Genomic DNA, 72,089 nt, shown 5'->3' on the forward strand with positions numbered 1-72,089 from the left:
TCACTTCACTTGGTCGTTGACTCGTGATGAAGGCTTTACTAGTAAGGAGCAAACGATACGTTGAACAAACGTATTAGGATAAGACAAGACTACTGCTGTATCTCAATGCTCTATTTGGGGCCAAACGGGCCCTACTTCACCGCACGTTGTATCGTAGGTGAGGCTTCACTTGGGTAACTCGAACTACTTCTGTATTCACCTGCGCCATATTTATATGTACGGTGAATAATCTAGTGCCAACCTTATTTCTGTCTCGTATTCCTGGGCAAAGCCGGGCATGTTGAGACAAGCCTTGACGGTGGCTTTGAACTCGGCATTGGGGGTATGGTCGCTGGCGCCTAGGGGATGCTGTCCAATAGGAGAACGAAATATTATGGTCTGTACTAGGTTAAAGGGATATTCCGTGTATATGTACAAGGAATACACAAGGGATATCAGACGATATACAAATCCTATGCAATATATATCAAGTAATAAATATATATATTCGGTTTAATCTGACCCTTTGTAACACGCCTCACAGCGAAAACACACCAGTCGCACATGCAAACTGTGCACACCGAGTCCAACTTCAGAGTGGGCGAAAGTGCACGGAGAAAGGCACATTTACATTGGAACAGCTGCAGGGTCATTACAATTTTACAGTTTTCTTTAGTTTTCTTGTTCGCCCAATAATGTTAACCGAATGAAACCAATGGAAAGAAACACACCAACAAACACACCAACATTCTCCCCCGCCGGACTCGACTAGGGTAAATCTGCAGTGCCGCAGCCCCATACATTGCCGGACTCACCGGCACAGCTGATCAAAAAAATAAAAATAAACATACTTTTCCTATAGAAAGTTATTCTATTTAATAATAATAATTATCATAAATTATTATAAATATTTTTTTTTCTGTTGTACCGAACTTGTACCGAACCGTGACCCCAATACAGAGGTACGTACTGAACCGTGGCTTCGGTGTACCGTTACACCCCTACTCAACACAGATCTATAATGACATGATAATATTTCCTACGACACCTTATAGAACGGGGATCAAAGGAAAATATCAAAGAATCAGTTTCTGGCGCTCAACCGTTGGTGAGATAACCCGACTATACTCGGGTATGGCGCTGAATGAGTTAAAGCAACTCAAATATTATGTTCAGTTACTGTGACTGTGAGTTAACGTTTTCAGTTTTAAATCCATGGGAACAAGTTACCAGAACTCAAAGAAATTGAGGCAATCAATTGCCAATTATTTGCTTACGTTTTTATTTTCAGTTACTATGGCTTACAGTTCTTAGTAAAGGAAACTCAAATGTTAAGTTACTGTGAATTAAGGTTCAGTTTTCAATCCATGGGAATAAGTTAACAGAAAAATAAGTACACAACCACATTATTTCAATTTAATAAAACTATGTATTTGTTTCTGTTAAATTGACTTGGTAATACTAAAATTTTGAGTAAAATCTTTTTGTTGCCCTCTCCCTTTTAACACATCCTGCGCCAAAAACTTCGTACAACATGTTTCAAGGTCATGCTAATTCTGCCATTCCACGGCGTACAACGTTATTGAGATCATATTTAATTTTGTCGCCATGTTATTCATAATTCCCTCACGGAGCCTGGTCTGATGCAGTGGGAGCCTGCACAACTCTGCAACGCTTCAATACTGCCGCCTGGTGGATGATCGGCAAGTTACAACCGGAAATGGATCTCTGGAGATCTCGGTGCACCGGGGAAATGCGTCCGGCACTCACATATTGTTGCGGGACTCTAGACACACAGGGCCTCGTGGGAAGGGGGGCCTCGCATCTAGTTTTGCTTATGCTTATATATTTCACATTAGACACGTTTGTAGAATGTGTCTGACTTGTTCCTGCCTCTGCGGCTCTGCAGACTGCAGTGTTCCGGTTTCTGCGGCTCTGCTGCTCTACAGATTTTAGTATAGTGTTTCCGGGCTCTTCCCGGACCCACGAGGTACAGGATCTATTCAGCGCTATTCAGAGGAGCGAGTGGATGTCTTTTCAAAAGCAGCATGGAGCAGAAGAAATTACACCGTGTGCCACAAGCTTGTTATCAATACCAAGTATGATGATTATGCCAACTTTGCCAAGACGAAGAGGATGTTCGGCAGATGGACTGAAGATGAAAGTTGTTGCATGTAAGAAGAACCTTCAGTCAGGCTATAGCTATGTCGGCTAGTACTAGTAGCAATTTTCTAAAGGCAGGGACGCGTAACTAGCGTTAGCTAATGCTAGCAGTCTCTCTCTCTCTCTCTCTCTCTCTCTCTGCTCTGGTGGAGGGTCAGGGGCATTGCCGGGTCTGTGCAGCGATAACACTGTATATTGACTGTAGAACGGGAGCTCTCTCTCGCTCTCTCTCTTGCTATATGTTGACTGTATCATGCCCAGCCTCGGGCAGCGCTATTATTTAAGAATATGTTGACTGTATGAGGGAAAAAAAAAATATATATATATATATATATATATATATATATATATATATATATATTTTTTTTTTTTTTTTTTTTTTTGCCTTTTAGGGGGGGGGGGGGGGGCTCGCGTTTAAATCTTGCACAGGGCCTCGCATTTCTCCCAGGCGGCCCTGATCGCTGCCATAACTCAATAATCGATATGATTTGGGCGTTTATTATTATTATACAAACCGGAAATGGATCGAGTAGATCCACGTCAAATAAGTGGGATCTTTTTCCTCCAGTCTCATCGGTGAACAGTAAGAGGACGCTGACGTCATTTTCAGCGTGAGTGTTTATTATTATTAATGCAAACTGCTCTGATCAATATATCACCCATACTACATAAAGCATTTACTGACGATCACATAATTATAAACGACCCCCCCCCCCGTTCATCCGCGCATGATCAGTCATAACATTTAGGATCATGTACAGTTGAAGTTTTTAATATAGCGTACATCGGCAAAAAACGGCAGTTGATAATCTATATATGCGTTTATGCCTATAACTTATGTTCTAGGAATTACTGCAGAAAACGATAATAACATTTATATTCTAGACGGTATTTTCATATGAATCTATGAATGAAAAAGTATAACGTTCCTACATCCTGATCGATAGATAATCGATGTTGAATGGGCCATAGTAATGTCAATTTAGCAATACAATTTAAAAAGTTATAGCCCTGCAAAGAAGGTGAACATCTCCATAGGCTTAGAGTGGTGGCAGAGAGTGGTATGAGACGGGCAAACTCCGTGGCAGTTAATGTGTTAACACATGGCAATGTTTTTTTATTTATTTTTTTATCTCTTTCTCCGATTTTTCTCTGTTTTTCTCCTTGTCCCAATTTAGTCGTTATGCCAATTCCCCCCCCCCCCCCCCCCCCCCACCTGGTTGTTGTGCGCATGTTCTCCTACTGGTCGGTAGAAGGGAACCCTGAAGTATCCGCACGCTTCCTCCGACACGTGCGGCGACAGCCAGTGGCTCTCTTCTCACCTGGCAGCGAGGGCTCTCATTGGTGAAGTGTAACGCGTGGGAGGTCACGCTGCCTTCCTCAAGTCCTGCCTCCGCTGAGCAAGCGCCCAGACCGGACCTGTCCACAACGCGTTTCCCACCCACGGCTTCCCTCCCCCTAACCCAGCCAAACGAGTTAGTATAGCCAAGCCAAGGCAATGCTGACTCCAGGAGTCGAGACCGCAGCCTCTTGCATTGGTGACGAGCGCAATCTCCGCTACGCCACCTGACCGCCCCTCACATGGCAATGTTAAAATGAAATAGAAAAATAAAGAATACAACATAATATAACATTTAAAATAAAATAAATTAAAAATATTTTTTTAAATGTACATACAATGTAGAGCTGCAACAATTAGTTGATCCCATTTAATTCCACTGGTCACAATAGTGATCGTAATAATGTTACTGAATGATGTATCAATGTATTTCCAGCAAATATTGAAATAATAAAGGGTCTCAATTACATATGTGCAGTGTCACATGACCAGAGCTGTTTACATCCTGGCTGTACAAGGAGAAGAGGATGGCTGCATCAAAGCTCCCACATAAACAGTTAGGAAAATATGTTAATTAGCTTTTTTTGGGAGCTGATCGAGTTGGATGGAACAACTGCTGATGACATCACAAAGGCTTTAATGGAGTGTCTTGGAAGACATTTTAATGACTTTTTAGGTCAGTGTTTAGTTTCTTTTGCATGTGATGGGGCTTCTGTAATGCTAGGGAAGAGAACAGGCGTTGCTACCCAGTTGTGGAGTAAATTCCCATACCTGTTTGTGTGGCACTGCTCGAATCATCGACTGGAGCTGGCAGTTGGGGATGTGGTCAAGGAGGTCTCAGGGCTCAATCATTTTCAAATATTTTTTTTATGAACTCTACTCATTCTTTCATGCCTCCCCCAAAAATCAGAGGCAGTTAGCGCAGTGTGCACGAGAAGTCGGACAGTGTCTCCTGGTGATCGGGTGTGTTTTGTCCATCCACTGGGTAGCTTCAAGTGAAAGGAGCGTCGGAGCAGTCTGGGGAAACTACAGAGTGCTTCATGATCACTTTTCAAATGCTGCAAACGACACGAGCAGGGATTCCAGAGACAGAGCAAAGTACAAGGGCCTTGATGATGTGCTGACATCTACACCATTTGTCAGTAATCTGGGACTGATGTATGATGCGCTCACAGAGCTCAGCGACCTCTCTCGGCAACTCCACAAAAGAGAGATGACACTGCCTGAAGCAGATAGGCTGCTAACTCGAGAAATACGAGTTTTTGAATCCATGGTCTCCATGCCTGGCCCACATATGACTACAGTTCATAGAGCTCTAGCTGAGAAATCTTTCAAGGATGTTGCCCTGCGTGAGAATGGCAGGCTTGTACAGATTCATGCAGGTCAGTTTTTCCGCAGTATGGTAGAGAATATGAGACACAATGACTTCCACAACCTCCTCTCATGTCAGCACAAGAGAACGTTCATTACATTACTCCTGTACCTGCCATACAGTCCTGCTCGCAATTTGGGGTTGATACAATTTCTCACTTGGACCAAATCAAGGGGTCCCTGGACATGAAAAATCAGAGGTGATGGTCTGCCAAATAAAAAATGGCTGCCTTCGACTCTTGAGGTGAATAGGCCAAAAAAATTCAATAATAGATATCACTATGAAACTTCCCCAGTTTATTATCCACATAACAACAAAAGAAGTATTGGACGTTTTCTGAAATGTTATGTTTAAACATGCAAATGAGGCATTACCTTATAATACATGTGCTAATTTGCATATACTAACTTTTTTGTTTCTGAGAGTAAATACACATTTTTGCATGATTCTGGGATGGGAAATCCATTTCTGATGTTGTTATGACCATTCTGGCTGGTTGTGATGTTGATAATCATTTTGCTATACCAAAGACATAGGCCACAATGTACCCTTTTATATGAAAAACAGGTGTAATTAAGTCTAATGGAATTCATGTGTGATACGAATTTGACCTTAACACATTGGGTTGCCAACAACGAGATTTTTGGCCGCCATGCGTTGTGTGCCAATAACGAGAAATCTCGTTATTTAATCGTTATTTCTTTTATTAGCGATATCCATAAATGTTTCATCCATCCAGCCTCACGTTATCATTGGGAATGGCTCTGAGCTCGAAAAGGGCAAATACCGCCCCTATCGTCTCCCGGATGGTATTGCACCCATTGGAATGGAGTCGATGGGAATGCATGAGAGAAAAAAAAATCCGGAGGTACCAAAGGGCTTGGAACGGGGCTGGGGTTAGGACATGGGCTGGGGTTAGGACTGAGGCCGGGACGGCAAAGCCGAGCCATTGACCGCGGAGCCGGATGCGACGAGTAGAGCCGGGGCTGGTGGAGCTGATCGTAGAGGCGGGCCTTGTGGGGCCGATCGTAGAGGCGGGGCTGGTGGAGCCGATCGTAGAGGCGGGGCTTGTGGGGCCGATCGTAGAGGCGGGGCTGGTGGAGCCGATCGTAGAGGCGGGGCTTGTGGGGCCGGGGCTGGTGGAGCCGATCGTAGAGCCTGGGGCGTGAGCTGACTTGAACACGGATAGTCTATCTTTCCATGGCAGAATGTAGTGCAGTAAACTCTTGTAGCATGGCAGCCACAGCGTCGGGTGTCACACCTGTCTTTACATCTGCATTTTGTGAGAAGACTCGGTGAGAGGGGCTTCATACATTTTGATGGCAGGAGTGTGCCGAAGTTCTCCTCCCATCCATGCTCCAGATGCTCTTCTTTTCTCCCACGTTCTTTGGCTGTTGTCAGCAGTTTGCAGGCCCTGTGCACAAGAAGGGCGCCTCATTTGATATGGCCTCTGACAACACTTGTAGGGGGGAGAGCGTCAATCCCAGCACGGGCACTGGTGTACATCTCTCCCCTGAGGTCATCAAATGTTTCAGCAGCCGTACTTGACCTGGCCCCTGCCCAGACGTGTACTAAGTACTTCTCTGCAAGTTCTGTGTCCTGCTCTGACAAGGTGTCCGCCTCCCCAAAGTGGGTCAGATACTGCAATGGGTCAGAAACCAACGCTGTATGTTTGGTCTCCACCTTGCTCATGCAGTCATCTCCAGCAGTGAGTATGTGTGCCTTGATCACCGTCTTGGCCAGTGGCGCGCCTAGTTTGGAAACGGCTTGATGGAGTGGGAGCATCCGACGTTTCTCACCAGTGCCATACTGCTGCCAGATTTCCTCCATTCCCAGTGTTTGGAAGTATGGAGTGTAATGTAGCAGCAATGCAAAGGTGACAACCACTCTCCTGATGAATTTGTGTGTGTACACTTAAATATAATCCTATGTAACCTTTCAAGGTCACAACCAGCCAGAATGGTCATAAGAATATCAGAAATTGATTTCTCATCCAAGAATCATGCAAAATGGAGGTATTACATGTGTATTTACTCTCGGAAACAAAAAAGTTAGTATATGCAAATTAGCGCATGTTTTATGAGGTAATGCCTACTTTGCATGTATAAATATAACATTTCAGAAAACGTCCAATAAATTTTTTATTTGTTGTTATGCAAGTAATAAACTGGGGAAGTTTGGCCTACCGTAAATCCTCTAATAGTGGAGGGTACTCGAATAAAGGACAGGCCTCTTATATAAGCCGGGGGTTTGATACATGGAGACAAATACAGTACAGGCCGGCTTCCAATACAAGGTAGCAAAAAAGGTTTTATTTTATTTTTCGTGACGTGATATAGAATGAGATAAACTCTTGCCAATGCTAATTAAGTGCTGCCTCCCGCTACACTGACTACATTAACGTTTCCCTCTTGTTGGCGTTAGCTTTAGCGTTAGCTAACGTTGTCATATCTAGATCTGTGGTGTCGGCTGGATGACGTTGGCTTTGTTTTGCAAACGTTAACGTTCACCATCTATATGGCGTTGGCAGGCGGGGCTGGCGTTGTCCAGTTGGCATTACAGATCATGATGGCTATGATAGCGTTAGCTAAAGCTACTGCATGTTATCATCAACTCGATTTGACTGAGGTAGTCGAGAATGTACCACACGCTAAATCGTCCCCGGACCCCGCAACCTATAGACAGTTCCAACTTCAGTGTGTGAATTACGTTAATCCACCACAGTTTAACCCTGACAAAGCAAATTATGTGATCTGTATGTTTGTCTAAATAAAATCAATCAATCAATCACAATTACAATTGGCCAGTTTATGAAATTAAGGCCTGCCTCTTATATAAGCCTCTCTCTAATAAAGGCCTGGTGCTTTTTGCAGCTGAGGTAAATACAAGACCCATCCTATATTTGAGGATTTACGGTATTCACCTAGAGCAGTGGTCACCAACCTTTTTAAGCCCAAGATCACCTTTTTTTTTTTTTTGGTGAAGCGTTGAGAAAAAGACAGCCAAGATTGTACTTTAAACTAAATGACTTTTATTTGCCTGTATTCTAATTACATGCAATCCTTTTGTCCAACATTAAAACGTCAAAGTAGAACTATTATGTACTTTCTCAGTCAGTGCTAAGTGCAGTCATCTTATGCAGCATCACTTTTCACATCAAAACAAAAGTAGAACTGTAATGTGGACTTTCTCATATTATTAACATTGACAAACATATTTACAATTAGCATTTTATAAAGTAGAACTGTAATGTGTACTTTCTCAGTCAGTGCTAAGTGCAGCATCACTTTTCACATCAAAACAAAAGTAGAACTGTAATGTCTACTTTCTCAGTCAGTGCTAAGTGCAGCATCACTTTTCACATCAAAACAAAAGTAGAACTGTAATGTGTACTTTCTCAGTCAGTGCTAAGTGCAGTCAGTGCTAAGTGCAGCATCATTTTCACATCAAAACAAAAGTAGAACTGTATGTGTACTTTCTCAGTCAGTGCTAAGTGCAGCATCACTTTTCACATCAAAACAAAAGTAGAACTGTAATGTGGACTCTCAGTGTAAGATTAAAAAAAAAATAAAAAAAAATCATGGAAAGATCTACAGGGACAGTCTCAAAGATCGACCAGTCGATCAAGATCGACGGGTTGGTGACCACTGACCTAGAGAGTCGAAGGCAGACATTTTTTATTTGGCGACTGCGGCCATTTCGCCCACTGTGGCGGACCATCACCTCCGTGATTTTGCATGTCCAGGGACCCCTTGACTTAGTCCAAGTGAGAAATTGTGTCAACCCCAAATTGCGAGCAGGACTTTATGACAGCTACCGGATTACATGGGAGTCCCAGGACAATCAGCTAATACATGATAAAAGTTCTCCATCCTGGTAGTTGGCCTGAAGAGGAGTTAGACTGTGACATAGGGGTGGGAATCACCAGTTTCATCACGATATGATATTGATTCTTTGGACAACGATACGATATTTGCCGATATTACAAAGTCTGCTACGATACGATTAGATTCAGGTGCCTGTGATCGATATGAGACGATATTATATGCCCATTTACCACAATCAGTAACATTTAGATCAACTCAAAAAAGGCAACGGAAATATCACTTGACATTTTTATTTTTGAGCTCTTCCAGACATTTAAATGAAAAACAATCTATTGTTTTTAATACAAATAGACCTCCTGTTCACTGTAAAGTAGGGGTGTAAAGGTACACGTATCCGTACCGAACCGAACAAGTTTCAGTGTGTACCGTACCGAACGACTGTGTAGTGCAGGGGTTCCCAAACTTTTCAGGCCAGGGCCCAGAAAAAAAGGCATCAGAGAGCCGCGGCCCAATGCACATCGTCGGGCCTTTTTTTTTTTTTTTTTTGCCAGGCGACCGATTTAAGCCAAATATCACTTCAATCCTATTAAGTTAGTTCAAGTTAGTTATTCATTTATATGTGCTATTTATGAGAGGGCTAACTTGTTGCAAAATAATAATGATAATAATAATAGCCTCATTAAAATACTATTGTTGCTTCGGTTGTTTTCAGCGTTTTATGTGCATAATCTGTTATTTAGTTTGAAATGTTCGTTGAAATAAGTAGATTTTTCGTTTTTGTTTATTTATTAAGTTAATATAAAACCATATAGTCACATTTTAAAATACAATAGAATAGAATTTTAGAATACAACTAGAAACACTGTCCTGGCCTGCTTCTAAGTTCAGTGGCCTGACAAAAAATAATAATAAAAAAAATAATAAATAATTTTTTTTTTTTTTTTAAATCATCTCGCGGCCCACCCGTGGCTGCTCGCGGCCCACCTTTGGGTCGCGACCCCGACTTTGGGAACCACTGGTGTAGTGTACCGAATGAATACAACGGTATGTTAACCCCTAACGACCGCCCACCGGGGGCTGTTTTTTTTCACAATCGAATATAATTATTATTATTTTATAAAAAAAAATTACAAGTCGATTATTCATTTCAATATAGAATATTCGTTGACAGCCCTACAAGTACAATTAGTTACTGCACACTACATCACCCCTGAGTGGAACATGGAAAGCCAAACTTTCCCCCACTGTACCAAAAACCGTACCGAACCTTGACTTCAAAACCGAGGTACGTACCGTACCGTGGTTTTTGTGTACCGTCACACCCCTACTGTAAAGTGCCACGTTTTGATATATTGAGCTTTAAACGCAAGTAATTTTTTTTGGAACTCACAACACACAACCTAAAACCCCTTCCTCTCCAAAACCGTTCCTGCAATTGTTTTATGTTGCATGATGATCATGAATACATTTAATATGTATTGTATTTTTTATGTTTAAATTAGTGCTGTCAGGCGATTAAAATTTTTAATCTAATTAATTACAGGTTTTGTAATTAATTAATCTAATTAATCGCATTTTAATCGCATATTTATATTTCATATTCATATAAATATTTAAAATTCAAGGACATTACATTATTGTGGCAGGTGACTGATCAATTAAATACACCAAGAAGAATGCTTTAGAAATCAATTTTATTAAATAAATAAAATAAATAAAATGAAAACATACCTCTCAATAAGGTAACATTTGTTGCTGATACAGCTAACAGTTTACACTAAGCTACAGTATCCTCAAATCAGGGTCTACTGCAGGGTCTACTGCAGGATCTAGTGCAGGGTCTACTACAGGGTCTACTGTATGCATGACATCTATTCCTCAGCTTGTTTACATTGTCTGAGTGTAAGGCTGCCCTCTTCTTTTGGACTATGTGACCTGCAAGTGAAGAATGCTTTAGAAATCAATTCTATTAAATTGAATAAATAAATAAATAAAATGAATGAAAACATACCTCTCAATAAGGTAACATTTGTTGCCGATACAGCCAATAACAGTTTACACTAAGCTACAGTATCCTCAAAAATCAGGGTCTAGTGCAGGGTTTACTACAGGGTCTACTGTATGCATGACATCTATTCCTTGAGCCAATTGCTAAGACAAACAAGCTTCAGCTTGTTTACATTGTCTGTGTGTAAGGCTGCCCTCTTCTTTTGGACTATGTGACCTGCAAGTGAAGAATGCTTTAGAAATCAATTTTATTAAATTGAATAAAATAAAATGAATGAAAACATACCTCTCAATAAGGTAACATTTGTTGCTGATACAGCCAATAACAGTTTACACTAAGCTACAGTATCCTCAAAAATCAAAACAGCCCACAGCAAGCTAGTGTCTGGGGGCATGACTACAGGGTCTAGTACAGTGTCTACTACAGTGTCTGGGGGCATGACTACAGGGTCTAGTACAGTGTCTACTACAGTGTCTGGGGGCATGACTACTTTTTTCATGGAATAATCAAAGTATACAAAGCATAATCCGTGCCTGGGAAGGCGGGCTGTCGTCGGCAGAATAATCCGGTATACAGGTCCACTCGCTCGTCGGCTCTGGGGCTCCTCGGGTGCAGCTTCACGTGGGGTCAACCACCCTGGATAAGCAGCCAGTTCTCTGCCCGAAACGATGGGGTACTGACTACGGTAGTATTCTCACCGCACGAAGCACTATATATTAACAGACTATTATTAGCTTAATAGACTACGTCCAACTCGACGATATAGTGCCAAATATGACTATTCAAATATTAATATACTGACTACAGGGTCTAGTACAGTGTCTACTACAGTGTCTGGGGGCATGACTACAGGGTCTACTACAGTGTCTGGGGGCATGACTACAGGGTCTAGTACAGTGTCTGGGGGCATGACTACAGGGTCTAGTACAGTGTCTGGGGGCATGACTACAGGGTCTAGGGGCATGACTACAGGGTCTAGTACAGTGTCTACTACAGTGTCTGGGGGCATGACTACAGGGTCTAGTACAGTGTCTACTACAGTGTCTGGGGGCATGACTACAGGGTCTAGTACAGTGTCTACTACAGTGTCTGGGGGCATGACTACAGGGTCTAGTACAGTGTCTACTACAGTGTCTGGGGGCATGACTACAGGGTCTAGTACAGTGTCTGGGGGCATGACTACAGGGTCTACTACAGTGTCTACTACAGTGTCTGGGGGCATGACTACAGGGTCTAGTACAGTGTCTGGGGGCATGACTACAGGGTCTAGTACAGTGTCTGGGGGCATGACTACAGGGTCTAGTACAGTGTCTGGGGGCATGACTACAGGGTCTAGTACAGTGTCTGGGGGCATGACTACAGGGTCTAGTACAGTGTCTGGGGGCATGACTACAGGGTCTAGTACAGTGTCTGGGGGCATGACTACAGGGTCTACTACAGTGTCTGGGGGCATGACTACAGTGTCTACTACAGTGTCTGGGGGCATGACTACAGTGTCTACTACAGTGTCTGGGGGCATGACTACAGTGTCTACTACAGTGTCTGGGGGCATGACTACAGGGTCTAGTACAGTGTCTGGGGGCATGGTCTACTACAGTGTCTGGGGGCATGACTACAGGGTCTGGGGGCATGACTACAGGGTCTAGTACAGTGTCTGGGGGCATGGTCTACTACAGTGTCTGGGGGCATGACTACAGGGTCTACTACAGTGTCTGGGGGCATGACTACAGGGTCTAGTACAGTGTCTGGGGGCATGGTCTACTACAGTGTCTGGGGGCATGACTACAGGGTCTGGGGGCATGACTACAGGGTCTAGTACAGTGTCTGGGGGCATGGTCTACTACAGTGTCTGGGGGCATGACTACAGGGTCTACTACAGTGTCTGGGGGCATGACTACAGGGTCTACTACAGTGTCTGGGGGCATGACTACAGGGTCTACTACAGTTTCTGGGGGCATGACTACAGGGTCTACTACAGGGTCTGGGGCATGACTGCAGGGTCTAGTGCAGGGTCTAGTGCAGGGTCTACTGTATGCATGACAAATCTATTCCTTGAGCCAATTGCTAAGACAAACAAGCTTGTTTACATTGTCTGAGAGTAAGGCTGCCCTCTTCTTTTGGACTATGTGACCTGCAAGTGAAAATAGCCTCTCACATGGCACAGAGGTAGCAGGAGTAGCCAGATATTTGCGAGCAAGAGGAGACAGCTGTCCATAGGCTTTTGCGTGAGCTGCCCACCACTCCAGTGGACAGTCATTCATTCCGATGCTGGGCTCAGCTTTGTAGAGGTCTAATTGTCCTGACAGTACCCTGACTTCATCTGAATCAGAGTCTGAAGACAGCAGGAGGAGGGTCCTCTTCGCTGGTGGCTCGTCCTCTGTGGCTTGTGGAGCAGCTTTGTCTGCTTCTGGTCCTGGCAGCATCTCTTTAAGCCAGGTCCACACCTAATAAGAGGGACAATTAATTAGTTGCATAGGACTTTTCATGACAGCCTAAGGACTTAACACTGGTCTTCTCATTCACACACACACCTCATCCCTCTCGTCCTTTGGTACGCTCTTCAAGTCCTTGAATCGCGGGTCGAGGGCTGTAGCCAGCTTCAGCCATCTGTTGTTGAGGGTCGCTTTGCGTGCGTCCAGGTCCTTCGTGAAGCTGGCCTTGAACTTTACCATGTAGCCCGGATCCTCCTCGTTGAGGTCCATGATGCGGTTTAGGTGGCAGAGTGCGGGGAGCACCACAGAGCATGAGACGTAGGTTTCCCCTCCAAGGAGCTCAGTCACATACCTGCAGTGAAACAAGAGAGCGAGAGAGAAAGAGGTGAAGGTGTGTGTATGAGAGGGAGATAGGTGTGTGTATGGGGGAGAGAGGGGGGGTGAGGTGTGTGTATGGGAGAGAGATAGGTGTGTGTATGGGGGAGAGAGGGGGGGGGGTGAGGTGTGTGTATGGGAGAGAGAGGGGTGAGGTGTGTGTATGGGGGAGAGAGGGGGGGGGTGAGGTGTGTGTATGGGAGAGAGATATGTGTGTGTATGGGGGAGAGAGGGGGGGGTGAGGTGTGTGTATGGGAGAGATAGGTGTGTGTATGGGGGAGAGAGGGGGGGGGTGAGGTGTGTGTATGGGAGAGAGATAGGTGTGTGTATGGGGGAGAGAGGGGGGGTGAGGTGTGTGTATGGGAGAGATAGGTGTGTGTATGGGGGAGAGAGGGGGGGGTGAGGTGTGTGTATGGGAGAGAGATAGGTGTGTGTATGGGGGAGATTGGGGGGTGAGGTGTGTGTATGGGAGAGAGAGAGTGGGGTGTGAGGTGTGTGTATGGGGGAGAGAGAGAGAGGAGGGGGGTGTATGGGGGGAGAGAGAGAGGGAGAGACACTTACCTGCAGGGCTCAAGTACAAGCTCCAGCTTCTTCAGTTTGTCACACTCTGTGGGGGTCAGCATGGACAGCTTGTGGTTCTGTTGGGCCAAAGTGGCAGTCACAGCCTCCTGGTTCCTCAGGTACCATGAGATCATGGCCAGTGTCGAATTCCACCTTCCAATTCAATAAAATAACTATTAGTCCCACTGGGGGTTGTTAATGCAGCATGATGCAATTGTACAGAATACAAAGAAATAAAAACACACACACACACTAAATTTACCCTAAGCATACAACAGGTAGTTAAACAGTCTCACCTTGTGGATACATCTTGTATCATGGGCTCTTTTGCTTGTCCGAGGGCAGTCTGCTGCTGCTGCAGTTCTTCTGTACTGGCAGGGCTGTGCTTGAAGTGGCCTACAATCTTGCGGCACTTTGCCAGGGTGGTGTCAAGGCTTCTGTCCTCAAGGGAGACTGTGATGGTTCTTTGCAGCACGTGTGCAGCACATGGCATGTGCTGGAACGGCATATAGCGCGCTGCTGCTATCATATTACGGGCGGAATCAGTCCCAATAGATGTGACTTTATCTTTTATATTCCACTCCTCTATTACGGTGTTGAACTGTTCAGCACACGCATCGGCGAAATGGCGGCCCACAGTTTTGGTCACCGTTAATGCAAATGATTGCAGTTTCCACTCAGTATCGATCAAGTGCACTGTGACACCCAAATAATTATGATTGCCCACCGACGTCCAGTGATCACCCGTTAGGGCCATTGGGCCAGCCCGTGCCAACACTTCTTCCCTCGCCTCCCTCTCTGTGTCATACATGTTGTGGATCCTTTTCATCACTGTAGCTCTCGAGGGTAGCTTGTAATTTGGGTCAGACGACGCTATTCGAAATGACTCCGCTAAACCCTTATCTTCCACTATAGCTATTGGCCTACAATATTTTGCTATCCACTTCGCGACGCTGTTGGTTAGTTTGTCTGTGGTGGATTTACTCAACCGTTTGCCTAACGGTAATTCTCCAAGAGTGGTTTGACGAAGCGTGCGAGTTGCTCTGGAGCTAACGTTAGCTACACTGGAGCTGCTCGAACAACTTGCCTGGACATGTTTAGCGTTCATGTGATACGTTAGACTAGAGCAGCTTCGGTGATACGCAAATTCTTTTTGACATAAGCTACATATTACAATGGTCTTGTTTACTGTCCCATCTATATTCTTTTTGAAATTGAACTTGCCGTTCATAGGTCCCAGGAGTATCGCCTCGGGTGATGCTGACATCTTGTTCCAGCTGAGCTAATTCCTTTGTGTGTTTGTTTTGTTTGATAGACAACGCATGTGTGAAGTGACGATCAAGTAGGCTACGGGTCATTCAATGGGCCAAGTTTAATACGCCCAACTCAAGCGTGGATTTCAAAATAAAAGCGCACCGATTTGCCACTTGTCTAAAGTAAATATAGGTCGGCTGTAATTAATTTTGCGTCAATTTTCATAACGCGATAATTTGCTGTGTAATTAATTAATCTAATTAACGCGATAAACTGACAGCCCTAGTTTAAATATCAACATTATCTGTCCATCCTCAGTACATTTACTATAAATATACTATACTTCATCTGGTCTTTCCAAACGCACACACACACACACACAGAGAAGAGAATGCCTGCCCTTCCCCCCCCCCCTTTCCCAGTCCCCACTTCTGTCTATGGCTCTGATCAGGGTTAGCTTGTTGTTAGCTTACGCTAACGTAACATTAATTTCTTTAACGCGACGTGGGCATAAAGGAATGGCGAGGATTGCAAAGCATGTTAGATGCATTTGACCCGTTGCGGAATAAAACAGTAGGGACTTGTTTTGGGTCGCAGAATAGGCACACTATCCTTGCTCTGTTGCAATATCCGCGTTTCAGACGCTACTGCGCGCTGTGCTGTTGAGCCGAGCGGATACGACTCTCCACAGGATTTTCAAAATAAGAGTATCGCAATATGAATCTATATTTTTTTTCGACCCCTCCCCACTGGCCAGCTTTCACACTACCAATCTTGTTTCGTTCCCGAGCACACTTGAAGGAGCAACACCCCGATGTTGGTAAAGCTGGCACTGCCACAGACGCGCTATAGCTGGCGCTTCAACCCTGCTGGTCTCTGACAAGAACAAGTTACAGGTTGAAAAAACCCTCAGCTCTGAACTAGGCAAAATCTGCACCTGGCTCACTGATAACAAACTATCATTACACCTGGGTAGGGCTGGGTGATATGGCCTAAAAATAAAATCTCCGTTTTATCCGCCAAGGAAATCATTCAGATAACCTGTTTTTATTTCACACACAAAAATTATCAAACCAAGATGAATTTCCCTATTAGGATTGAAGTGCAAACCTAACTTTCACCAATCTTCACTTTAAAAAATGATTTATATATATATATAAAAGGTTACTCTTGATCAAACAAAGATGTGGGATTAATAGTGCAATAACTTGCTTTTTCACCAAACTTCACTTAAAACAAATAAAAGGTGCCTCTTGATCATCAAACAAGAATTAATTTCCCTATTGGAATTAATAAAGTGCAAATCTAACTTTCACCAAACATCACTTTTTATATGTGACTTTAAAAAAATATCTTAATTTTATTTTGAAAATTGATTAAAAATGTTCAAAATCGTCCTAAATCATTAATTAAAATTAATCGAAGAAATCGATTAATCGCCCAGCCCTACACCTGGGTAAAACATTGTCCATTCTCTTCGGTTCAAATAAACTCAGCAAGACCGACGGCTTCTCAGTTACAGTGGGTGACATTGTTACAAGGAAAGATGAAATTACATACCTAGGTTCCATCCTAGAGGAAAATCTTTCCTGTGACAAAATGGCATCCAATGTAATAAAAAAAAGTCAACCAACAAACTAGATTCTTGTACCGGATCTCCTCTCTGGTAAACAGGAATACCCTGAAGACTCTGGCAGGAGGACTCATTCAAGGGTACTACGACTATGCTTGCACCTCCTCATGGTACCAAAGCACCTCAAAGGCGCTAAAAACAAAATTACAAACATCACAAAACAAACTGGTCAGACTACTGCTTGACCCTACTCCAAGAACCCACCTCACCCCTGCCCACTTTGACAACCTAGGATGGCTTAGAGTAGACAACAGAGTACAGCAACTTGCAATGGGCCTGGTCTACAAGATACATGACTAAGGTACCCATGTACATGTGCTGCCTCTTTGAACTGCTGCGGTCAGGCAAGCGATACCGGAGTCTCAAGGCGAGCACAGAAAGACTCAGAAGAAGCTTCTATCCCCAGGCCATCAGGCTGCTCAACGAACAATGAACACTACACAACAACCATCAAACGCACATAGCACACACATCCACACGCACACACTCACTTTAAACAAACACACTGTAGCACCCACTCCCCACACTTTATAGCACACACTCACTTTAAACAAACACACTGTAGCACCCACTCCCCACACTTTATATTTATTGATAAAGGATTGCACTACAACTCGTACACCTTACTGTAAATTGTACCTCATCCCATTTATGCTTTGCACTATATAGTATTGTATATTAGTACACTGCATAGTATTGTATATTATATGGTAACTCAGTTACGTCTATTCTGCATCGAACATTGTACATATGTCTATACTGAACACTGTGACCTCATTTTCTACTAATTTACATGCTATACTATGTTATTGATACATACTTATCTTGTCTAGCACAGTCTCTGGAGCGTAACAGTAAGAAGCATTTTGTATAAAAGTATTCTGTACTTCTGTATGACAACTATTAAAGAAACTTGAAAACTTGAAACTACATGTCAAAATACTTCCCAAAGGTCAGTGAATACCACAACCACCAGAGGGAGCTCCACAAATCATGTTAAACCCAGATTCGGCTCAAACAAGGGACTAAACACGTTTCGCAATTATCCCACATCAATGTGGAACGACATACCCACAGCTGTAAAGGAATGTGAATCACTACCCACTTTCAAAACCACTCTCAAAGAGCACCTACGGGAGACTGCAATTAGAAACTGGCCCCTGTAAATGTCCTAACCCAACCCCCTCCAATGTACAGTAAATGTCCTAACCCAATAATACACAAGACCCTCTTCTTGGGACCAAGTAAGGTTTCGTCGATAATCCAATGTACAGGTGGGAGGGGGGCGTTTGATGTCTGATGTTGATGTCCCAGTGCTATTTAACATGCTGTACCGAAAGCAATTACCACCAACCATCGTTGTGTGCCATTAAAGTATCTTGTATCAAAGACAGACTGATGAATGGCTGCTTCCTGCTAAAGAATCCTGTTTGGAGAAAGAACATCCTGACCGCATTTCAGAAAGGTTCTCTAAAACGTTGTATTGCAGTATGTCTGAAGAAAACACCTTTTGTTATCAAAGTTATATTCTACATGTTGTATTTCAAGTGGATATTATATTATATATATATATTCAGTCTAGGGCATTGTAAGTTATGACCACTTTCAGGGGCTGCTTATATTTAATAATACCAATTATTAATTAATTATAATACCAATTTGAAATAAAAACTGATCATATACATACTCTGTTGCAGAATTTAAAACCTTGATCTCCAACCATTGTCAATCAAGTTGTATGTATTTTAATTGATTTGTTATCCTTACTTTTGTCTCACCTTAATTGTTATGATTTTATATGCTGTGTGATTTTATGCCTTTTTATGCTTATTTCTTTATGTACACTCGACATGACTAAATGAGGGAAACCTCAGTTGCCATTCGAGTTTAAATAAAGATGAATGAATATGAAAATCTATAAAATAGCAACCTGACTGGCACCAGCATTCACCACATTTATAATTTTTTCCCACTCTTGAACATATACAATACATTTCGAGAGCTTCTGTTACCAAAGTTGTTCTTAAAACATTTAATTTCAAGTAAAAAATGTACAAATGCAACCAACAAAATTAAGAATTCCAATGTTATTTCCATTTCCTGAGAAAGTTTAACACATTGGGCGCCAAAAACGCTGTACAGCGCTATTGCCCGCCATGCGTTGAACGCCAACAACGCTGTACATCAATATAAAATGTTTTGCCATGGCATTCATAATTTATCCAGCCAGCCTCCGGTGCTGCAGCGGAGGCGAATGAGACTGCAACGCCTCAATACCGCCACCTGGTGGATGGTCGGGCGAGTTACACTCTCAAAACCGGATGTTGTGATTAGTGCGTAGAGGAAATTCCTCCGGCAGTAATAGCTTGCTACGGGACTACAGACAAACACTATAGTGCATAGTGGATCGCTGCCATAACGCAATAATCGATATGATTTCGGCGTTTATTGCGCCATACAAACCGGAAATGGATGTAGGAGATTGGCGTCAAATAATTGGGATCTTTCTCCTCCAGTCTCATCGGCGAACGGTAAGAGGACAGTAACGTTATTTTCAGCCCGATTGTTTATTCATTTCACTGCAAACCATCTGATCAACGTATCAAGCCATAGTAAATAAAGCCGTTACTGACGATCAAGGAATTATAAACGACCCCCCCCCCCTTTCCTTCATGCATGATGAAGCATAATGTATACCAATCATATACATTTGAATTTTTTAATATAGTATGTATGGGAAAGAAACGCCAATCGATAATCTATATATGCTTCAGGGCCTATAACTACTGTTTTTGGAATTACAGCAGAAAAGATTAAAAACATACCGGCACTTATATTCTCGACGTTAGTAACACAACAATGTATGAATGAAAAAATATAACTGTCCCACATCCTGAACAATAGATAATCGATGTTGAATGGGCCATAGTAATGTCAATATAGCAATACAATTTAAAAAGTTATAGCCCTGCAAAGAAGGTAAACATCTCCATAGGCTTACAGTGCTGGCAGAGAGTGGTATAAGATGGGCACAATGCCCTGTGCCCAATGTGTTAATCAATATGTAAACATGAAAAAATCTCTTTGTAATATATCCTTTTCAGTTTCCATTTTGAGGTGTCATAGCAGGGCAAACACAGTGGCTCTGTTCCATTTAGGTGTGCCAGTGAGCCAGCATGTACAATACAATACCTAAATGGAACTGACCCAATAATAATGAATCTCTGACTTTCAAACAGATCCATCCAACAGATCCAGCCAACCACAAAGATTTCTCAGACTGACAAAACATTCTAACAGCGCTTGCGATTACAGTTCAAGTTACAAGTTCATCTAATGCAGGTTTACACACCTGCTCTGTGGCCACCTTACTCACGCATGACTCCAAAGTCAGACTAAGCTAAATGCCCTTCGTCAGCCCAACCCATACTCCGGTACTGTATTCATGAGAGGACCTGTGGTCAGGATCCACCAGCTGCCTTTTGATATGCTTGTCCATACTGTCTTTGCTGTAATCCTGAGGGCGTGGGCTGCGAGGCGGGGCAGGAGACCTCCTTCAACCCCAGTCAGTGTTGAGTCTGAGTCTCCAGCCGCCCGGGGGAGGGGGCAGGAGGGAGGGGGGGAGGTCAGGGATGGAGAGGAGCTGCGGAGGGACGTCTCCTCTGGTCTGGTCCTCCTCGTCGTCCTCCTTCTCTTCTACAACTCTGTGCGGAGGAGATGAGGAGATGAGAAGAGAAGTCCACATTCAGAGGACAGAGTATTAAAAAGGATGCGATGATACAAGGTGCATTCCTATAGTACTATCCTAGAATAATTATAAAACACAAGCGTGGCAAAAAGGAAAATCACCCAAACACAACACTTCTTAGCTACACAATCTTGTTATAACTATCTTGTTTTTTCGTGCATAGATCACTAGATATATCAACCTATAATGCCAGTTTCAGCAGTTCGCCTTTCCTGGAAGACAGTGTGGCCAGCTGGACAATAGCCACCATGATAGGTTCGCCTGATTAATTTCATCATACAGACAGCTCGGATTCTGAAGAGGTACAGTGAATGCCTCCAAGAGGAGTTAACTATAGATAAAACAGTTTTTTGAGTGGCAATCTTTAATATGTAAAGACATTTAAGTGATTTGACTATCTGCCTTTTTACTCATAGATAGATGTTCCACTTCACTGAGCACGAGAAATGGGTTATATCACATTAATGTATGTCCAATGATCCAGAACTAATGGACCAACTCTATGCTCTTCAGTGAGAGTAATGCGTCAGCTCAGTGGTCTGATCTGATTAAAGTTTATTATTCAGAATCAGTATTGGTGCATCCCAGCTAACCACTGGCCATGACTCACAGGTGAAAATCTGAAATGCTGAAATCATAACTAACATTCAGAATTAATGGGGAATGTATTGTGTGTCTAGTTTTACGTTAAAAAAGGGTAAATAAAAAAACATTTGTTCAAAAGAATTAAAGGGGAACAACAGGCATTCTTTTGGAAATGTATATATGTACGGGGCACTACAACAAGCCTCATGCCTGCATATTCACAGAGAACATGCTTCAAAATCTTGTGGGGAGAGAGCGTCATCACCGGAATCTCACCAGGCAGCTCAACAAGGACATTTAACGGAGCACGGAATGAAAGCAAAACTAAAACTTAAAATACAAATTCAATAACATGCTGAGTTGCTGGAAGAGGAAAAGGTTAGGACAGGTATAACTTACATTCTGTGTTTGCCTGTAGCCATTGAGTTTGTGAGCTTACTCTCTGGAAATTGTGAATGGTGCAGTCAAAGGGCTGCGTGGTTCGAATATTCATAAGTCATGCTTACCAGTGTTGTGTAGGGTGGAGTGAGAGTGGCAATGGTGATATTGGTCGCAGTATTTTGTCATTTTGAGTCAGGAACTGCACATTGAGAGTAACTGCAAAATGTATCAAGCCGTAAAACAAGCCCCAACTTCCCTTTGGTGGAGGTTCACAAAATCAATGGCCACTGAAAATGAACAAACTCAGAAATGTAAGTTATACGTGCTCTAGGTTAGAAGCTTTTCATCTTCCAGAAAGTGGTGCTCTACCCATTATTGAATATGTATTCTAAGTTTTTATAATTTTGCACTCCATTAATTTCCTGGCTGAGCCGCCGGACGACATTACTTTGATCCAAACTCTTTGTTCAAGTTCAAGTTCAAGTTCTTTAATAGTTGTCATACAGAAGTACAGAATACTTTCATACAAAATGCTTCTTACTGTTACGCTCCAGAGACTGTGCTAGACAAGATAGTATCAAATAACATAATAACATAATATAGCATGAATTTAGAAGAAGAAAATGAGGTCACAGTGTTCGGTATAGACATATGTACAATGTTCTGAGTTACCATATAATATACAATACACAATACTATGCAGTGTACTAATGTACAGTACTATCTAGTGCAAAGCAGAAATGGGATGAGGTACAATTTTAGGTACAATTTACAGTAAGGTGTACGAGTTGTAGTGCAATCCTTCATCCATAAATATAAAGTGTGGGGAGTGGGTGCTACAGTGTGTTTGTTTAAAGTGGGTGTGTGCTATAAAGTGTGTGGAGTGGGTGCTACAGTGTGTTTGTTTAAAGTGAGTGTGTGCGTGTGGATGTGTGTGCTATGTGCGTTTGGTGGTTGTTGTTGTGTAGTGTTCATTCATTGTTCGTTTAGCAGCCTGATGGCCTGGGGATAGAAGCTACTTCTGAGTCTTTCTGTGCTCGCCTTGAGACTCCTGTATCGCTTGCCTGACCGCAGCAGTTCGAAGAGGCAGTTGTTCGGGTGACTGGAGTCTTTAATGATTCTCTTAGCCTTGCCCTTGCAACGCTTGTAGTAAATGTTCTGGAGGGTGGGGAGCCCCCCTCCAATTGTGCGTTCGGCTGAACGTGTCACTCTTTGTAGTCTGCTTTGGTCTTTTGCAGTGCTATTCCCAAACCAGGAGGTGATGTTGCCGGTCAAGATGCTCTCTATTGTACATGAGTAGAAGTTCTTAAGGATCTTCTGGCTGACTTGGAACTTCCTTAGGCGCCTGAGGAAGTAGAGGCGTTGTCGTGCCTTCTTCACCACACTGTTAATGTGTGTGGTCCATGTCAAGTCCTCGGATATGTAGGCTCCGAGGTACTTGAAGCTGTTGACTCTCTCAACCGGTGCCCCGTCGATGCTGAGGGGGCTGTAGTCCTTGACCCCCGACCTCCTGAAGTCCACAATCATCTCCTTTGTTTTGCTGACGTTCAGGGAGAGGCTGTTTTCCTGGCACCATCCCGCCAGGACCTTGACCTCTTCCAGGTAGGCCCTCTCGTCGTTGGCAGAGATCAGGCCCACCACCACTGTGTCGTCAGCAAATTTGACGATTGTATTGCTACTCCGCTGAGCCACACAGTCGTGTGTACAGGGAGTAGAGGAGGGGACTCAGAACACAGCCCTGGGGGGCCCCTATGTTGAGGGTGATGGATGAGGAGGTGCAGTTGCCTGCTCTCACCACCTGGGGTCTGCCAGTCAGGAAGTCCAAGACCCACTGGCAGAGGTCATAGCCCAAGCCCAGGTCCCTGAGCTTGGCTATGAGTATGGAGGGGACTATGGTATTGAATGCCGAGCTGTAGTCGATGAATAGCATTCTCACATAGTTCCCCTGCCTCTTGTCCAGGTGTGATGCTGCTGTGTGCAGCACATGGGATATGGCGTCCTCCGTGGACCTGTTGGGGCGGTATGCAAATTGCAGGGGGTCCATGTTGATGGGGAGGGAGGAGCAGATGTAGCCCTTTACTAGCTTCTCGAAGCACTTCATGGCTATGGAGGTGAGAGCTACAGGGCGGTAGTCGTTGAGGCAAGCAGGCTTGGATTTTTTGGGTACAGGGATAATAGTGGACTTCTTCAGGCAGGTGGGGATGACAGCCTGTTCTAAGGACAGGTTAAATATGTCAGTGAATACTGGGGCCAGTTGGTCGGCACAGACTTTTAGGACGCGGCCGGGGATGCCGTCTGGACCTGCTGCCTTCCTGATATTCACTTTTTTAAAGGTCCGCCTCACCTCATGCTCTGTTACCCTGAACACTGCGCCTCCATCAGCAGCCGACCCCCCCCCCCCCCCATTGCCGAGGCTTGTGAGCTGGTGTTGTTATTACCAGCATCAAACCTCGCATAGAAGGTATTGAGGTCATTTGCTAAGGAGATGTCACTGTTCAGTTTGAGGGAGGCGCCTTTGTAGTCTGTCATCGTTTTGAGCCCCTGCCACATAGCTCTAGAGTCAGCTTGTTCAAACTGGAGTTCAATTTTATCCCTGTAGCGTCGTTTGGCCTCTGACACAGTCCTCCTTACGTTGTATCGCGCCACCTTGTGGTCATTCATGTTGCCTGCCTCTAGGCCGTCGTTGTATGCTTTGGTGCGCTCTCTCAGAGCTTCACGGACGGATTTGTCTACCCAGGGTTTTTGATTTGGGTAAACTTTCATTTTGGTAGTGGGGATTGTTTCTTTCACCCTAGTACAAACATAGTCCAGTACTGTCTCCGTGTAGGCATTAATGTTATCTGTGTCGCGGAACACATTCCAGTCTGTGTTGTGAAACACTGACCGGATCGTATCCTCTGACGTCACATCCCATTTCTGCACCTCTCGCGAGACTACGGGAGTACTTTTAATTCTCTGTCTATACTTTGGTGAAAGAAAAATTGATGCGTGATCTGACTTACCGAAGCCACTATCAGAATGAGCCTTGTAGCCACCTTTAAATTGCGTGTAACAGTGATCTAGGATGTTACCGCCTCTGGTGTTGCAAGTCACATGCTGATAGAAGTCGGGCAATACCTTTCTCAGATTGGCGCTATTGAAATCTCCCAGTACTAAAATGGCGGCGTTAACGTTAGCCACTTGTATTCTATTTACCTCGTCGTGTAGTCTGGAGAGCGCAACCTTGTTGTTGCTGGCTTGCGGTGGAATATACACTCCGATCAGGACGATCGCCGTTAACTCCCTCGGGAGGAAGAAAGGACGACACTTGATGGTTATATATTCCAGTTCTGGGGAGCAGTGGTTGGATAATTCCTTCACGTTCGTTGGATCACTCCAATTTTTGTTAAACATGAAGGCAATACCTCCTCCACGTTGTTTACCGGACTCTGATGATGACCGATCCTTTCTATGGATAAAGAAGTGATCCGCTGGTTGAATCGCGTGATCTGGAACCTCCGGCGTCAGCCATGTTTCGGTGAAGCAAAGGACATTGCAGTCCCTAACGTCTCTTTGATATTGAATCCTTGCTCGGATGTCATCCAGTTTATTGTCTATTGATCTTTGAAGCACATTCTCGTGAACGTGTAAGCCTGAGTACAGCGTGGGCTTCTTTCTAACATGTTGTATTACTCCCTAAATAATAATAATAATACATCAGGGCCTGGTTTCATAATAACAGATCTGTCACTCTTGAGACTGCTTTTATGATGCATCATTACTTACAGCCAAGACAAAGTAATGTTTTACAAACCAGTATGTAACCGGAAAGTCCAGTAAGAGCTACTGGTAAGGAGCAGTGTAGACTGTATGTACTACCAATACCAGCCATGACTCTTACGCTGAAGGCGTAAAGAACAGCCGCACCCTCCACTGCAGGGGACAGATCTTAAAGAACAGCCTCCACTGCAGGGGACAGATCTTAATGAACAGCCTCCACTGCAGGGGACAGATCTTAAAGAACAGCCTCCACTGCAGGGGACAGATCTTAAAGTACAGCCTCCACTGCAGAGGACAGATCTTAATGAACAGTAACCTCCACTGCAGAGGACAGATCTTAATGAACAGTAACATCCACTGCAGAGGACAGATCTTAATGAACAGCCTCCACTGCAGGGGACAGATCTTAAAGAACAGCCTCCACTGCAGAGGACAGATCTTAATGAACAGTAACCTCCACTGCAGAGGACAGATCTTAATGAACAGTAACCTCCACTGCAGAGGACAGATCTTAAAGAACAGCCTCCACTGCAGAGGACAGATCTTAAAGAACAGCCTCCACTGCAGAGGACAGATCTTAATGAACAGCCTCCACTGCAGAGGACAGATCTTAAAGAACAGCCTCCACTGCAGAGGACAGATCTTAAAGAACAGCCTCCACTGCAGAGGACAGATCTTAATGAACAGCCTCCACTGCAGAGGACAGATCTTAAAGAACAGTAACCTCCACTGCAGAGGACAGATCTTAATGAACAGTACCCTCCACTGCAGAGGACAGATCTTAATGAACAGTAACCTCCACTGCAGAGGACAGATCTTAAAGAACAGTACCATCCACTGCAGAGGACAGATCTTAAAGAACAGCCTCCACTGCAGAGGACAGATCTTAAAGAACAGTACCCTCCACGGCAGAGGACAGATCTTAAAGAACAGTACCCTCCACTGCAGAGGACAGATCTTAAAGAACAGCCTTCACTGCAGAGGACAGATCTTAAAGAACAGCCTCCACTGCAGAGGACAGATCTTAATGAACAGTACCCTCCACTGCAGAGGACAGATCTTAAAGAACAGCCTCCACGGCAGAGGACAGATCTTAAAGAACAGCCTCCACTGCAGAGGACAGATCTTAATGAACAGCCTCCACTGCAGAGGACAGATCTTAAAGAACAGTACCCTCCACTGCAGAGGACAGATCTTAAAGAACAGCCTCCACTGCAGAGGACAGATCTTAAAGAACAGTACCCTCCACGGCAGAGGACAGATCTTAAAGAACAGCCTCCACTGCAGAGGACAGATCTTAAAGAACAGTACCCTCCACTGCAGAGGACAGATCTTAAAGAACAGCCTCCACTGCAGAGGACAGATCTTAAAGAACAGCCTTCACTGCAGAGGACATATCTTAAAGAACAGCCTCCACTGCAGAGGACAGATCTTAATGGACAGATCTTAATGAACAGCCTCCACTGCAGAGGACAGATCTTAAATAACAGTACCCTCCACTGCAGAGGACAGATCTTAAATAACAGTACCCTCCACTGCAGAGGACATATCTTAAAGAACAGCCTCCACTGCAGAGGACATATCTTAATGAACAGCCGTACCCTCCACTGCAGAGAACAGATCTCCTCTTCTCTCTCCTGCAGAGCCACTCCTCCACTCTGCACTCTGAGGAGCTCCTGCCAGGCTCATCTCCGCGCCGATTTTCATCTAAAAAGAAAAAGAAAAAAAGAAAATCAGCCATGGCTTTGAATACAGCTCCAATTAACATACTCACCTTGACAACTATGACTTGTGTCTGAAGATCCCTATCAGGTTTTCTTTTTCACACCATACATTGTGAATTAATCTCTTTCCCTGATTAACATGGAATGCAGCAGCACTAGTCTAGGAAAGTACAATATGCAGCACTGAGATATGGGGCACAAATTGACAATGAGATATACAGGATTACAGGCCCTCTTATATAGTTGCGTAATCGGTCTGTTTGGTTTTAGTTGGCAGAGACTGTTAGTTCATTAGTACATTTTTATGCTAAATGAAAAAATTATAAACACATCTCTAAACTGGTAAGCACTACATTTTAAACGATGAGCACATATCTGGTAAGCACTACATTTCGAATGATAAGCAAATCTCTGGTAAGTTAGATTTTAAATGATGAGCAAATCTCTGGTAAGCATTCGATTTTAAATGATAAGCACATCTCTGGTAAGTGTTAGAATAAAAATCCACATGCACAAACGGTGGATGAATAGAATGTGAATAAATGACTTCTTTGATATTTTACCCTGAACTTCTAAAACGTGAGTGTATGTGACAGTGGTGATACATAATGGTATCTTACACTGAACATCTGCTGTTGTGTTGATAACCTGGGCTGCAGTATGCGTTGTTGACGACATACCAATAAAGAACTGAGTCAAATATGCTACAATGCTCATTCCTGGACAGTGTTTCAATTGAAGCTCATTGGTTTACAAGCTGTGTTCTTGTCTGCAGTCAGTGCTTTTGAAATATAGGTGATTGTTGATGGGAGAATGACTGGAGCAAATAGAACAGGACAGAAATAAGTGGGGGGGGGGCAGTAGAACAGGAACCTCCATTATTATCAGTGGGTTGTTATATATCAAGTAATGAAATATCAAGTAATGAAATATCAAGTAATGAAATATCAAGTAAAGGGAAGTTGACTCTGTCAGATATGTTGACTGTCAGGGATGTGACTGTCTGTCAGGGAAGTTGACTGTCTGTCAGGGAAGTTGACTGTCAGAGAAGTTGACTGTCAGAGAAGTTGACTGTCAGGGATGTGACTGTCATGGATGTTGCACTTTACTGCTACATTTGCACTCTGGTTTGATGCCAAACTTCTTCCTTGTAGTGTACTTGTGCTGTATAATGACAATACATTTGAATCTAATCTAATGTGACAGTCTGTCAGGGATGTGAAATCTACTTTGTGTGCACTATGGAGTACATTTCAGTGAGTCTCAGTCAGTTTGTTCAGACAGGAGCTTGACCCCATTGACTTTGCTTTGGTTTGTGACTAACTAGCTGGAGCTAGCATGGGTAACAGCATGGATTGTGTTGAGAAAGGATCAGTCCAATCAACAACATCATTGGTAAGTAAGAAATAGGGCTAGGGGTCCAAAAAGAAGAACACAGGTTGTTCAGCCGCCTGTGTAACGTGGCAGACAGCACCACCGTCTGGTCGCTACTAGTATTACCTACCTTCCATCTGCCTCTTCAGACTCTCCATATCCTCCTCCGACATGTGGGAGAACCTGCAGCTGGGGCCAAAACCACAGTTTCCTGATAGGAACACACAAGAAAAATAATTTAGAGTAACTTCGAAATATACAGTAAACGTATATATTTTACATATATTTGACCATTTGTATACATTATGGATGACAGTATAGTAAAGATCCAAACCTTTGGATGGATCCATAACGGTATACCTTCATATTCGGTATACCTGCCAGCCATAACTAAATGTACAATATTCACTTTTTTGTGCAAGATATACACAATATACATTTGTCTATTGTCTGAATCAGGGGTCCCCAGACTGTGGCAACTGGAAAATCCACAACATATAGATACGCCTCTTAGGTCTTATATCAGCGTGTCAACACTTTGTAACAAGACATCTATTTCAAAATCACTCCTCAGATATAATTAAATGTCATCAAATAGACCAACCAGAACATCTGATCAAAAAGAAATATAAAAAAAAAATATATATTGAATTATTTCATTTGAATCAAATCTAATTCCCAAGATTGATGCTAGATTGGAACTTTGGACCCTATCCAACTTGCTCAAATGATCGGCTTATGCTTAACTCATTGGACGCCATCGCTTAAGTGCGCGAGAGGGCGCTAGAGCGCCACCGCTTTAATCAATGGGAGGACTGGGAGATTTGCGAGTGCTTAAAATATATCTTAAATTATGGCTATGGGTCTAATACACCCGTCGATTATCAGTGAGTTGCTTGCAGTCAACGTACAAAACGGATTGTTTTTTTCATCTGTACATTTCCGTTTTATACCGTTTCGAATATTGAGTATAGTTTGTGATTTCTAGTAATTCCAGAGAAAGACGCGATAATAGCCCTTTAGTGGAATACACAAAACACGTTGTAATCTTTCGGCTGATTATCGAATCTTCCTGAAATCAACGCTAGATCATCATTATTATCCTTCCTCGTGCATCCATGAAATGGCCCTCGTAGCGCGGCGCGGCGCGCCCCCCCCCCCCCCCCCCCCCACCTCCTGCACCCAACGGAAAACAGCCACGCATACACACACAGATACAGCGTTGATCGGGGTAGAAATACATATCAGATCAACGATCAAATTTATATAGTGTTCTTACCTTGTATCTGATGTAATGCAAAAGAAATAATCCAATTATCTGATCGCCATTTGAAGTACTGGGCGCGGAGGTCCGTGCCACGTAGAGCTGCCGCGATAACCGCATTACCGCGGTATCGCTGTTGCATCACGCCCACCGCAGAGTTGGGCTGAATACCGCATCACCGCTGATTTTTTTAATAATAATAAAGTAGCGCCCAGACGTTGGACTTGCGGCTCTGCAGATATACCCTACTCGGTTCCAAGCGACCCTATTGGGTAGAAGTGGTACCAGAAAAGTCATGTGAAACATTGCAGACCACTGATTGGTCAGAAGAGAGACGCGTCACACATTGCAGTCTCTGAACAAAAACAGAAAGCCGCCATCTTTACTGCCTCGCTAAGGATGTATTTCATTCAGGATTTGTTTGCGACAGCACCAAGTGTAATAAACAGAAAAGGATGGATTCACTGTGTATTCGGCCTCATTTATTGATGAAACAAAACCGACATCAACCCAATTTACCACAGAGCGGAAAGTTTAGTGTCACAACAAGATCGCTGATGTGTTAAGTTTGTTGTTATTAGCCTAATACTAACGTCAGCAGATATACACGAGAGGTAACGTTAAACCCGGGTTGCTTGGTAGAATAGACACAATGAGGTAACGTTAGCTTTAGCACAATAGACACGAGAGTCTGGTTAATGTTGTTATTGATTGATTGAAACTGTGTTAAACTCTGGCTTGCTGCAAGCCCTCGGACATGCCCACGGAGCTTTCAGTGTACACAAGCGGCCCCGCCTGCATCCCCACACGGAGACAAACAGAGTTTTTTTTTTTTGTGTGCGCACTGTGCGGTAATAACCGCGGCGGTAGGAAATATTTCGCAAATTTGTGCGGTAAGGAAAATATCAATACCGCGGCAGCTCTAGTGCCACGTTCAACAGCATTGCATATGAGGGGGGGGGGGGGGGGGGCAGCCTCGCAGATCTATCGTTGAAATCAGGTTACCTCGCCTGAGTATTTAAACCACGCCCGCACGGCTTGGATCGTCCCAGAAAATAAACGATACCATTCCCAGTAGAGTGTAATACCAGCCGGAAGGCGTAGGGGGCGGTATTTGCCCTTTTGCGAGCTCAGACCCATTCCCAACGATAACATCAAGCTGGATGGATGAAAATGAATGGATATCGCTAATAAAAGAAATAACGATTAAAACCCGACTATACTCGTGATTGGCGCTCAAGCGATGGCGAGTTAACCCGACTATCATCGTGACTGGCGCAGGCACGTTGGAACAGGGGGTGCGGAGGGAGCGGCAGCACCCCCTCTAGTGGCAGCTTCAGTTACTGCACAAAAGTAAAAACTGTATTTTTATATACTGTAACTCAGCGTTTCCGTTAGCCGGTAATTACCGGTATTTGACCGGCAAAATCTGTTGAAGTCCGACATATTTAATCTCTCCGGTCTTAATGTCCGGTGAAAATAATTCCCTGAGTCTAAGCACAATTTGATTATTTGAATTGTATTAAAATAGGCTAAAATTAAATAGCCTATGCGATGAACGAAACAATCATTACATTTGTTTCATTGTTGCTTCTAATAATGACAACGACGTTGTCAGCGAGAGCTTAGTGCTGGGTGTGCAAACTTTTGTGAAGCTGCAGAGCCGGAGCAGCAGCAGCACAATGCAGTACTCCAGCAGTACTCCAATTCAGCCATTTTCAATTCAATGTTGGGTGGGGGGCGCTGCTGTGCGGTCCCCAGAAAAGAGCCAATAACAGCTGAATCTGCTGCTCTGCATCGTCATACTCTCGCAAATAAGTCATTGGGAGGTGGAGAGAGAGTCGTCACGCAAACCCACGATAATGTTGCCGTCTCTCTCTGCCAAATTTCTCGGTTCTTCGCTTGATATAATTAATACAAATGTCCAATATAACGGAATTCGTTAGCTCATATAAATGTGATTAAAACAGACTGTTGTTTATTAATGTCGGGCGACTGCCGACAGACACCTATTTGATTTAATGTCGGCAGCAGCACGAGTCTCGGGACTTATTTTATTTGGAATATAATGACTTTATACGCAAAAGTAGCCTAGTTTTAAGTAAAAATATTATAAATCTACATGCCTTGATGATGTCATTCTTTTTTCTTTTTTTTTTATTATTGCAAAACAAAATTATTAAAAGTCAGTACTCGACACACAATGCAAAATGAAACTAACAATTAAGGTGGCTAAAATGACATGCAAGTACAGAAACAGAAAACAAACAAAAAAGTATATAATAATATTTTACCGTATAGTGTATATCCAACGAAATTACCAATTATACCAATGTCTTATACAGGATATACCCCTAATACCTATTATCTAAAACCCTACACACATATGCTCCAGCTCGAACCCCCCCCCTCCCGGACCCCTCCTTGGATAGTACCTCCATTATCCCTCACTCCTAACCAGACACTACCATTATAAGCTAGCTTTTATTCTCTCCACCACTTCTAACCACATTGACATTTTGGATTCGTTGAGACCCAGAATTCTTGCTGTAGATATTTCTTGATAAATCACATCAAGATATGTAAGAAACCAAACCTTCCGGCAAAATTTTTCCGGTTGAAACCAGCGTGATGCGATCAGTTTTTTAGCTACTGTGATACCCGATAAAACCAATCTCTTTAGCTGTGGATTTACTGCAAACTCAAAAACATCATTCAATAGTAATACAGAGGGGTGTACTGGTATATTCCAAGATACAAGTTTTGATAATTGATGGGTCACATCTTTCCAGAATGCCTTAACTGGTGGGCAGTCCCAATACATGTGCATAAATGTCCCTTCGTCTCCATTTGTACATTGGGAGCATTTTGAGTCTTGTTTAAGACCCATTCTGTTCAGTCTTATAGGAGTCAAGTATGTCCTGTGAATATAGTTAAGATTGATTTGTTGATGGTCCGGGTTCCTTGATGTAAGACGGACATTTGCCCATGCTCCTTGCCAATCAAAGTCACTTTCCAGGTCTGGTATATCCCTCCTCCAGACAGAGTCTAGTTGGAGGGTTTCATACGAGGACGTTAGTAATTGATAATAAAAACCTGATACAAAACCTCTCGATGTCTCTCTTTCATAGAAGAATTTGTGGTATCTGTGGTGTTCAACTGGTATGTCTAATGGAACACCGTGAGACTTCAAACATAGCCGTAACTGTATGTAAAAAAGCCATGTGGACTCGGTGAGATTCAACTTTGTGCATATTTCTCCATAACTACAAAAACCCTGGCTGTTAAAAACATCCTCTAATGAGTGTATGCCTTGCTCTTCCCATATAGGGAATCTTATAGGACGTTTTTCAATTAAGAGTGCATTGTTATTGAATAAGGGAGTGTGTCATTCTTTTGTTTTGTTGTCATTCTTTTGCCTATCAATTGTTTTTAAGCTCAATAAACTCTGACCGGAATTTCTCTCATTTGACCGGTAGATTGAAATCTACCGGACACTGAGGCCGGCAACAATTTCTTCTAACGGAAACCCTGCTGTAACTATAATATAAGTTATAAGTTTATCCTGCTCAAAGCACTTGACTTCACCATTACACTGACACACTTGTAAATACGTTTGATTGATTGATTGATTGAAAAGTTTAACAGATTGCAGAATGGGTACAGTACAGTACAGCTCAATACATACAATTGTTAAGGGGATGCAGACCAGAGAAAGACTTTCGTCTTGTTTACATCAGGGTCCCCCATTTTCAATTCATCATAACATATATGACACACACGACATACAGATAGACAGTACTGCTACATCTATACATTTATGACATACCAGATTTGCAAATACAGTACTGTTTGTGATACAAAAAGTGTCCAGAAAAAGTGTATATACATTTGACGTAGAAACTGTACATTGGGGGAGGTTGGGTAGGTGGGGGGGTGGACTGTACATTGGATGTGGGGGGGGGGGGGGGTTGAGTAGGGGGTGGGTGGGGGACACTGTACACTGTACATTGGAATACTGACAAAGCCATACTTGGTCATTTACTGTACAACTGGGTTAGGACATTTGTAGGGGCCAGTTTTGAATTGCAGTCTCCCGTAGGTGTTCTTTGAGAGTGTTTTTGAAAGTGGGTAGTGATTCACATTCCTTTACAGCTTTGGGTAAGGCGTTCCACATTGATGTGGCATAATTGCGAAACGTGTTTAGTCCCTTGTTTGAGCCGAATCTGGGTTTAACATGATTTGTGGAGCTCCCTCTGGTGTTGTGATCATGGTATTCACTGACCTTTGGGAAGTATTTTGACATGTACATGGGTACCTTGGTCGTGTAGTGTATCTTGTAGACCAGGCCCATTGCAAGTTGCTGTACTCTGTCGTCTACTCTAAGCCATCCTAGGTTGTCAAAGTGGGCAGGGGTGAGGTGGGTTCTATAGGAGTCAGGTCAAGCAGTAGTCTGTTTTGAGATGTTTGTAATTTGGTTTTTAGTGCCTTTGAGGTGCTTTGGTACCATGAGGTGCAAGCATAGTCGTAGTACCCTTGAATGAGTGCTCCTGCCAGAGTCTTCAGGGTATTCTTGTTTACCAGAGAGGAGATCCGGTACAAGAATCGAGTTTGTTGGTTGACTTTTTTTATTACATTGGATGCCATTTTGTCACAGGAAAGATTAGCCTCTAGGATGGAACAAAGGTAGGTAATTTCATCTTTCCTTGTGACAATATTGTCACCCACTGTAACTGAGAAGCGATCGGTCTTGCTGAGTTTGTTATTTGAACCAAAGAGAATGGACTCTGTTTTGCCCATGTGTAATGATAGTTTGTTATCGGCGAGCCATATGCAGATTTTGCCTAGTTCCAAGCTGAGGGTTTTTTCAACCTGTAACTTGTTCTTGTCAGAGACCAGCAGGGCTGAGTCGTCCGCAAACAGGAACAAGTTGCAGTCACAAGCTGACGACATGTTAATTCTTGTTAGATTGCCCGACTATTATTTTCCTCGCTGTGTGAAATACTACAGTTGCGTCTGAGGGGAGTGGCCACTGGCTGACAGTGCTCCCTGTCTCGGGTGTGGGAGAGGAGACGCACAGATGAGAGAGGAGATGAGAATGAATGAATGAAAACTTTATTTAACAGATTGCAGAATGGGTACAATACAGTATGGCTCAATACACACAATTAAGGGTATGCAGACCAGAGAAAGAAGTTTGTCTTGTTTACATCAGGGTCCCCCATTTTCAATTCATAGTGTTCATAGACGCACCAAAATCCATTGCGGGGTGAAAATTTGCCGCAAAACATTAATATCTTTGGAACAGTTTGTGTTCAATTGTATCTGAATCGGGAGATGATCTTCTCTCGTCACAATTGAAATTGTATTTCTCCGTCGAGCAAAAGCTGGCTGGCAGTCTCATTGAATAATATACGCACTCCGAAAGTCTATAAACGTGTGCATAACGGAGCAGAGGTCCCCAACCATCGGGTCGCAGACCGATGTAATATAAAACACTTAGCCGTGCATTGATAATACAATTGGTATCAGCTGTGTAACGTCTTAATTTTGGCGTGACAGAGTCGTTGTAGGAGATGCATTCAATCTAACATTGAAGCTAACCCATATATAGAAATTTGTCATACAGACTTGGAGATGGAGCCAAGTGAGGTATTCAGAAGTTCAAGTGAGGTTTGTTTGTTTTTATTTCTTCAGGCTTGAAAAGTCAAAATAAAACAATTATTATGTTCTTCTCGTTTGCCTCACGTCTCACGTCATTTTCAGTTAAAGGGTCATTAGAAATAACTTATTTCAAAGCCATTCTAAACAACAAAAGTTCCTCTCACGGCGTTCTGGGGAAGAAAATCTCAGAAAGGCCGCACCCCCTGCCGATTTAAAGTTCCAACGTGCCTGGACTGGCGTCCAATGAGTTACGGTCCCCTGAGCAGTGAGCACAGTCTGAACCTGGAAAGTCTGCCTTTTATTTTAGTCACGTGCATATTTGGGAAAACATGACTCTCTTTTGGATGTTTTCCAAGTATCCTAGCGCGCAGCTAATGCTGCTAATGCTACAATGTTGGGGCGCCGTTCCCCTTGTTCCCTGCCGAGGGCTGTCTTTACCGTCTTCCCTCCTCTTAACCATTCATGCTGATGGTCAATCGGTGTCTAATGTTGGGGGTTTAACGGGTGCTTGTTTACCATTTACGTGGGTGGATGGGCTGAGGCTCAGGGCAGGTGTGCTTTTTGTGAATCTATGAATTGAAAATGGGGGTCCCTGGTGTGGACAGGACTAACATTTTCTCTGGTCTGCATCCCCTTAACAATTGTGTGTATTGGGCTAGCCCATTCTGCAATATGTTAACAGTTTAATCACCGTTGACGCTGAAACACGTCTTTCCCCGCCATGCTTATTCTGCCGAAGACGCTGGACAGCGTCTTTGATATCAATATTTCAAAAATCTGTGATCGAAATCATATTTCTCCCCCGGAGACATGAGATGTACTGGTGAGCCCCTCTCAACTCTAACGGTTCAGGAGCGCCATCTGGTGGCCGACCGGCGGATCGCCCAGGGAAGAAACAGGAAGTGGAAGCTGGTGCTCATTTCAATTCGGTCCGATCACTCGCTAATAGTCCCAGGACTCGAGCTGATCACAACGGATAGTGATCCGTTACCAATAACTCGATAAACAACATGATTTGGACGTATATACTATTATACAACCTGGAAATGGATCGGATATTTCGACATCCCATAATAGAAAAAATTCTGTTCCACGCTCATCTCCCAACGGCGAGAGGAAGCTACGGTGAGTTTCAGCGTTATTTTCTAATGTCTTCGATACTAACTGCTATAATGATCATATCACCCACACTAGATGAATGATATAACGTTGCCCACGGAATTATAAACGACCCCCCCCCCCATCCGGTCATCATCAGATCATACGTAGTAACTTCTAGAAGTACGTCCATTTGACATTTTTTATCTCGCACAGATTCCTACCAAACTGTATTTGATCATCAATATAATGCATTTAGGGCTATAAATCAAGTTCTGGAGAAAGCTGCAGAAAACGATAAAAACACTTATACTTATACTTTAGACCGTATTTTAGTATGAATATGTGAATGAAAAAGTATAACGTTGCTACACCCTGAACAATAGATATAGGACATTGAATGGGCCATAGTAATGTCAATTTAGCAATAACATTTTAAAAGTTATAGCCCTGCAAAGAAGGGGAACTTCTCCATGTTAAATAGGGCTGGCGAGGGATGGTAAATTATGAATTTAACCCCGGCGATCAAAGTGTTAGAGTTTTCGTTCATTCATTCATTTATCCCTTCATGGGTGCACACCGCAGTGGAGGTTGTTGCATGCCTACTAGTGAGGCAGTGCTTCACTAGTAGTAGACTTTGGTCTGCAGCCACCACTGGTGTTCCGTGCTTAGTGAAGCAGGTGGCATCAGTCCTTTGCCCTGACATGGTGGAACGGTGTCCCGCCCGGCCGACGCCATGAGGCAAGTCGGCCCGGCAGGTGGGCTGATGAAGCCTATACCGCCGCGGTACAGAATTAGCAGCGACTGGCAACATTGCTCAATTTGCTGTTTTTCTGTAAAAAATGGTGTCAGTGGTGGGGCCTTAGGGCCAGCCGACGTCAAAAACATTGCGCAAGGTTTTGAGGTTATTCAGCTTTTTGACCTAGCCGCAAGCTATAACTGCAGGGAGGGCTAGGATGCTGTCAACGGTTGTTCACAGGCATTTTTGGTTGGAGCAATCTCCCCTTGAGGGGTCTCCTCCTCAGGGCTCCCCCCTCCGCGGGCGGACCTTGGTCTGTCCACGGAGGCGCGGACGGTATTTGACCTGGGCTCCACGCTGCCCCACGCCGCGTAGCCAGAGGTGAGAGCACGGCCAGCAGGCATGTTTCCCCCGCCTGAGATACCCTGGACACAAAGAAAACAGGTGATCACAAGGCCGACAGCCTCGGCGGCCCGAGGGATCGGCTACATTAGATGAGCACGCCCTAAAAAAACGCTGCCGTCTAGCTGTGTCTAGAACGCTCTCCGGTTACTCCCCCCCGCTACGCTACGGGACACAGGGCTCTGATTTGTTCCCTTTGGCTGCAGGCCGCGTGCTTCCAGTGAAGCACAAGCGGCCCCACGTTTCGCTTCTCATGGGGACAGGGGCTGACACCCAGTTGCTAGCTAGGCCTGGGACTGCCTGTGAGAATGCTGTGCTGTCAAGCGGCTCACACACCACACGTTCTGCGTCTGTGTTTGGTGAGCCTGGTGTTGTGTCTGTCGACGAAAAAGGTTGTCAGCGGGGGAACTCGAGGCCCAGGAGGTCGCAGCGTGAGTTCCCCCAGCCACGCCCTCGCCAGGCCGGGTATCACGTTAGTGGCTCCCCCAACCGGAAGACCGGCGGTGGTCAGTCAGGCACGCATGGTTTGGGTGGTAGTAATATCACTACAGGGCTACGGTGTGTAGGGACCCACCCTATCGGGCAGTGTGGGGACCACACGCCTTGCATGTCCAGCTGCAGAGCAGGCTATCCTCAGCAGTCCATGCCGGGAAGATGCTCAGCGGGGTCCCCCCCTTGGGTGCGATTGCCTCGTTGGTAGAGTCAGGGTGCGATATCCCGGCTCCACGAGACACCCTGCTCGCGCGGTTGGCAAGACCGGGGTTGACAACGCACAGCGGGAGGGACCGGGCCACCTGTCTACGATTCCTAGCGGACCAGCGGCAGTTGTCAGAGAAGATCGCCAGGTCTCATACCAGGCAGGTGGTGGAATTCCTCACCAGCCTGGGTTTTGCTGTAGACTGGAAGTAGAGTACTCCTCTTCCCAGTCAACGGGTGGAGTACTTGGGCTTATTTCTAAGCTCAAGGTCTATATGGGCATCCCTCTCAGAGCGGCGGCGAGTGAATGTTCTCGGCGCACTCGGGAGGTTCCGTCGGTATGATGACATCTGCTCACTCTGTGGTCCCTCTTGGCCTCCTCTTCATGAGGAGGATACAGAGGTGGTTTCTCCAGTATGGAAATGGACCCGTGAGAGACAAGTGGAAGCGGCTGAAGGTTCCCATGTCAGTACTGGGGGACCTCGTCCTCTGGGGAGGGCCTGGGGCCCTCACAAGCGGGGTCCCTGTGGGCAGCAGGCTGTCACACGTCACAGTCTTCACCGACGCCTCCCTCACGGGATGGGGGGGGGACGTGTCGGGCCAACGCAGTAGGGGGCAGCTGGCAAGACGATGCTGCCCGGTCTGCACTACATTCAATGTGTTGGCATTGAAGGCAGTCCTTCTGGTCCTCAAACGGCTCAGCCACCTTGTGGTGGGCAAGCATGTTTTGATCAGGACGGACAACACGACGTCAGCGTCGTATATTGACAGACAGGGAGGAGTGCGCTCCCCCAGTCTGCACCGGTCGAGCTCTGGCTATGGGTGTTTCTCCATCTGCGCAGCCTGAGGGCTCTCCACATCCCTGGCAGGGAGAATGTGGGTGCAGATGTGATGTCGCGGGCGGTCCTCACTCTGACAAGTGGGGACTACGTCCAGACATAGTCAGCCAGGTCTGGGACCGATTCCGTGGCCGCCCGGGATTCTGTACGCATTCCCCCCATACACCCGATCGGTCAGCTGTTGGGGGGGGGTACGCCAGGAGCGCGGGACTTTGATCCTGGTCGCGCCGGGCCGGGGCTCAGCTGTGTGGTTCCCGGCCCTGATTCAGCTCTTGGTGGCCCCGCTGTGGCCTGTTCCGTGGTTACCGCGGGCCCTCTCCTGCTTGGCGCTTGGCGTCTCAAGCCTGTGGAACGTTCTCTGTCTCCGAGTTGGGACCTCCAACTGGTCCTGGGCCCGTTTGAGCGTCTTGAGCAGGCGCCATTGGATCGGCTGTCCTTTAAGACCGCGTTCCTTTTGGCCATCACCTCCGCTAAGCACATGGGTGAGCTGGGTGCTCTCTCGGTGCGGCCTGAGTGCCTGTCTATTCGGCCGATAGCGGTGCGACTCTTGAGGCCTAATCCAGTCTTCGTGCCAAAGAATATCCGGAGCTCTTTTCGCTCCAGGGATATTGTGGTTCAGGCGTTTCATCCGACTCCTCACGCTAGTCAGTTGGAGGCGAGCCTTGACTTGTCGTGTCCTGTCCGTGCACTGGGGGTTTACCTCAGTCGGACACAGGATCTCAGGGCTTCCGATCAACTTGTTTGTTACGGTGGCCCTCGCGCGGGTAAGGCGCTGTCCAAGCAGCGCCTGTCACATTGGTTGTGCGAGGGCATTGCCCTTTGCTACACGTTGGCTGGACAGGTCCCCCCCCCCCCCCCCACCCGGGGGCGTCAGGGCAGGCCTCTGCTGCCCTGTTAGGGGGGGCCTCGGTGGAGGACATCTGTGCTGCGGCCTCCTGGTCCTCCCCGGGTCCTTTCGTTAAGTTTTACCTTGTGGACATGTCTGGGGGTTCAGTCTCCCAGGCGGTTCTGAGGTCTGGGACCTCTCCTGCGTCCCGCCATTGGTGGGCTAGCAGGGGTGTGTGGGTGTGGGCCGCGGGGTGCTGTGTCACACGTGGTCCCGCCTGTGCTGTGCGTTCAGGGGTGCCTGGTTCCCCCTTTTTCGCACTTTGGTGGAATTGACTGCCCCCCCCCCCCTTCGTTAGGATGGGCGGGTGGACGGGACTCCCCTCCTCCCTGGCTGGGGCTTACGGTAGGGCTGGGCGATATGGCCTAAATATGATATCACGATATTTTCTGACCTTTCGGCGATACATGATACGCATCACGATATTTTTCTTTTTTTCCCCAAACAATTCATTATGAGGCTTACCAAGACAGTATTTGAGTTTGCAAGCTAACATTAAAGACAAAATAAAATACCCATGCATTTTTATATTATATATTAGATTTAGATTATTGGATTATTAGATTATATATTGCATATATTTAGCAATGAGATATTATATGATTTAGATATGAAATATGATTAATTGAAAATGGGGGACCCTGATGTAAACAAGACGAAAGTCTTTCTCTGGTCTGCATCCTCCAGTCCACTGTTGTTGTATTGAGCTGTACTGTATTGTACCCATTCTGCAATCTATTAATAACGTTTTCATTCATTCAGACGGCAAACAATCATTTTGATTGACAGTCGAGTCTGCCAATTACGTCACACCGCTTGCACCCGCCCTGCTGTTCTTAGCACCAATCGGCAAGCGCGTATAAATTTTTTACTTCCGCTATATCCGCCATTGATTTTGACGAGAGCTCAATGACAACAACAACGGTAGCGGTAGCTCCCCGCGGCCGACGCTTTTAGCTCCGCAGGATGACTAAACGAGGCATAATGATTTTACTGCAACGAATGTTATAATAAAAGCCTTTCCATACATCTGTCTGATTGAAAACTTTATTAACAGACTGCAGAATGGGCACAACTGAGTCAGCACGGGCTGAGATATGAACAACTAATGCTTGCTATCTATCTAGGTCGACCTCGGACGTTGCTATGTAAATACACTGATGTTATTGAACGTGTAACTATATAACGTTAATGCCACAAAACGAATGCCTTTGTTATCATAAGTAGTAACTTTGATGCAGTAGTGTGTGTGTGGGGCGGAACTGTTCAAAAGTTTGAACGCGTGGACCAGATTGACGCGACACAATCCTCTTGGGCAAAACATCACGATATCCACGATACGTTTAAAAAGTGTATCGTTAATGAACTGTACCCGATATTTATATAATATCATCATATCGCCCAGCCCTAGCTTACGGGCCCTCAGGGGGTACACTTGTCGGGCCACACGTCCGCTCTGCCCCATATCTCATTGGCAGAGCGAGACGCGATAGCCAAGTATGATTTATAACGAAGGGTCATTTCATAACCTAGTTATATGAATACTGGCTGAGCGTCTCGCTCTTAGCACCCTGAGGTCCCTTGGATGGGTTTCCGCTTATGGAAATCGATCTGGGAAGGTGGATCGTGACCATTTCCGGCGTCATATAGGGGGACGCATGGGAGTGGCTTGGTCACGTGCAAGTGGGTGCATTCGTTTGTTTCGCGTGCACGCTAGGTACGTGGACATAAGAGGATATCTCATTGGCAGAGTGAGACGCTCAGCCAGTATTCATATAACTAGGTTATGAAATAACCTTTCGTTCTCAGCTGACCTATAGACAGTTTAAATCAGTTCTCTGCTGACCTATGGGAAGTTTAAATCAGTTCTCAGCTGACCTATAGACAGTTTAAATCAGTTCTCTGCTGGGCCCTCTGCTGACCTATAGACTGTTTAAATCAGTTCTCAGCTGACCTATGGGCAGTTGGCAGTTCAAAGCCATGATTCCAAGCCCCCTGTTTCAGTATGTAACTGTTTACCATTTTCTTATCAGTGTTTGCTGAACTTTTTTTTTTTTTTTTTTTATTTATTAATGGTAATTTTATTGTGCGTTTAATTTTATTTATTTATTAATTAATATTTATATATTTAATCATTTAAATTGTATTTTAATAATTTTATCATTTTTAGCATATTTTATTATGTTTTATCTTTTGTAATCTCTGCAACATTGTAAATGAGGGCCCATCAGGGAATGCAGAGCAGTGATGTTGTCCTACCTGTCTGGAGAAACTTCCTGCAGGGCATCTTGGCCTGCTCCTCACTCAGGATGGCAGCAGAGTCTGGAACAACAAACAACACTTACTCACTCACTCACTCAAGACACTCGCTGCTTCTGAATTCTCCATGGCACATACTAATTATATGCAATTTTCAGTATGTGATCCGTTAGTATGCAAATACTTTATGTGAAAGAGATTAGCATGGACATTGAACACTAAAAAGGAACCGTGTTTTAAGTATGGAGTAAATGGTTGCTACATGATTGTTTCCAATCCCACAATTCGATTTCCAGTTCAGCAAAACATTTTCCAAACAAACACACTAGCCAGTAGCCACTGAGGCATCGTTTGCGTGTTTTTTGTGTGCAAAACTGACAGTATATCCTCCTGACTGCACAACTAGCAAGTGAAAACAGCTGTGAGTGAACCATCTCCTTCTTCTCGTATTACGAACGTGCACTTCCACTTGGCTGTGCAGGTCCTCCATGTATGTTGTGTGTAGTATGTTGCATATGCTGCACTCCATGTACTGAACAGTAAACTCCAACGGTATGTTTTGTAGTATGATGTACATAGTTTATGTATGTAGTACATACAAGAAATTTGAAAACAGATACTGTGTACACCCTGCTACCAGAGGAACTGAATGTGATCTACAATGAAGATAAACTGTAGGGATGCAATGAGATTAATAAATGTTAAAGGGGTCATCTGCAAGATCCTCATCTTTGCTTATTTTGGTGACATCGATTTGGTGATAAGGTGATCATTGCTGTTGCGTTTTTGGACTGTATTGACTTGATTTCATCTAGACTTGTATTCCAAAAGAACTGCTGTTGTTGCTGCTGGTGACAACACATCACTTTCTGTGTGCCTGATTATTTTCCCAGGAATGTCCTACCAGACACCACTGTTTTGAACAGCCAAGAACAGAAAATGTAAAAGCATTCATGAACTAGGTATAGGTAGAATCACTATTGTTATACCAATAGGGAGGTGTAGTCTGACGTCACTGGTTGTTCCACCCGTATAGGGATTTATCATTGGGAAAATGGATTATCGGCTATTGTAACAATTCTGCCACATGGAATTTGAAAAACGTTCCACTTTTGCACAAAATGAGTTCCCTTCTATCAATAACATTATTGTTTAAGCATTTTTTATTGATATAAAATTCTGTGATTTTTTTAATGATTAATTGCGAATCTTTTCATGTTGAGCTATAGATTGGGGATGAATAAGCACAGAAAGGTACACCATGCCAACGTTAATGCTTTATTTGTTTTAAACGAGACGATTTAGAAATGGGCAATGGGGAAATACATTGGGTTGGACAGAGGGTGGAACACGAAAAACGGCAATGACGTAACCACTCCTATACTGCCCTGCTCTAGACTAGAACCCATCATATCCATCAAACCCTAACCAGTAACCACTCCTACACTGCCTGCCGTCAGCGCAATGTGTTCAACTAGAACCTCTCACAATCATCTATCCTTAACCACACCTCCGGCATCTCCCTCTAGTTTCTACTTTGCGCTCTCTCTCCTTTTTAAACAAGCCGTTACTCACTCAGCTGTGACTTCTTCCACTGGATTCTTTCTTATTTCCATCATTTGGAACTCATGCCTGGAGCTGCTCTGTCATCCTTAACACTTTGAGTGCCGTTCACGTAGATCTACGGTTCTGTCATCCGATCGTTGAGTGCCGGAAACGTAGATCTACGTTTCTGCCACGGTATTTCTTTTATTAACTATATCCATTCATAATTAAGCGGGACACCTTGTGCATACTGTTCTGAGTGTGTCTACGCTGGCAGACGGTATTATACTGCCCTCTAACGCCTTCGGCCAGTAATGCACCCGGTTAGAAATGGGTTTGTTTATTTTCTATACCGAGCTGCGGCATGGGGGCGGGTCCTAAACACTCCGGCAAAACACACGCTTATAGGGATGGCTTGGACAACTGACCCCGCCCGCCCGTTGAAGAGCAATGCCCAATAACGTCGGAGGGACGATCGCTGTGGATAACTGGAATGGCAATGAGATTATTGGATTCTTTTTTTTGCATTACTTCAGAGACCAGGTAAGGACACTATATATGAAAGCTTGCGTTGATCTGATATTTATTTCTACTGCGATTGAAGCTATATGTGTTTATGTGTCTGGCTGTTCTGCCGTTGGGATGCAGGAGGGGGGGGGGCGCCGGTCTAAACCACATTGCATGCGTGCACCACAAAGGATAATAGTGATGATCTAGCGTTGATTTCAGGAAGATCCGATAATCAGGCGAAAAATGTCGTGTTTATTAAATTACACAAAAACGCTGTTTTTGTGTCTTTTCCCTGGAATTGCTCAGAAGCGGCCGGACTATGTTCATATTCAAAACGGTATCAAACGGAAATGTACGGATGAAAAAATAATCTGTTTTTTGCACATTGACCAGAAGTAGCTCAATGAGACTCGACGGCGTTATTAGACCCATAGCGATACTATCAAATATAAGTTTAGTTCTACAAACTACAACTACGTTTAAGGAGACCTGGGAAGAATCTTCCCCTCCTGTTTTTCGTTCTGCTTGCTTCCCTTTGGAAAGTTGGAGTCTTCTCCCGTCCAACACATGACTGAACTCTGCCCTAATTGAGTATAAGCTCAGCTCCCCAAATGCACCCTCAACCACAGACCACTCCAGCACAGAGGTCACTCTCAACTGCAAGTCACTCTCAACCACAGGTCACTCCAGCACAGAGTTCACTCTCAGCCGCAGGTCACTCCAGCATGGAGGTCACTCCAGTACCTCTAGAGGCCAGACCAAGTGGCTATATGGTGCACCCTCCCCTTCCCCTCCTAAGCTTCACACCCGCAGGTCACTCTGACGCCAGGTCAGACGCCAGGCTATGTATTGTGTAACCCCTCAGAATGCATCCATGCCAAATAGCCATCCTGGCATGTCCCTATTCCCACTCACCTACTCTATCTTGCTTAATAAACTTTCTCACTAACTATTGTGTCTGGTGTTGTAAGTCTGAACTAGTGATATCATCTCCATCAGTGAATCCTTTCATTCTGACAGTCTCAGATGCAACAGTGAGCCTTACCTCTAAAATGGTCAAACCAGGATTTCTTGGCTCTGTGGTGCAGAACTCCGTTCAAATGTTTCTTCCTGTTATGCATGTTGTCTTGGAAGGAGCGATCACAGTAGTCACAGTAGTAGCGCTTCCCCATGATGTCACCTCAGGTTCTGGAGTCAAGCCACTTAGCTAGGTACCAACTCTTAGGATTCTGAAACACAGTAAAACAACAGAGAGTTAGCTAGTGGTTAATTGAGCCCTTTAGTTTTGATGACAAATAATGACAATGACATGTGGAGAGACTTGTATTCCCCAAAGGTTGCAAGTGTCATGTGAAAAAGGAACACGCCAAAATTGTGGGACATGCATGTACCGTATTCTCCAGAGTCAGACTGATTGATTGAAAACTTTATTAACAGATTGCAGAATGGGTACAATACAGTACGGCTCAATACACAATAGACCTGTCGCTAAACCACGGCCCAAATAGAATTTGTCCAATCATATCACAGCGAAAATCCTGCAAATGCAATCGGTGGATTCTACTGTGTCGTCGACCACATACACAACTGAATGTGAAGACCATTTCCAAGGACACTTATGTTTGCTCAAAGGTAAGGTCAATTCATAAAGACATAATATTTGACGGCATGTATTAGAAACGTAGACCAAACTATTAGCTAGCTAGCTACAGTGTTATCAACATCAACTTTGCGGTCATTAATTTTCTGTCTGACTTTTCTTCCACGCTAGTTAGCTGGTGTTTTAGCTAACTTAACATGTGCTGTCTTTTCCCCTCAAAGCACTTCTGCCGGCCTGTGGAGCAGCCTCCCCCAAATGGAAGAAGGTGGACAAGAGGAGCGAGATGAACGATTGAGAAATCGGGATCATCCCTATGTTCCCCGGGTCCTATGTTCCCTGGGTTCTATGTTCCCCGCTTTGATTGATTAATAGATTGAACATTTTATTAATTTTTATTATTTTATTAATTATTAATGTCCGCCTTGTTTCGAACGGTTAAGCTTAGGCCCTCTTTCGAACTGGTTACGGTTAGAGTTTGGAATCAGGGCTGGTGGTGGTCTAAAATGGTCAATCAATCAATCAATCAAAGCGGGGAACATAGAACCCGGGGAACATAGGACCCGGGGAACATAGACATGCTCCAAAAATGCATCCTATATAGACTCATATGCCAAAACATTCAGAAATACCCAAATGATGCGAGTTAGTTTTTTTATGACATGCACAACTACAAGCTTTTAAGAACACCGACATAACCGCTGAATATCACTGAAATCCAAGTTAATGTATATCTTAGAAGTTCTTTGTTTCAGGGGCGGTTATGGGGCTGTAAACAGCGACTCCTACAGTTCGGTCGGGGCGCCTGCTAAGCGCGGATAGGACCTGAGGGGGATAGTGTGGTCCTCCCACACGCTACGCCCTCTCAGTGAGAATCCGCGCTGCCAGGTGAAAAGAAGCGGTGATTGGCTGGACGTGTGTCGGAGGAAGCACGTGGTAGCCTCCACTCTCCCAGATGATCTGACTGTGGGGGGTAAGTGCGCAGCGACCAGGAAGGGATTGGGAATTGTTGTATGTCATAAATGTCGATATGAATTGAAAATGGGGGACCCTGATGTAAACAAGACAAACGTCTTTCTCTGGTCTGCATCCCCTTAACAATTGTGTGTATTGCGCCAAAGGGAACACAGTTTCTTGAGTCTGGCGTTGTTGTACTGTATCTATTTAGTGTTACTTTTGGGAGTAGTGGGGGAGAAATGAATGAATGAATGAAAACTTTATTTAACATATTGCAGAATGGGTACAATACAGTACGGCGCAATACAAACAATTGTTAAGGGGATGCAGACCAGAGAAAGACTTTCGTCTTGTTTACATCAGGGTCCCCCATTTTCAATTCATATCAACATTTATGACATACACAACATACATGACATTAGGGATTAATAAGAACGAGCCGCCTCGGAAGAAGACGGCCGCTGCTGCTGAAATCACCGCCTTGCGTCGCCTCGCTGGCTCTTCCGCTTCACAGCGCGGCAGCGGGCGATAAGGGGGGCGTGCTAGCCGCGGTCACTTGGGCTTAGTGGCCAATCAGAGGAACCCGGAAACCGAACTGCGTTGTATTTGGCATAGACGCACCCTGGTGCCCTATGGTTTCAACAGAAATGAGAAGGGGAGAAAAGAAATAGGCTACTGTTTGAGAACACTGCTCGTACTAGCTGCTACTTGAATATAGCTCCCCTCTCCACTAAAATGTATCAGCAATAGTAGTAATCATGGATTATCGTCATAGTTCTTGTAATCTTCAATCAAGTCAACTGTAAGTATATATAGCTAACGTTATATATAGCTAATGCTTGCATCACCATGGAGGTCTAAGGTAAATGTGTATCTCATGAACATACTTTTCAACTGCATATTGTAACCCTCTCTGTCTGCTTCTAGATGAAATATTTGTGTTATCTTTAAAAAAACAGGTCTATTACCTGCTGTGGTAAATCTCCCGCGGCCTAGCCCCTTTCGTGACTGTGAAGCAAGGCTTGCATCACAGTCAGGAAAGGGGCTACCTGCGGCCATCGTCAACAGTCATTCACGGTCGACTTTCTTTGTCAGACATTTCAAAGGGGGTGTGGCTTAGCGATAGGTATATTGTTAACACTTTGAATGCCAGCCACGACATAACATGTGTTAACAGCCCGCCCCCTGAATGCCCAGCACGACAATTCTCGTGAATCATTTTTTATTAGCGATCTGAATTCATATTTCATCAACCGAGTCTCCAGCCTCATCAGGAGCTCAGATGTGGAAAAAAGCGCCCCCTATCGTCTCCCAGATGGTAATGCACCCTTTTGGAATGGACTCAATGAAAATGGATGAGAGAAAAAAATTCCTAAATCCACATTTTACTTCTCACGCATGTAACCGGAGATGATCCCAGTCATTGTGGAGCCTCAGAACAGCGTGTAATGTCTTTACAGTATCTAGCGTTGGATCAATAAAAGGATAGATTTTTGGAATGGCGATCAGGAATTGGAATAATCTTTTTGGATACCATCTGATCTCAGGTAAGGAATCTATTTTACCAGTCTTAGGATAATCAGACCTGTTTTCACAGAGATATAAGCTTTTCCCCTATGTTTGATATGGCTGTTTGGCTTTGCGAGCGATCAGGAAATATATCAGAGCAGATATAAGATCGCCTATATAGCGTGCATACGTACACATATACTATCGATAATCTAGCGTTTATTTGAAAACGATTCATAAATAGGCCGAAAAATTAGAATGTTTTTTGTGTATTCTAGAATATTCTGTTTATTATGGAATATTTTTATTTTCCTTGAAAACTAGGGCTTTTCAAGATGCTATAAAACGGAAATGAACCGATAAAAAAACAATCCGCTTCGACAATGTTGACTGGAAAATGAGTCATTGATAAGCGACGGGCAGATTAGACACATAGCCATAATTTAAAACATAGATTAGGCAATATTAACGCTAACATTGAAGTGGATGCTGGGCATTCAAGCACTAAATCGTGCGCCCCCTGCTGGGCACTGAAAGTGTTAAGGCGATGCAGACCAGAGAAAGACTTTCGTCTTGTTTACATCAGGGTCCCCCATTTTCAATTCATCATAACATGACATACAGTACTATTACATCCAGACATTTATGACATAAGATATACAAATATACAGTACAGTTTAAGAGACAGAGTTTCTAAGAGAGAATATATACATTTGAGGGGGAGGAAACTGTACATTGGAGGGGGTTGGGTGGGAGTGGGGGGGTTTCGACATTTAGCATCCAATGTAATCAAAAAAGTCAACCAACTAACTAGATTCTTGTACCGGATCTCCTCTCTGGTAAACAAGAATACCCTGAAGACTCTGGCAGGAGCACTCATTCAAGGGTACTGCGACTATGCTTGCACCTCATGGTACCAAAGCACCTCAACCGGGGACAGTTTCGAATTCCAGCCTCCCGTAGGTGCTCTTTGAGAGAGGTTTTGAAGGTGGGTAGGGATTCACATTTTTTTACGGCTGTGGGTAGGGCTTTCCACATTGTTGTGGCATAATTGCTAAACGTGTTTAGTCCCTTGTTTGAGCCGAATCTGGGTTGACCATGATTTGTGGAACTCCCTCTGGTGTTGTGGTCGTGGTATTCACTGACCTTTGGGACGTATTTCGACATGTACATGGGTATCTTAGTGGTGTAGTGTATCTTGTAGACCAGGCCCATTGCAAGTTGATGTACTCTGTCGTCTACTTTAAGCCATCCTAGGTTGTCAAAATGGGCAGGGGTGAGGTGGATTTTAGGAGTAAGGTCAAGCAGTAGTCTGACCAGTTTGTTTTGTGATGTTTGTAATCTTGTTTTTAGTGCCTTTGAGGTGCTTTGGTACCATGAGGTGCAAGCATAGCCGTAGTACCCTTGAATGAGTGCTCCTGCTAAGAGTCTTCAGGGTATTCTTGTTTACCAGAGGAGATCTGGTACAAGAATCTAGTTCGTTGGTTGACTTTTTTTATTACATTGGTTGCCATTTTGTCACAGGAAAGATTTGCCTCTAGGATGGAACCTAGGTATGTAATTAATTTCATATTTCCTTGTGACAATATTGTCACCCACTGTAACTGGCCTTTGTTGAGTTTGTTATTTGATCCAAAGAGAATGGACTCTGTTTTACCCAGGTGTAATGATAGTTCGTTATCAGCGAGCCAGGTGCAGATTCTGCCGAGTTCAGAGCTGAGGGCTTTTTCAACCTGCAACTTGTCCCTGTCAAGAAGAAGAAGACAAGAAGATAGATAGAAAGCTATCCGGCAGCAAGGTAGCCTAGTTTAGCACAAATGAATGGATACGGAGACAGACAGACCACAGGCCTAGCCTAGCTGTTGGCAAAAAGGATATTGGTATGAATGAATGAATGAATGAATGAATGAATGAATGAATGAATGAATACATAGCATGCAGTGGGAATGGAACCCTAATCATGCCAGGCTCCATCAGGACCACGTATCAAGGTGGTATAGTTTATTAAGAACGATACAATTGGGATTTCCTCAATGCAATAATTCGAATTAGTAATGATATTATCATTTCTGGTAGCCTAGTTTACACAACTCAGCGCGTGTAGCCTACATAAATACGTCTCCCTAAAATACCGACGAGAGAGCAAATCTGCGCAATTATAAGTCTATAGGGACTAGACCCCTCAGACAATGCATACACAACACGTCAATACACCAACTAAATGCAACACTAACGTCAATATTAAACAACTGAGCTAGTTTTCCAGGTACCATGCATTGTTGTAAGTTGTAACGTTCGGTTCAATTTGTGAGCATCTAGTGACACGTTTTCTAACGTTAGAAAATGCGAGTTAACGCTTGATGTTGTTATCTAAGCAGTAAGCACGTTACCAAGTCATGCAGTCAAGTCAACTAACCTCAGTTGTTGTTATACGTTTAGTTGTGATGTTTTTCTTGAAGCATTGTTTAACACAAGACCAACAGTTCTTCTTCTTAGTCTTCTTCTTCTTCTGTTTTGTTATACGACGGATGACATCCAATAAGTTGCATTACCGCCACCTACCATGTTGGATGTGCATGTGATTCTGCTTTTTCTTCCCAAATAAATAAAACAAAAACAAATAATACAATGAAATAATAATAATAATAATAATAATAATAATAAATAATAATAATAATAATAATAATAATAATAATAATAATAATAATAATAATAATAATAATAATAATAATAATAATAATAATAATAATAATAATAATAATAATAATAATAATAATAATAATAATAATTGATAGATCAAATACACTAAGCTATACTCACCAATGCTGCCTCTTTCGGGTATTTAAGACTAGTATCATACAACATTCACTGCCGGTTTAATAAACAAAAGCTTCATATCCACTTATTTCATCCCATATGCATGTAATCTCAACATTAGTTGTGCTTTCTTGATTACTGAACAAGCCAACACTGGCCGGAAATCCACAGCATTATGACCGTTGTAACGGTGACGTCAGTTCCGATGAACGTCCACTCCACTCGGCATCATCATGGCGCTGGCGAAGTCTGTCTACAACTTGATCTTCAGGAGGACGTCGACTTTCGCAATAACCATTATTGTGGGAGCAGTCTTCTTTGAACGCGTGTTCGACCAAGGAGGAGACGCTCTTTTTGAGTCACTGAATCGTGGGGTAAGTTACACAGACTTGTCTGTTTTTACAAAACATTTCCCTGACCTTCTTGGCAGAGGACGAATCGTTAGCTAGCCCGCTAGCCAGACGGCTAACGATAACTGGGCCAATTCCCCACATATATAACATTAGCTTTCTTCTGTAATGTATCTGCTGCTGCTGTGCATCAAATGTGTTATTTACCGTTAACCGATTGATCGGGTTTGTTATTCCAGAAACTGTGGAAACACATCAAACACAACTACGAGGAGAAGGAAGAGGAATAGGCGTCTCTCTTGTGATGCTGCTGCTGCGGAAAGGAAACTCTTAACCACAACCGACATCATTATTGTTATTATTCCATCTCTTCTGACTGCCTCCACCTGGACCATCAACATGGGACATTGTTCTGAAGTAGTCCAGTCATGGCTGGCTGCTGTGCTACCGGCTACCAGAGACCCTGCTGGGGGTAAAGAGACTGGGCAGAGCACCCTGGATGTGGAGTAAAGATGCCAGTTGTCAGTGGTGGCCCTCTCCCCTGTCACTGCACTTCTGTCCCTCAACCTGTACATGTATTGTTAAAAGATGTGTTAATAAATGTCATATAAACCTTTTCATATTGTTTTGTTTGTAGACATGTACCATCTGATATTTTATTATCTAAAACTAACATTCACTGCAAGGCAATGCTGTTATTGCTGCTTAGGCAGGTATGACTAGTTGTCTGATGCAGCTATATACCATGTAATCTTTCCAAAGCCAAATACCAGATTAATGTTAAATGTGTGTAAATTACACGAATGATTAATTCCCACAAGTGTATTGTGTGAAATGGTGATTGGTGATTGTTGTATGTGTTTTTGAGCTTCATTAATAGGCAGTGTTACAAAACTAGAATTTCTCATTAATATGTAGTCTTCCTAAACAAGATTTTTCCTTTCTAACTATAGTATTACATAATTTGGCTCTTTCTACACAACAGATACAAATGTGGAGCAGCCACAATAAGAACATGCAATTGTTATTTTACAAGGTAGTATTATTTTACCATGGGTAGTAGGGGTGTTACGATTCTTCAGGCAACGATTCAATGCATCATGAAATCTTCATTTGACCTCGTATTGATTAATTTTCGATCAGTTAATTCCCCAAAAAATGTTGAATACACAAATGTCGCTGGGGGAACTGATTCACTCAGCATGAATGGACTATAGGTCAATAAAAACAATACACAAAAACAAATTTATATTTTGATTTTAACATTCAAATCGATGCATTGAATCGAATACATTATAATCGATGCATCTTTACACCCCTAATGGCTAGTCACTAGTCATGCTATTGTACCAGCGGTAGTGATGCTATTTTACCAGTAATGGTATTTAAGAAGATTTATTGGATGCTGCAGTCGATCACCTCAGCTGACCCTTCATGGTCAGTGGTTTGAAAGGACATGTTATCCAGCAGATGGAGACAACTCTGAAGAGCCATTGTCTGGTTTTCAGCCGTTCATAGCCATGGAGCTGTTATGGTCTTGAAACTTATTCATGGTAATCCCATGACAGGCTTTTCCATACAATATGGCTCAATGCCACAGCTCATTGACTGATTATCATTTAATGATAATCACCTGCTATGTGATTCACTTGGAGGTCAAGTGAATGTGTGCTTTAATAATACCATGAATAGGTCAGAACAGGACACGCATTGAGAAAATCAGATATTGTCCAGCAGGTGGAGCGGTTTTGGAGAATGTTAAAAAAAACTTTCAACCAGAAGATGGTGCCCTTGCTTTCACTCAGGGGCCATAGACTAGAAAATAATAGGCCAAATGTTATAGCACGAGATGCAAAGTTTATATTGTCATGGTAGAAGGTAGCCGCATTTTGTTGAAATGCATCAAAATTTGTCACACAATATTTTTATATTTGTATATGTTTACATTTAATATTTTTAAATATTTTAGATTAAGGTGGTAAGGGTTAGGTTCATGAACTAATTTAAAGCCATAACCCACCCGTAAAGGATGAGTGACCACAATTGCTCTTTTTAAGAAATGTCCTACAACACGGTAACATTCTTAAACCTGAGAGCTTCTCAGTACAACCAGTCATGTACCCTTGGCCGCTAAGCTGCTTGCTCAGAGTAGCTTGCTCAGGGGCACTCCAGCTTGATATAGATTTTGGTTGATGTTCTCAGGGTAGGCCTACTGGTTATATTTTCAGGTTCAGTTAATCACTGCTATGGAATGATGTTGAATTTACTGTAGAAGGTCAAACAAACTTTCTATGAGCCTACAAACAGTCTCCCATTCATAGGCAACGCTGTGAATCCCAAATTGTGCACCTTGATGACATCACAGATTAGAGTTGGTTTTCAGCATTGGGAGAGAAAGAGTTCATATTTAAAGGAACACTCCAACATTTTGGGAAATTAGCTTATTTGCCATCTACCCTGGAGTTAGACAAGAAGATACATACCTTTTTCTTCTCTGTGCATTCAGTAGGAGTAGGAATTCACATTGGGAACTAGGCTAATGGAGGAACCTACTTCCAGTGACTGACGCTAAGCTAGGCTAACGGTGCGCGTCTTCCTACTCCTACTGCATGCACAGAGAAGAAAAAGGTATGTATCTTAACACTCCAACATTTTGGGAACCCTGGATTAGACAAGAAGATGCATACCTTTTTCTTCTCTGTGCATGCAGTAGGAGTAGGAAGACGTTGGGAACTAGGCTAATGGAGGAACCTACTTCCAGTGACTGACGCTAAGCTAGGCTAACGGTGCGCGTCTTCCTACTCCTACTGCATGCACACAGAGAAGAAAAAAGGTATGTATCTTCTTGTCTAACTCCAGGGTAGATGGCAAATAAACAAATGTCCCAAAATGTTGGAGTTTTCCTTTAAGCATTACATCACGCGCAGGAGTGTGTTATACTCATTAGATCATGCCTAGGGGTGGTTGTTAGGCCGGACGCGCAGCGGAGGGTCGTTAGACCCCCCTAGGTGTGATCTAATGAGTATAACACACGGCTTCAAGTGATGTAATGCTGTTATACAATGGCCCAATTCACCCAACCTTATTGCTATACAATAAACACACAGTAATTGAAGCATAATGGAGATGTATTCACAAAACCATCCACAGAGATAGTAGATCCAATGGTCTGACAAAAAAAAAGAAATCGACAACCATTTAGTTTTCCACGATTTTTCTTTTGTTTCACAATGGGTCATGACAAACCAATTACATAATCCAACATATGTGTAACGAACTAACATATTCCAGTTGACTGTATCTTTTTTGGAGGATTCGTTCAAAAGATATTCATACTTCCATTTGTCTATCTATGACGGACTGATTCAGACTCATTCAGAAAAAAAATTATTAGGTTGTGGGAGGGATCTGGGGTCATGTGGAGTGTGTTATACGAAATAACAACGGCTAACTTGACTGTTTCAGCCAATCAGAATCAAGATATTTGCATGCCATTGTATAATGATGAATACTTATCAAACGTTCATGAGAAATACAAATGCATAAAGAAAGAGGGGTCCAGTACCTGCTCTGTTGGTCAAGAGACCAACTCTAGTGAAGTTACTCTAAGGGTTAGCATCCTCCTAGGTGAACTGTACTGTATAATGAAGTTACTCTAAGGTTAGCATCCTCCCAGGTGAACTGTAGTGAAGTTACTCTAGGGTTAGAATCCTCCCAGGTGAACTCTAGTGAAGTTACTCTAGGGTTAGCATCCTCTCAGGTGAAGTTACTCTAGGTTAGCATCCTCAGGTGAATTCTAGTTTGAGGTGAAGGTGGTGGAGAGAGACATACAAGTTCCTTGGAGTACACCTGAACTGGTAGATTGGTTGGACAACACAGAGGCCCTCTACAAGCAGGGTGTTCTTCCTGAGGAGACACAGGTCATTTAATGTGTGCAATAGACTGCTGTTGTTTTACCAGTCTAGTAGCCAGCAACCTCTTTTTTTCCAATTGTATGCTGGGGGGCCTGCATCAACTCAAGGGACACCAACAAACTGAACAAACTGGTGAGGAGTGAAGTTACCACCAGCTCCTTGGTCTTGCTGATGTTGAGTTGGAGGTGGTTGCTGTTTCTCCACCCTACAAAGCTCTCCACCAGGGCCCTGTACTTGTCATCTGTGATGTAACTTAAAATGAAGGAGTTATCTGAGAATTTCTATAGGTGGCACCCGCTTGAGTTACATACAAGACATATAGTGAAATGAAGGTGGCCATGCCCGCTTCGATTGTGCAAAAAATACAAATAATAATAGAATAAAATAGAATAGATAATAAAATAGACATGATAAAAGTACTAGGATAAAATACAATACAATGCTAAGCTTACAAATTAAAAGGTAATGAGTCCTATGTACACTACTATACAATATACAGTTATGACATAGTATAACTGTATGTTGTATAGTAGTTTTACTATGGCCACCTTCATTTCACTATATGTCTTGTGTATGTATGTGATGAATAAACCTAATCTTGAGTTATGTTGGAGGTGTAGAGGGTGAACAGGAAGGATGACAGCACAGTTCATTGGGGTGCGCCGGTGTTGCTGACGTACTGTGCTCTGTTGGTGACAATGCTAAGATTATAATATAGACTTTAAAAATATGGAACATTACATTCCATCAACTCTGAAGTTACAACAACAAAATCTCTGGAATGACAACACTGCTGACATTATCAAGGCAAAGCTGGAAGAATGTGTAACCTTCATTCACATTGTTGATTTGAATTGTGGGTAAAGCATATCACAATCTAATTTACCTAGCATCTAGATTATACAGTTCATACTGTATGGTTCCAGGATAGGCACACTTACACTGTCCCTCACTGACTCTATGGACATACGCTGCTCATACTTCCCAGTGACAGATCATGAAGCCCAATTATAACTGCTACTAGCGAAAGTAACGAGTAACGTAACTAATTACTTTCATACAAATGAATCAGTAAAGTAATGTTGGTTACTTTTTAAAGGAGTAATCAGTATCAGTAATATCAGTAATACGTAACTAATTACACTTCCTGAGTAACTTGCCCAACACTGGTAGTAGAAGTAGAAGTAGTAGTAGCAGCAGCAGTAGCAGCAGCAGCAGCAGTAGTAGTAGTAGTAGTAGTAGTAGTAGTAGTAGTAGTAGTAGTAGTAGTAGTAGTAGTAGTAGTAGTAGTGGTAGTGGTAGTAGTAGTAGTAGTAGTAGTAGTAGTAGTAGTAGTAGTAGTAGTAGTAGTGGTAGTAGTGGTAGTAGTAGTAGTAGTAGTAGTAGTAGTAGTAGTAGTAGTAGTAGTAGTAGTAGTAGTAGTAGTAGTAGCAGCAGCAGTATAGTAGTAGTAGCAGCAGCAGCAGTAGTAGTGGTGGTAGTGGTACAGTAGCAGTAGTAGTAGTATTAGTAGTGGTATTGGTAGTAGTAGTAGTAGTAGTAGTAGTAGTAGTAGTAGTAGTAGTAGTAGTAGTAGTAGTAGTAGTAGTAGTAGTAGTAGTAGTAGTAGTAGTAGTAGTAGTAGTAGTAGCAGCAGCAGTAGTAGTAGCAGTAGTAGTAGTAGTAGTAGTAGTAGTAGTAGTAGTAGTAGTAGTAGTAGTAGTATATTATTATATACTTATTGTTTATGTGTCTTGTAAGACACGAAAATAAAAAATAAATTATAAAAAACATCAAATCAAATCAAATCAAATCAGTAGTAGTAGTAGTAGTAGTAGTAGTAGTAGTAGTAGTAGTAGTAGTAGTAGTAGTAGTAGTAGTAGTAGTAGTAGTAGTAGTAGTAGCAGCAGCAGCAGTAGCAGCAGTAGTAGGTAGTCAGTGATCCAGGCCACCAGGCCATGCAAACTGCAGGGGGTTGGGGGAGTCACACCAGGGGCTTGAAGTGTTGCAAAGGTCTTCATGATGTGTGACGGCAGAGCGACTTGCCTGTAATTGTTGAGGTTGCATGGATGTCCCTTCTTGGACAACAGGACAATGCAGAAGCTGTATAGTCAAGTTATATTACATCTGGCTCGCGTCTCGCTCTGCCATTGAGATATCATCTCCATGCACATATTGTGCACGTGAAAAAGTTGACACATGCACGTCACTTGCACGTGACCACGCCTACTCCTGTGTGTTCCTACAAAACACAGGAAGTGGTCACGCTTACACCCTTCCAAGTCTGAATTCCATGCGTGGATTTGTTCATATGCACTTTCAACCAGTGGAACGTTATTATGAAGAGAAGGGAGAAATTGAAGCATGTTGGACTTCGCCAGAGTTTCCCCAGCCCCCGGATCCTCGTCGGCGCGTTCAGACGGAACGGAGACCCTATACTGAACTTTCCTCGATTCCTGACAGTGAACCGAGGGACTTCGCACGGCGTTCGGCGGTCGAGCCATGCCGCGCACGGGTAGGGCCGTCATCGGCAACTCTTAGTACTAGCGTTTTCACTGCTGCCCGTTGTCCCGTGAGACGACCGGGCGGTGTGATGGCGCTGGGGGGGGGGGGGGGGGGGGGGCTGTGTATTTGGATGAATGTGGTCAACATGAAACGTTGTTAAATGTTTTTCCAATTATCATGGCGCGCGCAGCTACTGCTAATTCTGTTGTTTTCGGGACGCCGCTCCCATGTGTCCCGCCGGGGCTGTGTTCAGTTTTCCCCACCGCTTAACCATTACATTACTGAAGGTCAAACGGTATCTAATGTTGCGGGTCTGTCTGAGGCTTATCTACCCTTTACATGGGTGGACGGTCTGACGACGGGGTTCAGGACAGGTGTGCCGTGCCTAGCGGTGGGGGGGACATATTAGGGGGCGTGGTCAGTGACGTCGCAGGGGGGGGGGGGGGTAGGGGGGGGGCGCCCCCCCTTCCAATTTTTTTTCTTCTAATACCAGGTGTGCAATACGCATTTCCCCAGGCGGTGGCGCCTCTTGTAAGAAGTGGTCATCGTGGAGCCAGGGCTTGTCCAGCTGCACGTCCGCTAATTTAATATAATGATACTAGTGAAATTTGTTTAACTCTGTCAAAATAAACGAGCTGCATAGGCATAATAAACTGTAAGCGACATATACATGTTTGCACTGTCTTTTTTCTATTATAAAGTGCCTCTCGAGACTCGGGTCCATAACACATAACAGATCAGTCATTTGATTGTAATGCAGGTGCTCGCATTATAAATCGAATGTATGCGAGACAAACAATGTAATCGTTTTGATGCATACATCTCTGCCCAGCCTACCCCACCTGTTGCTGTTGCGCCCCCGCACAGAGAGACCCATATCCCCGCACCAGAACGCTACGACGGGGACGTCTCTAAATGTCATGCCTTTATTTTTCAATATTCACTAGTATTCGGACAACAGCCGCACACTTAAAGTGATACATCTAAAATCGCTTACCTTACCTGTCGGGGGTCCAGGACTCCTGCGTTAGAATGGGCGACAGGCAGCTCTCCACTGACTGCAATTCGTTCCCTGCATACATCGCAAAAGGTATTCGACCACCCTCCCGGGGGCTCGGATAGTTCTTGTAACTGCCTCCGTGTTCAAGTTTAAGTTAAGTATGATGTCATAGACTATGTCAAATGTCATGACTCATAGTAGAATCGGCTGGCTTGTTCGCCATCCGCCAGGGAAACCGCAGATATATATTCCTTTACTGCGAATTGAGAGCGTCCCAAAAATGATTCCAGGCCGCTATTTCTTTACCAACGGATTTCCAGTTCCACGTTGACGCTTCCAACTGGTTCATGCGTCGGCTACACGCTGCTTTAATAACACTGCATTATCGAGACAGCGCCCCTATGTATGACTTTGAGGATCTGGCAATGAATTCCAAGAGTAGGGTAAATCTGCAGTGCCGGCACTGTGTAGTAGCGACTAGCGAGTCACAGTGCTGGCCGCCAGGCCGCGCAGTTGCAGCGGTTTGGGGGTAAAAACATGGGGGGGACAAATACTGCATTCTGAAAACATGCAGGGGACATTTTCCGGGGACCCCTCCCGCAAGTTACGCCCCTGAGCAGGTGGCATCGGTCCTTTGCCCTGACATGGTAGAGCGGTATCCCGCCCGGAAGCCGACACCAAGGGGCGAGTGGGCTGATGAGGCTTATATCGCCGCAGTGCAGAATTTAGCAGCAACTAATAACATGCTCAATTGGCTGCTTTTCTGTCGAAAATGGTGTCGGGTGATGGGGTCTTAGGGCCAGCCGACGTCAAAACCATCACACAAGGTTTTGGGGTTATTCAGCTTTTGACCCAGCCGCAAGCTGTAACCGCAGGGAGGGCTAGGATGCTGTCGACTCTTATTCACAGACTTCTGTGGTTGGAGCAGTCTCCCCTGGAGGAGGAGAGGAGAATTCTCCTTCTCAGCCCCCCCCCCCCCCCCCTCTCCGTGGATCGACTTTTTGGTTTGTCAACGGAAGCGCGGGCGGTATTTGACCGGGGCCCACGCCGCTTCACACCACGCAGCCAGAGGTGTGAGCACAGTCTCGTCAGCGGCTGCTGGAAGACCCCCGACCGGTGGCCATGTGTCCCCCGCCTGAGATAACCTGGAAACAAAGAGAACAGGCTATCACGGTGCCGACAGCCCTCGGCGGCCGAGGGATCGGCTGAATTAGATGGGCACGCCTCCGCGAGGAGTAACCGTCGCCATCTAGCTGTGTCTAGCACGCACTCAGGTTCATTCCCCCCCGCTACACTACGGGATTCAGGGCTCTGTTGTTTTCCCCTCTGGCTGCGGGCCGCGTTCTTCCAGTGAAGCGCAAGCGGCCCCGCATATCACTTCTCATCCAGCTGCTAGCTAGGCCTGGGTCTGTCTATGAGAATGCTGTACTGTCAGGAGGCTCCCACACACGTGTGTGTTTGGTGAGTCTGGTGTTGTATGTGACGACGGAGCAGGGTTCCATGTATCTAAACAAATTTGTCAGAGTGGGAACCCCTAGGCCCAGGAGGTCACAGCGTGGGTTCCCCCAGCCCCACCCTCGCCAGGCCGGGTATTACGTTAGTGCCTCCCCCGTCCGGACTTCCAATCCTAGCAGCGGTAGTGAGCAGGCACACGTAATTTGAGTGGTAGTAATATCACTACAGGGCTATGGTGTGTAGAGACTCACCCTATCGGGCAGCGTGAGGACCACACACCATGCATGTCCAGCCGCAGAGCAGGCCATCCCCAGCAAGTTAATTTCTGTGCAAAAACGGGACAATGCTCAGCGGGGGAACTACCTCATTCACCAGGAGTGTTGACTGTCATTCCCCCCGTGTCAGACCGCCCCTTCTATTGGGGTCCCCCCTTCGGTGTGATTGCCTCGTTGGTAGAGTCAGGGTGCGACATCCCGACTCCGCGAGATACCTTGCTCACGCGGTTGGCGAAACCGGGGTTTGCAATGCACAGCGGGAGGGACCGGGCCACCTATCTATGATTCTTGGCGGACCAGCGCCAGTTGGCAGCGAGGGCACATTTTTACCACGTATATGGCTACAGAAGTGCCATATGTCGGTGTGGATGGAGAGAACGCTGAGGGCGGGGTGTGTGTTACAGTTTGCACACCCCCACCCTCCGTTTTTGGGTTTGATACAGACTCTATTGTCAGAGTCCGCGGCAGTGACAGTTCTGGCCGACGAGATCCGCTCTCTGTTCGCGAAGCAGGCCATCGTCGTGGTCCCATGGGAGGACGTGATGAGTGGCGTTTACTCCCGATATTTTCTGGTGCCCGAGAAATCGGGGGGTGTCAGACCCATACTGAACCTGTCCGTGTTCAATCGGTTGATTGTGGCGAGAAGGTTCAGAATGTTGACCGTCAAACACCTGTTATACGCTGGCAGAGTGGGAGACTGGTTCACCTCCAGAGACCTGAAGGATGCGTTTTTTCACATCCCGATCTTCCCTCCTCACAGGAAGTACCTACGCTTCCTGTTTCAGGGCATAGCGTACGAGTACCAGAGGCTGCCGTTCGGCTACTCTCTGGCTCCTCGCACCCTCACCAAGTGCGTGGAGACCGCGCTGGGACCTCTGTGTCGTCAGGGGATACGAATTTTATTCTACCCTAGATGACATTCTGGTCCGCAGCCAGTCAGAGGAGATCGCCAGGTCTCATACCAGGCAGGTGGTGGAACGCCTCACCAGCCTGGGTTTTGCTGTGAACTGGAAGAAGAGTACTCCTCTTCCCAGTCAACAGGTGGAGTACTTGGGCTTAATTCTAATCTCAAGGTCTATGAGGGCAACCCTCTCAGAGCGGCAGGACGGTTACGGCGCTGTCCGTGATGCGCCTGCTCGGTATGATGGCATCTGCTCAAACTGTGGTCCCTCTTGGCCTCCTCTTCATGAGGAGGATACAGAGGTGGGTTTTTCAGTATGAAAATAGACCCTGTGAGAGGCAAGTGGAAGCGGCTGAAGGTTCCACGTCAGTACTGAGGGACCTCACCCACTGGGTCCCCATGAGCAGCAGGCTATCACACGTCACAGCCTTCACCGACGCCTCCCTCATGGGATGGGGGGGACGTGTCGGACCGACGCAGTAAGGGGCAGCTGGCAAGACCATGCTACCCGGTCTGCACTACATATCAATGTGTTGGAATTGAAGGCAGTGCTTCTAGTCCTCAAACAGCTCGGCCAACATGTGATGGGCAAGCATGTTCTGATCAGGACGGACAGCACGATGTCGGCGTTGTATATCAACAGACAGGGAGGAGTACGCTCCCCCCGTCTCCGCCGGGGCGGCGGTCGAACTCTGGCTATGGCCGTCTCTCAATCTGCGCAGCCTGAAGGCTCTCCACACCCAGCAGGGAGAATGTGGGTGCAGATGTGATGTCGCGGGGCGGTCGCCACCCAGACGAGTGGGGACTACGTCCGGACGTAGTCAGGCAGGTCTGGGACCGATTCGGGGAGGCCGCGGTGGACCTGTTTGCAAGCAGTCAGTCCTACCAGTGCCCTCTGTGGTTCTCGGTCAGTCGGAAGGACAACCTCTCTCTGGGAGTGGATGCCTTCTCGATGTACCCGTGGCCGCCCGGGATTCTGTACGCATTCCCCCCCATACACCTGATAGCTCAGCTGTTGGAGCGGGTACGTCAGGAGCGCAGGACTTTGATCCTGGTCGCGCCGGACCGGGGCACAGCTGTGTGGTTCCCGGCCCTGATTCAGCTCTTGGTGGCCCCGCCGTGGCCTGTTCCGTGGTCACCGCGGGCCCTCTCTCCGGCACGCGGAACACTGTTTCTGCCTCCTGTTCTGGGGCAGCCTCTAATGGCTTGGCTGCTGAAAGGGTTAATCTGGAGGGGATGCGTCTTAACTCTACTGTGGTTAACACCATCCAGAACGCACACGCTCCGTCCACTACCACGGTTTACGCAGGGAAGTGGCGTATGGTTCGAGAGTGGAGGGCAGAACGCTGTTCAGCCACCCTCACGTGAGACGTTTCCTGCTTGGCGCATGGCGTCTCAAGCCTGTGGAACGTGCTCTGTCTCCGAGCTGGGACCTTCAACTGGTCCTGGAAAGGCTGTTGGGGGCCCCGTTTGAGCCTCTTGAGTAGGCGCCATTGGATTGACTGTCTTTCAAGACCACGTTCCTTCTGGCCATCACCTCCGCTAAACGCGTGGGTGAGCTGTGTGCGCTCTCGGTGCCGTCAGAGTGCCTGTCTATTCAGGCCGATAACAGTGCGACTCTGAGGCCTAATCCGGCCTTTGTGCCAAAGAATATCCGGAGCTCTTATCGCTCCAGGGATGTTGTGCTCCAGGCGTTTCACCCTCCTCCTCACGCTAGTGAGTTGGAGGCGAGCCTTCACCTGTTGTGTCCTGTCCGTGCGCTGATGGTTTACCTTAGTCGCATGCAGGATCTCAGGGCTACCGATCAACTGTTTGTTTGTTTGTTTGTTACGGTGGCTCTCACACAAGTAAGGCGCTGTCCAAGCAACGCCTGTCACATTGGTTATGCGAGGGCATTGCCCTCTGCTACACTTTGGCCGGACGGGTTCCCCCCGCAGGCGTCAGGGCACACTCCACTCGTGGAGTGGTGGCCTCCGCTGCCATGTTTGGGGGGGCCTCGGTGGAGGACATCTGCGCTGCGGCCTCCTGGTCCTCCCTGGGTCCTTTTGTTAGGTTTTACCTCATGGACATGACTGGGGGCTCTGTCTCCAAGGCAGTCCTGAGGGCCGGGACCTCTCCTGCACCCCGCCATCAGGTGGGCTAGCAGGTGTGTGTGGGTGTGGACCGCGGAGTGCTCTGTCACACGCGGTCCCGCTTGCACTGTGCGTTCTAGGGTGACAGGTTCCCTTTTTCGCACGTTGGTTGTAGTTGACTGCCTCCTCCCCCTCGTTAGGACGGGCGGGTGGACGGGACTCCCCTCCCCCCTGGTCAGGGGCTTATGGGCCCTCAGGGTGTGCATTTGATGTGGCCACGCGTCCGCTCTGCCCCTGTTGATCTCAATGGCAGAGCGAGACGTGAGCCAGATGTAATATAACAAAGGTTATCCTATAACCCTAGTTATATGAATACTGGCGGAGCGTCTCGCTCTTCAGCGCCCTGAGGACCCTTGGATGTTTTTCACGCATGGAATTCAGACTTGGGAGGGTGTACGCGTTCCTACAAAACACAGGAGTAGGCGTGGTCACGTGCAAGTGACGTGCATGTGTCACAGGTGGGGGTGTGTGTGTGTCTGTGTGTGCTGATGGACCTGCTTGACCCTGAGAGGAGGACACGCCCCAGTGATGGTCCTGTGAGGATCTGCATGCGTACCTGGCAGGGTGTCAGGCAAGTGCATATGCAATATATGTAGTTATGGTAATTTCCTATAGCCGTGCCGTGCTATGCTGTCCATTCTTCCCATGTCAGATGAAGTCCATGATGTTCCAGTGGGAGGAGAGGAGCCGTCCTACTGATGTGGTGATATGCGCTGGAGTAATTGATATCAGGCAAGTGCAGAACGGTAGCAGGTGTGTGTATTCATTGAGCGTGGGATCTACCCATGGGAGTTCCCTCTCTTACGCTGCAGGCGTGTGCCTCTGGAGGGAGCAGCAGATTGGCTGACAGGCGTGTAGGGGAGGCGCCATGAAGCCCCGGGAGATGGTCAAAGGGGAAATGTGTTCTTGACAGCAGCAGAATGAGAGTCGGGAGGTCGACACCGGAGGACGCCAAGCTGCTGGAATACTGGGACACGCAACTCTTTCTTTGTGCTTTTTTCCCAGTGGAAACCTTTCCTGTTGCCTACTGCTGTGGTCACCCTGCTGTTGAACGAGTGGAGCCTCAACCAAGAGATACATTATTGCAACGCTGCATGCCGTGAGTAAAAGGAATACAAACATATCAGAATGCGCGCATGACAAGCAAACCGGTTCCAGAGCGGTCAGTGGAGAAACAAACTAACTTTGATTTGGAATCGTGAATGATATTAACTGTGTCGAGCTGTGGATTATAAGAACGGCATTAATTCAAGTAACTAAGTAAACTGTGGACGATTGGAACGCAGTATCCTGGACACTTCTCCCTCTGTGAAACTGCCTCTCTCTTGTGTATCGAGAATACTATTGAAAGTGTGCATTGTGACTCTAAACCCACGCCCGTGGGACTTGGCTTTTGTCTGATTGTTCTCTCCCTTGCAGGCGGGAGGACATTACGATACGCCCTTGCTTGGAGTACACTAAATCCCCGTTGCAGACAGACCGTTTTTTTTGCCCGAAGGCGTGAGGGCCTGCGAGAGCGGGAGGGAAAGGAGACCTCCCGGTCCTCACCTTCGGGCCCCGGTCTTAACTATCTTTTTGTATGTTTGTAACCCAACGCTGCTACTGCCCAAACGTATAGGCTAGGACGTGGAGAGGAGCATTCTGGGGGGGGTTGACCTATAGTGCAGGGAGCGTCTCCGTTCTTAACTACCCTAGGCCTAAGGGCATGGTATTTTAGTTAGTCTAGTAAATTGCTATTTAAATACACTTATGAATTCATGTGCTATATATCATATTTTGTAATAAAGTGTTACCTATCGTATCTCAAACATTCTCTCCTTGTCTTGCTTGTGGTCTTGGGGAAATCTGGTATGGGATGATCAGCTGAGCTCTTTGGGAAAGTACACCCGTGCGCTTGCACCTCCTAGCTGTAGACTGGGGTACTTTCCATTGGGGTTCTGGTGACACATGTGTCAACTTTTTCACGTGTACAATATGTGCATGGAGATGATATCTCAATGGCAAAGCGAGACGCTCCGCCAGTATTCATATAACTAGGGTTATAGGATAACCTTCGTTACTTTAGGGTTAGGATCCTCCCCGGTGAACTGTATAGTGAAGTTACTCTAGGGTTAGCATCCTACCAGGTGAACTGTATAGTAAGGTTACTCTGGGGTTAGCATCCTCCCAGGTGAACTGTAGTGAAGTTACTCTAGGGTTAGCATCCTCCCAGGTGAACTATATAGTGAAGTTACTCTAGGGTTAGCATCCTCCCAGGTGAACTGTATAGTAAAGTTACTCTAGTCTAGGATTAGCATCCTCCCAGGTGAACACTATAGTGAAGTTACTCTAGGGTTAGCATCCTCCCAGGTGAACACTATAGTGAAGTTACTCTAGGGTTAGCATCCTCCCAGGTGAACTGTATAGTGAAGTTACTCTAGTCTAGGGTTAGCATCCTACCAGGTGAACTGTATAGTAAGGTTACTCAAGGGTTAGCATCCTACCAGGTGAACTGTATAATGAAGTTACTCTACGGTTAGCATCCTCCCAGGTGAACTCTAGTGAAGTTACTCTAGGGTTAGCATCCTCCCAGGTGAACTCTAGTGAAGTTACTCTAGGGTTGGCATCCTCCCAGGTAAACTCCAGTGTTCTAGTGTTAGAGTTAGCATCCTTTGGCTTTGATGGTGTAGTTTTATTAGGCTCCAGACATGGTTCTAATTACCACATTTCATGACGCTAGCTGTTTCCATTCCCCGTTGTCAGCCAAAGGGGGGGGGGGGGGGGGGGCAATGGAATTGTGTTTACAACATGACTACAAACTTCAGAATCACACTGATTGTGAAGTGTGTCTATCCTTTAAGTGCAGGCAGGCATCCTTTGTTTACTTTGGGCTTTTATAAAGGAATGGTGAATAAGAGTGGCCTGAGAACATGCAACATTTTGCCACTGTGTTCCTCAAATCTGATTAGATTTTAATGGAGTTGATGGTTTATTTGTTCCCTAATGGGCTGAACAAGTTTCCTGACCCCTGGTCCAAGGAAGACATTCAAAATGCACTGTACGATAAATTAACGTCTACATCAATCTGAAAGAGCTGTTTCTTAGTTGGTGAACGGCCTTTTGGATGTAAGAGATTGTCACATGACATCACCAATATAGTAATACACAGAGCATATAACTAAACTAACCTGTCTGTATTTGTCATCTTTCTTACATAAGTTCATTGAAATTAGGTCATGGAGAGGTGTACATATCACATTAGGTTTTCCACTTTGCTCTGCAGAAAACAACATTCTTTTTTCTCAAGTCGTAAAGTTATTTTTCTTTTTTTCCCCCACCACAGTGTAATGGCTTCCAGATGTGGATGCTTTCGGGTGTCGCTATGGAAACCGTTTTCTAGAACAAGACAGAGCTGTCGGTTCATCCTTCATGCCTGGCAGTCAGTCATTCTAGACCACGATTGAGGTTATCACTGCTGATCCAAAACAATTCAACTCTTCAGGAATGAACACAGACAACCTTATTTTCAAGATGGATGATCACAACATTCTTGAGATTCTACACTGGGTCTTTAATGGGGTTTATGGGTCTTCTGGCCGTGGAAGCTAGCCTTCTCAGCACACGAACGAACAACCACATAAACCTTCAATAAAAAAAACACCATAATTGGATTTATGAGTTGACTTTGTTTTTCTAAAGACCTTTGGCCTATATTGTTTGGGTCCTAAGTCTTATGTTGGACCTTCAATGTGTGAATTAACACACTAATGCTTTTCAAGAATACGGTTAGTGTTATTCTCATTCTTAAAATGGATGTTTTCTATGCAGATGTTATTACAATTAAAATGTTGCTGCCAGTCTCCTTTACCTTTGAGAGTTGTAGAAAACACAAGTGACAGAGAGCTGAAAGTGAGTGATGTGACCATGTCCAAACAGACCTCGGTCAGGATACAGCACAGTCGGCTCCAGCAGTGGTCTGGATTCAATTAAAACACCATATGATCTTTAGGCTTTTCCGCTGCCCCCAAAGCCCTTAAAAAAACCTCACACAACTGCAGCCCATATGTCGACCACAGAGTCCTTAGCACAGATCCCGGTATGTTCCTCTTATGAAAGACCTCTTGTGTCAGGCCTGGTCCCTGTGGTGACACCATAGTTCTGGTTAGCTCAGTCTAATTATGTCAGCACTGTGGCCAAAACACAGATTGTCTTTGTAAAATGTGCATACTGTGCATACAGATGTGCCTGATTTCTTGGACATTAATTTTGCTTAGTTGCAGTTGGCACAGTGCCAGTAGACACCTGCATAAATGTTTCTATGGATTAGGCCTAGATAATACTTTGAGACTGGAGGAGTCTGACAGAGACATATTAGACTGTCTGACTGGAGCGCTTGCATGACTTGGGTGGTATGGCTATGGTGACGCTAGTTGAAGCTGAATCCTTGACAAAAAAAGGTAATCTTCTGTGAGTTGTGTATAGACTCTCTTCATGTTCAAAATGGACAATGTTCTCAGTGTCTTAGCAAAACCAAGATTAAAACAGGGCAATGATTCCCTACGGGGAAAATCAATACAGCAATATATTGTGATATTTTGCGTGCCAATATTATATGGATACAGTGACGCAAAGTATAAATATTGAATGAAAAAAAAGTTTACTTGACAATCCCATTGTACTGCAATAAAAAAATATTGGAATGAGGTGAACAGGCTGAAAATGTTATATTTTTAGATAAAACAGATGATTTATGTATATTTCTATTGCAAATGTTAAAGGTTTTCCACTGGGGACATAATTTGCAGTTGAAAAAAGGTAATAAATCTCAATATATATATATATATATATATATATATTGTGATATTACAATATTGTGATATTGCAATATTGTGATTCTAGTATCGTAATAATATCATATCATGGGGCCTCTGGTGATTCCCACCCCTATACCTCCACACAAACATGCCTGCACATAAACACTGGCTGCAATAAACTACCTTAATCTAGTCATATAACTATGAATGAGATAGTGTAAAATAACTAAAGATGTATTCAACATATTAATACTGATACAAACAGATAAAAGAATATTACCCACTGTACATCGTTACACAATGTTTATTAATTTAGATACCCATATTATTGTGTATAAATCGTATCATATCAATTTTCCTCATGCAAAATCCAACAAAAACAATGCATTGTCTGCAGCACACAGTTTGTTGTTCAATAAGTGGGATGTTTGGGCGGTAGAGTTTGTTCAATAAGTGGGATGTTTGCTGAGGTAAGACAGTTTGTTGTTCAATAAGTGGGATGTTTGGGAGGTAAGACAGTTTGTTGTTCCATAAGTGGGATGTTTGGGAGGTAAGACAGTTTGTCCAATAAGTTGGCTGTTTTTGAGGTAAGAGTTTGTTCAATAAGTGGGATGTTTGGGAGGTAAGACAGTTTGTTGTTCAATAAGTGGAATGTTTGGGAGGTAAGACAATTTGTTGATCAATAAGTGGGATGTTTGGGAGGTAAGACAATATGTTGTTAAATAAGTGGGATGTTTGGGAGGTAAGACAGTTTGTTCAATAAGTGGGATGTTCGGGAGGTGACAGTTTGTTGTTCAATAAGTGGGATGTTCGGGAGGTAAGACAGTTTGTTGTTCAATAAGTGGGATGTAAGACAGTTTGTTGTTCAATAAGTGGGATGTTTGGGAGGTACTGTAAGACAGTTTGTTGTTCAATAAGTGGGATGTTTGGGAGGTAAGACAGTTTGTTGTTCAATAAGTGGAATGATTGGGAGGCAAGACAGTTTGTTGTTCAATAAGTGGGAGGTTTGGGAGGTAAGACACTGCTTTCTTCACTTTGCCCCTAAAGTGTTCAGACATTTGTAGGACATTATTTCACAAGAGATTTTGAGGATGGTGTTGATCAAATTGCAGAATAATATACTCAGCCTCAAAAGTCATAGACATTTGCATACAATGACACAATTTCTTTCTTGTGATCAAATTTACAATGACACCATTTTAAAGGACATGGCACGAGTATGATAATGTTGTCGATAATTAAATACAAGTAATTAGATACGAAAGTTATGGTACTTTAGATATCTAAATACATATCATGACTGTGGTGCTTTTAGATATCTAAATACATATCATGACTGTGGTGCCTTTAGATATCTAAATACATATCATGACCGTGGTGCTTTAGATATCTAAATACATATCATGACTGTGGTGCTTTTAGATATCTAAATACATATCATGACTGTGGTGCTTTTAGATATCTAAATACATATCATGACTGTGGTGCTTTCGATATTTAAATACATATCATGACCATGGTGCTTCCGATATATAAATACATACAGTATCATGACCATGGTGCTTTCGATATATAAATACATATCGTGACCGTGGATTCATTTGGAGGGATTGTTAGTTATAATGGGGTCTGTGTTTTGATGTATGGATATTGAGTATAACCCAACTCATGCTTATTGAGGCTCTTTTCAAGAAGAAACAGGAGTATATCACTTTGTACTTCAATCTCATGTCATTCATACAGATATAACTTATACTTTAACTTTAAAGATCTCACAGTAATATCAATATCCGCTCAGCTATAGTTGTTTCTCCTGAGTTGAATTTGAGAAACATGAGGAAAATTACCAACACTCTTCTCTCTTTCTATCATACATGCACACTCTCTCTAGCCTTCAACGTGTACACACATACATATGCATACACACAGTCCAATTATTGTTGTATACTCTCCTTCTGTATAAAATGTACTTTGTAAGCTCACCATTCTACAGAGACATGGGCTAGGGCCATGCTGTAACCTATTGGTCTCTCCATGTTGCAACATGTCATTATGTCAGTAAACTGTCAAAAACTCTCAAATCAATGACTTTGTCCGCCTCTGGTCAAGTTATTCCACATCAATGTGAACATTTTTAATTTAGGTATGGAACAGATCTCTTTCTTGTCTAGGAGAAGCACATGTGTTATAAATTAGATCTTGTCTTGGATTTTGCTTTCCTTTTGCTTGGGAAATCTTCTAGGATGTGTACATTGTATTATTAACCAGTTGAATGGATTATACTGTGAATTCTTTATCAACAATCGGGAAGCCATCCTCTCGTCAACTTGATATTCTGATTTATTGGAGGTCTCAATCCTGTGAATTATAAGATGTGTGATCACGTGTAACTCAACGAGCAAGGCACTAACACTGCCAGGGTTAGGGGGCTACCCATACTTAAAATAAATGCACGCAGGGAAATGAAAGGCACTTACTGTAATATAAAGGTATGCACCAAATGGCATAGTATAAGTGTCATTGTGAAAAGGCTAGCTTTCAGACTGAGGAGGCATCATTGCAACCTTCTGCTCTGTTTTAGTTTTTGTGTCTGAGTGTCCTTCCTTGCCCCTTTTCCTTGGAGGTTTTTTAATGGGTGTCTTCTTGACTGTGTCTGCTTTCCCCCCTCTTCCGGAGTCCTCTCTCTCGGGACCCTTGGCTTCCTTGGACGGTGTATCAGACATGGATCCGCCGCCGGATGTTACCGCCTTCCCAGCCCGGCGTTGAGTCTTTTGGGGTGGAGACGGCTTCTTTTTCTGGGCTTGGATGTGTGACATGCCACTCTCCTTGCCGCCCGTTCCCTCGCTCCTACTCAGACTCTGAGTCTTCGCCTTCAGTTGTGCAGCCAACAGTTGAGCTGCCTCTGAGTTTTTGTGTGGCTGGAGAGCCTCCGTATTGAACGAGCTGGGACCCTTCTGCGGTTCTGCGGTAGAGTCTTTGGAATTCGCAGCCTTCCTGTCGGCGTGAAAGCTGCTTATCTGCCTGAGGACGTTCTGAACTGCCCCGTTGATGTGTCCCAGGGGCATCAGACTGGCTCTGTTTCTCCAAGGCTTTCTGGTGTCCCCTGAGGTGCTGGCTTCCTCTACGCCTGCGGACTCCTGATGACTCACAGATCTGTGTTTGCTGCCTTTCTTCCGAGAGGTTTTCCCCTCCTCTACAGCGGTCTCTGGCTGACCAGTCTGATTGGGACTGGACCCGTGGATCCAAGAGACTTTAGGCTTGGTAGCGGGGTCTGGTGGACGTGGTTTCACCTTCTCCAACACTTTAGGCTTCCCATTGTCTTTACTGTTGCTTGTCCCTTCATCGGTGGCCGGCTCCTTGTTGAGCTGACGTGCCAGGGGTTGGGAGGTGCTGCTGGCAGACTCTGAGCCACTGTAGGACCCCTCCTCACCCTCAGAGGCCTTGTGGCACGGCAGCAGCTGCCTGCTGGCTGGGGTGGGCTCAGCTGTG

At 44.6% G+C, this 72,089-nt stretch overlaps 3 protein-coding genes across 5 annotated transcripts in view; 1 reads left to right on the forward strand and 2 right to left on the reverse strand.

The window, feature by feature from the left end:
* Positions 1–18,966: 18,966 nt before the first annotated feature.
* On the reverse strand, positions 18,967–50,990 carry zmat5 (zinc finger, matrin-type 5). 2 transcript variants are annotated; one of them, XM_084325516.1, is made up of 7 exons: positions 50,896–50,986; positions 50,137–50,225; positions 45,462–45,645; positions 42,362–42,424; positions 28,645–28,725; positions 27,018–27,123; positions 18,967–20,647 (listed from the first exon to the last, which is right to left on the reverse strand). In XM_084325516.1, the coding sequence occupies exons 3-7, from the start codon at positions 45,586–45,588 to the stop codon at positions 20,500–20,502; spliced, it is 525 nt and encodes a 174-aa protein (XP_084181642.1). In that variant the 5' UTR covers positions 45,589–45,645; positions 50,137–50,225; positions 50,896–50,986; the 3' UTR covers positions 18,967–20,499. The 2 variants fall into 2 exon arrangements, with proteins under 2 accessions (XP_084181642.1, XP_084181643.1); XM_084325517.1 differs by lacking the exon at positions 50,137–50,225 and having other exon boundaries at positions 50,896–50,990.
* Positions 50,991–51,497: 507 nt separating this feature from the next.
* uqcr10 (ubiquinol-cytochrome c reductase, complex III subunit X) lies at positions 51,498–52,262 on the forward strand. The gene is made up of 2 exons (XM_084324653.1): positions 51,498–51,670; positions 51,886–52,262. The coding sequence occupies exons 1-2, from the start codon at positions 51,530–51,532 to the stop codon at positions 51,934–51,936; spliced, it is 192 nt and encodes a 63-aa protein (XP_084180779.1). The 5' UTR covers positions 51,498–51,529; the 3' UTR covers positions 51,937–52,262.
* A 16,632-nt stretch (positions 52,263–68,894) lies between these two features.
* Positions 68,895–72,089, reverse strand: part of LOC311237405 (scavenger receptor class F member 2-like) — a 69,414-nt gene continuing 66,219 nt past the window's right edge. For both annotated transcript variants that reach the window (XM_084325260.1, XM_084325261.1), the window contains exon 11: positions 68,895–72,089. This exon is cut by the window's right edge and continues 112 nt beyond it. In XM_084325260.1, coding sequence (XP_084181386.1) covers positions 71,132–72,089 — 958 coding nt within the window. In that variant the 3' untranslated portion in view covers positions 68,895–71,131.

This window comes from Notolepis coatsorum, assembly GCF_963971535.1.
Source record: "Notolepis coatsorum genome assembly, chromosome: 11".
Classification (NCBI taxonomy): domain Eukaryota; kingdom Metazoa; phylum Chordata; class Actinopteri; order Aulopiformes; family Paralepididae; genus Notolepis; species Notolepis coatsorum.

What these genes read in the sequence shown, in the direction of transcription:
- uqcr10 (XM_084324653.1), top strand. Translation starts at nt 51,530, where the DNA reads ATGGCGCTGGCGAAGTCTGTCTACAACTTGATCTTCAGGAGGACGTCG. An exon ending in TTGAGTCACTGAATCGTGGG is followed by an intron (nt 51,671 to 51,885) that starts GTAAGTTACACA and finishes TTGTTATTCCAG; the next exon opens with AAACTGTGGAAACACATCAA.
- zmat5 (XM_084325517.1), bottom strand. Translation starts at nt 45,588, where the DNA reads ATGGGGAAGCGCTACTACTGTGACTACTGTGATCGCTCCTTCCAAGAC. An exon ending in TCTGAAGAGGCAGATGGAAG is followed by an intron (nt 27,124 to 28,644) that starts GTAGGTAATACT and finishes TTTTCTTTTTAG; the next exon opens with ATGAAAATCGGCGCGGAGAT. An exon ending in TCTGTTCTCTGCAGTGGAGG is followed by an intron (nt 20,648 to 27,017) that starts GTACGGCTGTTC and finishes TCCTCCGCACAG; the next exon opens with AGTTGTAGAAGAGAAGGAGG.